The 72089-nt window shown below is 31.5% G+C and overlaps 1 protein-coding gene across 5 annotated transcripts; it reads left to right on the top strand.

Annotated features, from left to right (window-relative positions):
- The first annotated feature begins 19054 nt into the window (after window positions 1–19054).
- On the top strand, window positions 19055–70787 carry LOC139087513 (uncharacterized). 5 transcript variants are annotated; one of them, XM_070636348.1, is made up of 9 exons: window positions 19055–19653; window positions 21179–21753; window positions 51658–51783; window positions 52707–52786; window positions 52879–53014; window positions 56058–56191; window positions 64321–64443; window positions 66301–66490; window positions 68629–70787. In XM_070636348.1, exons 2-9 carry the CDS (start codon window positions 21708–21710, stop codon window positions 68790–68792), a joined length of 999 nt encoding a protein of 332 aa, XP_070492449.1. In that variant the 5' UTR covers window positions 19055–19653; window positions 21179–21707; the 3' UTR covers window positions 68793–70787. The 5 variants fall into 5 exon arrangements, with proteins under 5 accessions (XP_070492449.1, XP_070492450.1, XP_070492446.1 ...); XM_070636349.1 differs by having other exon boundaries at window positions 19055–19712; window positions 68653–70787; XM_070636345.1 differs by having other exon boundaries at window positions 19055–19712.
- The last annotated feature ends 1302 nt before the right edge of the window (window positions 70788–72089 follow it).

Here is a 72089-nt window from a genome sequence, read left to right as displayed (position 1 = left end):
AAAAGCCAATTCAATCAGTCAATCAAAGCAATAAACCGTCCATCTCTCTTCAAAAAATCCAGTTAAAAGCCAAAAATAGAATTTTAGAAAAAAAAAATTGAATGAATGTCAATTTTATTATTATAGGCAGCACAGGCTGCTAATCAGTACATCAAAGCAATTTTCTTTCTTCCATTGGCTCAAATGTAGGCAATAAGTCAGTTATGAACAACATTTTATTTTTCGGGGCACACTTCGGTGGTAGACCGAAATCCCAAACGACATACGGTTCATTGGCATTTCTATAACTTTTTGGCGACACATAGGTCGTCGACCACTGGAATAGACAGTCTATTGTTATTTTTATCGAACATTGTCAAGAGGATTTTTTGCTCTTATTGCATGATGTTCACAAAAATGTAAAAGGGCAGTCATCATTTTAGTAAAAAAAACCATTTGTTATTGGTTCATGAAAAATATATGTTTTTTTGTTGTTTACTCCAAATTCATTTCAAACCTCTCAATGTACATTGATAGAACAACAGAATGCAATATAAATTTCATACAACATATTAAGGCCATGCCAAAGATTGATAAAGATGAATTTTCGTTACAAAAAATATAAAATTTTTCTCATTTTTTCACATCAATTGTTTTCCATCAATTTCGTTTAATCAACTTGTTGTCGATCAGAAATTCAGTCGATTGAAAGGAAATAAGTCAAAATGAAGGAAGATTTTGCTCTTTTTTAATATTCATGACCCCAAAAAAAAAAAAGTATAAACTTTATGAAAAGCTTTTAAATGGAAAAATAGCATCATATATAATTTTATTTCAATATTTGATGTATCATTTATTACTGATTCTGTGAGTTCATAAAAAAAAAACTTGAATGAAATCAAACAATTTTATTGAATGCCATGATGTTGGTATAAAATTCACTGCATTTATGAATGAGAATGATGTGAAGGAAAGGCAAAACTTGTTGAATGTTGTGAGCCGCATGAGGTGATTTCGGTGATTTTTATAGCATATTTTTTTGGAGAATGATGAGTAATATGAGATGGTTTGGTTGATGGTTATGGCTGCTATGAAAGAATCTCTTATGTTTGAATAGTTGGCGATTTTATGGCGGATATTGTTGGAAATTGTTTTGTTGAATGACAAAATTTGGGAAAAATTATCAATATTAGATGAGTATGATGCTTTGAGACATTGTTATTGGTTGACAATAAAGGCTAATTTTAAATATTTTGGTTAATGATAGCTGTTTTGTAGTCTATTAAGATAAAAGATAGTGACTTCACTGTGAACTTTCAAACCAATTATTCTATATTTAGTATATTTTAGTTAAATAACAGACAACTCCATTTTGAGACGCAAATTCAATCAGCTAAGTGATTTTCATGCTAAACTCAATATTCCTCAACTACGAATTTTTTATGGAATCTAGTCGACTTGGTAGACTTCCTTCCTTAACTAGTCTTATAGATCAATTGCGATCTATGTCCTTCCTTAGATGTCCCGTAAAGCAGACTTTATTGCTGGTTTCCGTCTGCCAATTACTTACTTACTTCTCTGTCCGGACAGATCAATTGTGATTCACAGTCTCTTTCTGATGTCGCCTGAAACTTGCCTTTTTGCTGGCTTCAATTACCAATCATCCATATCAATTGCGAATAAACTTGTCCATACAAATTCCGATCTCTGGAATATTTCCAACCACAACAAACCTTTTTAAATAATTCACCTGAAAATTCCTAAAGGAAAATTACATCATCATTTTTCAATTTAAATGCAATATTTACCATTTAAAACCTTTTTTTATTTTAAAGCTTCCATCGATATATCAAATATTTGTGCATACAAATATTCAATAATAATTTGAATGAATTGAATTGATTAATTGCATTGAGTATGTGAATATTTTTTTATTTTTTGCATTTCTCCCACTGCATTCAACCATTCAATAAAAATTCTGCTTCAAAAATAAAAGTGAGTTGTGTATTATTTTTTTTATCATCAAAAAAACTTTTTAAAAACATGAGAAAAAATCCAATAAAGCTTTTTGTACATGAAAATAAACCATGACTCGAATGTATCAACACGGTAGTGAAAAAAAAGGGAATAATTTTTTAATTTAAATGGAAAATTTTTTTCTTCTCTCGTTTTCTTGTTTTCCACGTAATTCAAAGTACAGAGCTAACAAGCCAATGCATTTTATATGAATTCCATTAAATTAAATCATTTTGTTATAAAAACAATGACCTACATTACAATTGGAGGAGTTTTGCTCTACCATGAACAATTCCAACATCCATAGAGATTCAGAATACATTCTTGGTTCTACAATTGCCTGTTCAATATTCACATTTTTCACAATTTAAAATGAGAATGTTATAAAAATTCTTCGATGCTCTAGAAAAAAATATCTATCCGTGTTAAAATTTATTTTCAATTCCACAAGCACCATACGTAAAATGTTACATGATCCTTTTTCCAATGTGAATTTCTATTTTTTTACCTATTTGTACCTTAAACAAAAATATGCGACGATCCCAAGTTATTTTTGACTAGGACTGTAATTTAAAATGCAATGGTATCAAGTGTTCTTTAATTTTTTTGTAACACGAGAGTTTGACAATAACAGATGGATGTCCTCTTATGGTAAAAATTGGGTAACATTTTTTGTTAAAAAAGTGGGGTTTTGATAAGAATTTGTTGGAATTAAGACGCATTTGTTCCGAAAACTAAATTTAAGTACATACCTGAATTGTTCTTAACTGTATGCCACCGAATATTATTGAAAATGCCGTGCAGTGTGCGGTTTCGACCGTGACTTACCACAAAGATGTGCAGTGCCACAAACGAATTTAAGCAACATTAGATTAGTTGATCAAAAATGCATCACCAAGCAGGCGTGACTCAAGCACAGTACCGGACTCAAACTGAATCAAAAAGGCAATCAGAGTCGTGACAGGCTGAGGGTTTTTGAACGATTTGTGCTATTCGGGACCAGCACCAAGTCGGCGGGTATCTGAGTTGATACCAGATTTTAGGTCAATCTGAACTTGGGTTTTGAGTCACGAAGAACTTGGCATTTATGATCAATCCGCCGATTTGTTTTATTCGAGATATTTTCATACTTTTGTAGAGACGTTGGAGAGTTCTTAGAAAATTGACATCCTCAAAACATCCATTCATGTACCAAAAGATAGACATAAACATTGATTTTTCCAAGATTTTTGACCTTCTCGCTAATTCAGCTTTCCATGGAAACCAACAAAAATATTTTCAACAGACCTCGAGCGATAAAGCTTAAACCAAAACAGACCATTCATAAGTAATCTTACAAGCTTCTCAAAAATTCCACAAGATAATTTAAATAACCAAAAAAAAAAAAACTGCCAAACCCAAATCAGCCATCACAAAAATACGTCCAGCATTCAGCCAAAAATAAGATGCTAAATATAAATTTAATTTTAGAAAACTTTGTTTGTAGGTCTATTGAAGATGATAACGCAAAGCACCTGGAGAGAAATTTTTCTTTTTCCGTTCGTATTTCTTTCCTTTTTCCTTTTTTTCCATTCAGTCTGCTTTATTGTGGGCATCGAAAAAAAAAAACGAAATTGTAATTTACATTTTATATGGACAGTCACATAATAAATTTCTTCCTCAAGAAAGAGGCATAAAAAAGAGAAGAAAATTTCACTTGAATGTTTCATATGATAAGGAACCAAGAGTAGAATGGAAATTAAATCCATAAGAATTTCAACAGCAGTGGCAGAATGAAGAAATGTGGTTCCAATGAATACGAGAATGAAAATTAAATGCAAAATTTTTGTGTATGATAAAAAAAAACTGGCTTAAGTATGCCAAAAGCTGATTTATTTCAATCAATGTCTAGACTTCTACATGGAACCGACTTCGGTAGAAAAACATGCATAAAATGAAAATTGTTCAGTCCGTCCAATCTAATAATTGATTTTTCATGAATCAGTTTTTCCATTTTCCCAAAAAAATGACTCCTTCGTCTTCATGTCGAGTGCAGCTGAAATATAAGATAAAATTGAAATAAATTGCCATACAGTTATAAAGTCAGTAAATGCTATTATTTAACTCCATCACTAAAGCACTTTAGTTTTTCAATTTATGTGTGTGTTGAATTTTTATTTCCTAGATTTTTCTATGTTGGACAAACTCCAGCAACCACTTTAGACTAAAGTTAGATTTTTATTTTTATTTCTGTACTTAAATCCTCCCTTATTTAGAAAAGAAGGAGGAAAAGAGATGAAAATTCCTTCTTTTCAACAAACAAAAACCGAGAAATTTTTTTTTATTTTCAAAACTTTAGATTAGGATTTAGTGTAGCTCATGATAAGTATTTAGATTCAGACATTAAATGGCACATCAAAATATACATAATATGCACATACAAGTGGTTTATTTTAATGCAAAATGAAATGGAAAATTTCTCTTTTTGTGGAAAATTTGTTGGGGTGATGTGTCTTTTAGAAGCATTTTTAAAATTTAATGTTCTTTTATATTTTTGAATAAATTTTAAATTCATATTTCAAAAGGCACAAAAAATAATTTTTAATATAGAGCAAAAATCTGAATTTATGGTTATTTCTAGTCAAATATTTGAGATTTATGTGGTCATAATTCCTATTCAAAATACTCTAAGGCAGTGGTGAGTAACCTTTTATTTTTCACGGCACACCTTGGTAGTTTGCCGCGACTGAAACCGCTCACTGCATTCGATTCATTGCATTTCCCAAAAATGTTGAGGGCACACAGATTGCCCACCACTGCTCTAAGGTTTGATTATTTTAGGTGTACTATTAGATTCAAAATCAGGCACAAGGCCGGTGTGACTCTAGGCATGATGCCGAATTTTAACTGGAGTTGGCACTAAGTCGGACTAACATCGCCGAATTGACAAATTTAAACCGAATTTGGCACCGAGTCATTAATGTCGGCCTAGTGCCGAATTTAGCACTAAGTCTGACTCACGTTAAACTGATGCCGGATTTTGGATCGATTAATCAATTCGTGCTATTCGAGCATTAACTATCAAAATCAATAAACTCAAAAGAATTCAAAACTATATTAATAATATTTCATCCATTTCCCTCACTTAAATCACAATTCGAATCGAACAACTGTCAAAATTCTCATTTGAGTATTTAAAAAAAAACTACAAAACCGTCCGAGATAATCCTTGGAAAAATCCAAAATGATGTGAAAATGACGAAGAAGAAAGAAAAAACTTTTAGTCAATAACATGTAGCATGAGTTGGCGTAACATATGGACAATATATATACATGTTCACATATTTGCCAAAACAAGAAAAATCAATTAAACAACTCACATCATCAGTACTAAAAATGGTTTTTTCTGCCGTCTATTTGTGTGATATGAGAACCTTCATAGATTTTTTTATATTATGATTCTCATTTTCTTCCTACATCCCATTTTAGGTATTAAATTATTTTATGTACATGTTTAATACGATTATGAACTTACAACTGAGTCAATATGTTGAAGCGATAATGAGTTAAGCATCGTCTCGTCTCGATTCAATTTTTATTTCGTCTTTTTCTTTTTTCTCAATAACTACTCGATCCATAGCAACACAAATTACACGTTTTCATATAAAATTAATCCTTAACCATCAAACATATGATGTGATATCGCACATATCATTCCTCCCTCGATGCAATGTCGATTAAATGAATTATTAAATTTATACGTTTCTCAATATTTCATAAAATGTGTGTGTATGTGAAGTCAAAATTCTCACAGGTACCATAGACGAAAAAGTTCATTACAAAATATGATTTGAGAATTGCTGATGCTGTTTTATATACACTTATTATGAATGCTGTGTAGTGGATGGAATAAAAAACTTTATAGAACTTAAAGCACTTGAGGATGAAGTAAATGAGATGGTTTTAATCCAATGATAAAGAAGAAGTTAAGATTCAGACAAATGGAAAGTAATGTTTAAGAGATTAAAACGCTATTTGGGTTAGCGTTAGACGTGGTATTGGTAATTGTTAGACTGAAGCTAGCGATACAGCCAGCTTTAGCTGAGAGAGGCCATGAATTCCAATTGATCTTCATGACCGGCGAAATAAGTAAGTTAGTTAGGAGATAAATAAAAATTTTCGAATTTCTGATCAATTGTCATCAAAAATATGTTCAAATCTATTTCCGGAAATTTCCAGATCTCAAAGCGAATCCATCCCACGTGCCGAGGATTATGAACCTTAAAAATATGATACTTTTACCTAATTCCACGAAGTTATACGAGTATTTCTTAATATATAACAATATTCTTAGAACTATCAATGCCTTTAAGGTATGAATCTTCATATTAATTTCAAAAATCCCTAAAAAATCATTCATAATCGAAATACAATCTCTTTAAAATTCCAACAACAAGACAGCCTTATTGAACCCAAACATAATCTCTTATACCTTTAATGTTTACTTACAATCTTTGCTGGTCGTACAGACCATGGCCACTCTCAGTTGTCACTAAAACTGGGTTTATGACTGTCTGTCTTATGCCAATTACCAATACCAAATGCGTCACTGTCTCTATCAACATTCTCTTTCAAAGAGTTCTTTCGCCGCCCACGTACATTTTTACCATCTCCAAAATCAGACTTACAGAATTATATTAATATATTCTTTCAAGATTCCAAGCTAATAAGTTGACAAAAAGTAAAGAATATAATGAAAATATGATGACACAGCCACTGTACAAAAGAATACCACAACAAAAATTTTCTCTTTTTTCATAATTTTTATTTATATCGCATTCTCTATACGTATGACGGTTATTGTCTGCTCATGTACTAATTTCCCATAAGAAACTTCATTTAATTCTAACGATGTGCACATAGCAAGAATAGGATAAAAAAAAACTTATTTCGATTTGGATTAAAGTTCGAGGAAAGAACGATTTTTTTTCTGTACCATTTTCCATCACGTCTTCGACTCATAGCACGAGACTAATTAGCTGAACATGTAAAAACAAACTTTTTGCCTCATAACTTATTTTTTTTCTCTCTTTTCTCAATTTCTGTAAATAATTTTCTTAAGCGTTCTTGTTGAGGATGATTGGGGGATTAATTGTAGTGTGGCTGATTGAGTGAAATTAATTTTGTTATTATGATCATGGTGGATATATGAAGTATTAAAGTAAATGGATATGGTTCCGATGACTTCAGATGAGATTGGCTTTGGATTCGCTTAAAGCTCGAGTGTAATTGAGTTTTATGTCACACAATTATAAGAAGAGCTGCAAAAATCCATTTGAGATTAGGAATTATTGATGACATTGCAATATTCTGCTTGGTTATGTGTTGCACCAAATTGCAATGCCAAAAATCTAATACTCACTCTAAAATGCGCTTAAAAAGTCATAATTTTATTGCTTCTACAATTCACTTCCTTAAACCACAAATGTGAATACTAGTTCATAAATACTGGATGAATCGTCTACATAAATGCTATACATAAAAGAGTGAGAGAAATAGAAACCACGCAATGAAGAATGAATGTTCTACTGCCCTCAAGATATCAACATCAACATAAATTACTTCTCGCTACATGAATGATCTCATTAATAGAGTTTCATGGATAATTCTCTTTATCAATTCATTGCGATGCGCGTAGATTGCTTTTTATGACTGTATATAGGTGTTTGGGTCGAGGATAAAAAAGTTTTTACTTAGAAAAAAGAAGAAAAATGAAACCGAAACTTTTTTTGTCGGTGCCGTTCTTTAAAGCATTCTCCTTTGACAAATGTTATTTGATCAGCTAACAAAAGCGGTACAGACGCATATATAAATAGAAACTCGGAAAACTGTGTCAATATTCTTCTTTGTGTGCTCTTGACAAAAATATCTTTCCATGCCCTCATAACATTTGTGTGCCTCCCTCTTTCTATCTCTTTAATGACCCAATTTATGATGTGGACGAGATTTTTTTTTTCTAGGCAGATTTATTAAAGAAGTTTGAAGGATGAATTGGATTTGTTGTGCTCAGTTTGGAGGTTGTATTGGAATTGTGAGTTATGGATGGGGAGAATGGAGGTTGTGAGGGTATTTTTGAAGCGATGAGATTGCTTTATATGGTTTAGGTAATTTGGAGCTCATTTAGGTACTCAGCATATGTTGTAGCTTCATATGGACTGAAGAAATCAGGCTGAAGGCGTCAAAACATCCAAATTAGTCTATAATTCCTGAAATGTGCATGATTCTGACTTGGTAACTTGCATAACCATGTCAGAGTCATGCCGACCTGATGCCAGAGTTTGAACCGATTACCTACTTGTCCTATTCTCAAATCTTCCTTAAATTCACCAGACATCATCCCAAAACAATCAATAATCCTAACAATCCACTCAAAATGACCTAAATTATGCGTTACATCTTTAACATCCACCAACAGTCAACAGTCATCACTTCTGCTCCTTTTTTTATTCCAAGAGGGACGTATAGACGCAATAAGAATTTACGATTATTTGGCAACATAACATAAATGTGACTCATTCGTCGCATAATATAAGTTTACTTTACAAACACTGATGACTCATTCATCTTCATAACATCATCTCATTGTCTCCCTATGTTATGCTTTCATATACTCTCTTCCTTTTAAATATAATGCTTATTTTTCTTTAGAACTATGAATGCATTGACTTGATAGACAAATAGGGAAATTTAATAGAATAGAGAGAAAAAAGTCGTTGTCATGCAAAAATCTATATTGATGTAGTTCTGCACAAGAAATACGTTACGATGCATTCAAATAAAAGATTAAGTATCGAAAGATTGCGACAGTTCGAAGGGTAGATATTTTTATATATTATAGAAAAAGAAGGAAATCGAATCAAATCGATGAAAAAATGTAAAATGTAAAACATCATCAATCGATATTTGTGCATCCTCCCCCATCGTTTTTATTTGATTTCAATATTCCCTCAGTTTTATGTTTTCATTGTTCGATATCTGATGAATGTTTTGATTGTGTGCAGTTTCAGTGAATAATTGACTTGTTGACCCTTTTTAGAAATTTGTGAGAAGGGTCAGTATGATGGTTGGCAAGTGGTTTGAAAAGAATTTTTTTGTTGCAAATTTTCATTGATTTTTATTTTTGAGGAAATGGGATTAGGATTATGAAGTGATGTTGTTTGGTGCTTTATGATACAGTGTTTAGCCTATAGAATTTTTAATTAGACACACTTCAATTTATTGGACGATTTTATATTGACAAATGCGCTCAAAACACTCAATTCCTTTAAATACCAAGAATTTCCTTATTCCTCACCCCTAATATCGTTAACTTACTTCTCAGTCGTCGATTTATCAATGGAATATTGAAATGTTGATAGAAAATATGCAGAAAATAAGTAGATAATGTTATTTACCAGTAAAAGGGAAAATTCTATTAATTTTACCACGGTTTGTTGATAAACAAGAACACAACTAGAATAAAAACATTATTTATCATCTCATTTAATCGTTGATAACACTTTCTGCAATATTCCCCAGTGAGGATTTTATCGAAATTAATTGATGGCATGTGATGGATTTAACAGGCAAAGAGGATGATTTTATCATCCCTAACATGGAATTTGACCGGTTTTAGATACCAGAGTGGAATAAAAGAATGCTCTTTGCCTGTTAGGGGATGCGAATATCACTACAGTACATAAGAGTGGTCCCTTTGGCTGATTAGGGTGCTCTATAAGAGGAAGTTCAAAGCTTTCATTATTTAAGTTAAAGATTGTTGTCGCATCTTCATCTTAAAAATTGAAAAAATGCATTTATCCGCTACAATGTTGCTTATGACTGTCTCACAAAAAATATATTCACAGAGCAAAGCTCATTGCAGTTCCATAAACGGAAAACTGTGTAAATTGCACTTTCATAAAATATCATCAAAATACTGAATTTTTTTTTGATAACATTTTCATATATTCACAATTTATGTGTGAACAGCATGTAACACATAACTACATGAAGCAACAAACCACAAAAGCAAAATACTCCTTCAGCACACAAAAAAAAATCATGAATTTTCATTGAATTTCTCTCTGGGTTGAGAAGAGAAAAAAAAAATTGTGCCTGTACAGACGATAAAATATAAATAAATTTAATGTAAATGCGAGTGGGGTGAAAGCAAAAAAAAAAGTCTGTTAAATAGGAAATGAAAAAAAGAAATTGGATAAAGAAAAGTTGGAAAAAAATTGTAAACATCTCATTGCGGTAGTGGTGAATATAGTTTATTTCTCATTTCAACTGAATCGAATTTAAGTGCTTTGCAATTAAATTGCAAGTAAGAAAAGAAGAAAATTATACAAAGTAAGTGGAAAGAAAAAAATACATAACAATTATTCATTATGTGCCTTGCTTTTTTAAAAACACTACAATCAATTAAAATAGCTCATCAACTGGGGTAATAACTGTAAAAATGGCTGCAGTGCAATGAACGGGAGGATACTTATTTTGTAGGAAAATTAATGACACCAAATGTCCGTATGTTGAGGAGACGATGAAATAAATTTAAATTACTTTATAACTCACATTCAATTTTCTACCATTTAAGAGCAAAAAAAATGATTATTTGTGTGTGGGAAACACGAAGAATGTTCAAACAACAATATAACGTATCTGTGTGTGCGTCCACAACAGCTTCACAATAAAGAATTCTCCTTCTTTATTTTATGTGTGACATTTCAGAGATTGAGGACGTTACAAACTATCTGGCGCCATTTATTCATAAACTTTCTCTTCACTCTATTATGTGTGTGAAGAAGGAAAGCAAAGAAAAAAATCATTAAATATCCTTGTTGCACGAAGATTGCGATACATGACAATGTCACATGTGACATTAAGAATATAACAATTCATGTTGCGCAACATGCAGTGTGACATTCTCTCTCGTTTGCCGAATGCACTTTCAGTTGTAAACAAAAACATTCACACAATCAAATGTGAGGAATTTCGCACATGCGCATTATGTTGTACAACATAATAAATCACATGCTTAATCGTGAGTTCATCAGATGCAATTTTGATGTGAAACGAGATGGATGTTTATGAGGATTTCTCTTGAAATTTAAATTACGAAAAATATGAAATTATGTTTTTTAAAAAAAATTAGTCATGAAACATTGTAGTCATAACATAATGACAACTTACGACATTTTCCACGTGAGATCACATGATGAAGATAAGAACTTATTTAATTCTTAATCAAATAATTTAAATCTCTTTTCTCTCTTCAGTTTAAAAAAAATACTTTCTGCTGTCGCCACAAGCTGCGAATATAAACAAAATAATTCTGCGGGTTTTGTGGAAGTCCTGCACGCTCAATGTTTGTTTTTGTTTCAGAATCATAATAATGGTTAGTGGTAATTAGGTGAAAATTGTGATTTGTGGCGCATTTAGTTTTGGAATTTGGATATAGAAGATGTTAAGGACCAAAAAAGCCAGAATACAGTTTCAGCAGAGCATCTCTTATTTGTTCCTTAATTACTTTATGAATTTTAATTATTATTACTACTAAAAAATTCATTAAAAAGTCTGCAATTCCGAGAATCAACCATACTCAAAACTCAACCACATGTCATCCCATAAACAGTCAGTCTGTCACTCATAACTGCACAAAATGCAATTTTTTTCCAACCCAACTCTCCAATTAAAATTACGCTAAAAACAACAAAATTAAAATAATAATTACAATACCAAAAGAGCATTCATGCAATGGTGGTGGTGGCATCACTGCTTATTGGAAGGAGCTGGTGGGTGGTAAATGAAAAAAAAAAGTCAGGAAGGAGGAAAAAAATTAAAGAATGAAAATTGTTGCGGTTAAATAAATTAAATGAAACGATGCCGCACATGGCAGGTTTTTTTTGCTAGCTAACTGTTGTGTGTGTGTACTTGTATTCGGTATGAGATTATGGGAAGGAAGGCAGCAAAAAAAGTTGTTGTATCGTACAGAACCATAAAACCGATAATACGACGACAAATTACGTGCTTCTAATCAAGTGAGAGAGCAAAAAAGCTTTATTTTTTCACATTTATTTCGGGAAGAGGAACAGAACCGAACGTTGAAAATAAAAAAACCTTTCCAACATGCATTCTGAATATCATTAAAGTTTTTGACAAAAATCACGTAAGTTTGTAACGATTTCCCATTACAGCTTCCTCATACAATATGTTGCCAATGAAAAATAAAGCCAAATTTTTACCATCGTCGTCGTGAGAATGTTAAGAATAAGAATCATTATATTTTTAATCTTAGAATTATTTTATCAAATTATAAAGTAAAATTTAGAATTAGTCGTGCAGTATATTTAGTTTGAAGCTATTCAGATGGTAAACATGCTAATTAGTTCATTTAATACTTCAGCTTAGTTCATGGCACTTGAAGAATGAATTTATTAATTCTGATTATTAAAGATGAAACATGACATTTAAAGGAGTTAAAGTAAAGTCTATGAGTCAGCTTTAAATTATGCATCAATTATAATTAGCTTTTGTTGCTATTTTTAAAGTGAACTTTTGTTAATCTAAACAGATTTTGCTTCTTAATTAAGACTGAATTTTCTAAAAAATGCCAGAAATTTCTCAAAAATTTATTAATTAAGTCGTCTTTAGACAAAGTAAACATAATCAATGTTTTTGAAAAATTTAAATTTCTAGAAACTTCTAATCCTCATTTATGTTTGGATATTTTGGAAATTATGAAATGCTGAATTCACGTAATGCATTCACGACCCTCTTACTCTAACGTAACGTTTTGTAGCAAAATCATGAACCAACATTTGTTATCCGTAAAATAGTAACTTGCTCCCTTTTGCCTTGGTTGCCCCCTTCCTCTTCTTGTCCTTTCCATTCTTACCATACCTCCTTTTCTTCCCCCAAACTTATCCCCTTCCTCCTTGCTTGTCCCCATTCCCCATTCCTTGTCCCTTTAGCATTACGTAATTGTCGATCATTTCCTTCCTTATTCCACCTATCCATATAAGCAGCTCTTCACCATCAATATTTTCCTTAAGTTTTCCTGCTAAATCCACCACTCAATCCTCACGAAAGCTCATTTAACATTCTTCAAACTCACGACATCAACATTAATCCCTTCACATTCATCTTACATTCAGAAAAAAAGCATTTAATGGTATCGTCGTGATATCCAATTGAGCATTTAAGATAATTAACAGTGATTTTATCATATCAACTCAATGTCACGCAATGTAAATAATCACAGCTTCAATAAGTAAATATTCAGTCTTAGTCGTGATTATCCAAAAATGTTAGCATTAGCTTCATATAGAATGATTGATGAATTTTTTTTTTTTGAGAAATTATTTGAGTATTCATTAAGCGTTGATGATGTGTGGGGGGTTTTGATTTTCATGATTTTAAGTGGGTTGGATGGAAAGTTTAGAAAATTCATTTTGATTTGTTGATAAGAGCATTAAATTATTTTAAGCTTATTACGTGCTAATGCAACTGATTTTGGAATTTATTTAAATATTCATATCTTCAGAATTCTATAATAAAATACTTAATCTCGCTCACAACTTGAGAAAATTCCATTAAAAAGACAATAATTCTCTATAAAGTTATAACCAACAAATATCCACAATAATCATAATAATAATTGTGCACAATTTAGTTCAAACTATAAAATCCATATCGAATAATAATGATAGTTGTCTCATGATTGTACCCATAGCATTGAAACTACAAAACTGTCTAAAAATTATAATTTATTGCTTAAACACTCACAACTTTGTTAGCACAAAACTTTTCATATTTCTTGTTCTTGTCCTTGCACTGTATGTGCACATTTTCTCATTCTACCATTGTGTGTGATAATTGTGTTTAAATACCAATTTTCATTGGAAACGAATGTCTATGTTGCATGAGGAAACTTCTCATATTTTTTTGCATCGCTCGAGTATTTGTTCAAATATGTACAATAAAAAGTTACCTACCCAAACATGGCTTGGAAAAAAGAAAGTTCAAGTATCATATCATCTTTACCTTGCCATTGCAAATATCATTCGGTAATGAGCTTCGATGTTAGGGTTTTTTATAGTTGCATTAATGTCGAGTATTTAGGAGATTTTATCGGCAGTTTGGGATATGAATGTGAAATTATTGAATGAGGATTTGATTTAATAACGTTTGGAGTTAAAGTGAACAGGCTTCGATGTGGGTAACATGTTATTAGAAGACCTGCAGAAGCTCCATTAAATAAGGTCTTTAAATTTGACTTTGTTGATGATTAAAGAGCTCGTGGACGAATAAAGAGTTCTTGGAAGGATTCTGTCGATAGAAACAGCATTGCACTTGGTATTAAGAATTAGCAATGAGAAACAAACGATAAAGCTAGCTTTAGGCGCCATCTGCGGGAGGTCATGGATCACAGTTGATCTGTACAGCCAGTGAAGTAAGTAAGTAAGCAATGTTCTGATGTGTTTGAGGTTGGATTATCGTTTTAAATTATCTGCAACTTCAATATTTACAATTTATCATCTATCCAAACCGTGTATCTTAATATTCACAATAAACATAAATACTACACAATCCAAAGCATTCAACTGACCAATCATCCTTAATAAAATGCGCATTGACCCATTTTCCTCTCAAAACAGAGCATCATCACACTTCCACATACTTCAAAGAGACGGTAAATGGCAATTTCAAAACGAAAACTTTTTTTTAAACAGTCACAGCATGATTCCAACACTTCTTGTTGGCAGTGGCTGCTCAAGAATTCTTGAACGAGTAAAAAAAAGGCACATAGTTAAAAGAAAATAATAAAATGTGAGAGGAAAATTCTCATACTTAAGTGGTTTCTATGGCACTGTTGAAAATTATATTTGCACAATAGCTTGCTGAGTTCCTTTAGCACTTTTTGAAGAAGTATACTCACATACACGGGAGCAGTACAGGGAGTGAGGCAAAAAGTGCCAATGAAGAAAAAAAAAATATTTCGCTGTTAATTAAATTTATTGCACACCCTAAACTATTGTACATATTCAACACCCGAGCGATGTGCTTTAAAATTATTGCAAAACTTTTGCTGTTCATAATTGAAAGTTATTAGTAATTATAATTATTTTATTCAGTCGACGACGTTATTCCTTCGCTTTTTACCATCCTTACGTATCACATTGTTAATAATATACAGTGGCTATATCGTCTACAATAAGTACAATGCGAGACGACTTTTTATGAAAAAAAAAGAAAGAAAGAAAAAAAAATCATTCATTTTTATAGCAAGAAAAATGTAGCGAGTGCAGTGCATAATGAAAGTATAAGTTATGAGTAATGAAAGGTTACAGGTGACGGAGAGTTGAGCAAAAAAAAAAAATACAGCATAATTTAAGTACAAATCGACACGTGCGCCACTAAAGTACATTAATTCTTAAAGTTGAGCTTTTTGTTTTGTATTTTTTTTGAAGTAAACAAACCTAGGTCATGTTATAATGATGATAATAATGGCTCTTAAACTCATTAAAACCGCTTTCAAACAATTTATATGATGGAGGGTGCGAGGAAGAAATGAACGAATCGAGGGAAAGCTTACGTTTCTAAATAGAAGGCAAATTGGTCTTGCTGTTTAATTTTTCTTTGTGGATATTTTTTTGTCTTTATTTTCATTTGCTTTGGGGCAGACTTGATATGATTTTGATGGTGTTTTCAGTTTTTCTGGCTGGATGGTGTTCTGGACTGTTTGTTTTAGTTGGAAAATGAGGATTAAAATTGTTAGGTCTTTAGCTTAACCCTAAATCTTGGTACTTTACTGTTTTGGTCAATTTTAAGACTTATCATACCTAGTCTGACTGTGGGGTTGCTACTTGAGAAAGCATACACTTGACATTTGGTCAGCTTTGGAATCAGACCTCCGTGACAGGCAAAGAGACCGTTCTTAGGCACCGTAGTCTTTCTGCATCATAATAGCATTCTCTTTGCCTGTTAGTGAATTCAGTCTCTCCAGTCACTCAAACTTGGTTTTAATTTGTAGTTTCTGTTAGTATGTGACTTAACTAAGCTTCCAAGAGCTAAAAGTTGACTCAAAATATTGAAGATACACTTCGCTAATATTTGTTCCTTAAAATAATATTATATGCCATTCAAAAGTTACCAACTTCTAGTCGCATATCTCCTGCTATGCAGTACAATACCAAAGAAATTCACCTCTTAAAATTTCGTCTATCTCTAAACTAATTACTACTAACATTTAGCTCTCAAAATACACCTAAGTCGTCATCTTATAGTTAAACTTTTTAAACTAACAATTATTTCTGTCTTCTGACTTCTTTTTTCTCATTCGTTTCTTCTTTTCCACGAGGAGAATAGAAATTAAAAGATTCCCCCCAAAGATATAGAGCATGAAAGAAAGAGGATATAATAGAAAAAAAAAATGAAATTTCCTTTTCTCATCATCTACGTCGTTGCCTGAATATTTTTTCTTCACTTCTTTATTCACCATTTTTACGACTTTTAAATTTTTGCTGATTAAAATTAATCCAATTAACTTAATAAACAAGAACGAAAACAGAAAGATGAAGCAGTTGAACAAAATATTCTTTTTTTTCATGAATTTAAGTTTTTTTTTTTGCTTCTTTTCATTTTCCTGCTGTCCGGATGAAGAAATAATCGGCGAAGCATATTTTTCATCATTGCAAATTGCCATCCTTTTTACAATACCCATCACAAGAATCTTTATTTTCATCGTCATTTCTCTCTCATTTTCTCAGCAATGATACATACAAACATAAAATGCTTGACTTGATATGAAGAAAGGAGGCAAAAAAGAAGGGAGTCGTGGAGAGAAAAAATGTATATATTAAAAAATTCCGAAAGCCAAAAAGGAGCACAGAAAATATTTCACATGATGCTATCATGTCATATTAGTGCTACTTGAAGGCAAACTGATCAAGAACGAATCAAGGAAGTGAGTGTGGATATGCAGTTGATGGGAAGGGTTGATAGGCGCATGTATGGGGGGAATTGTTGCTTTATTGGGGCTGGAATGGAGATGAATAAGTATTATGATGTAGATTAAGGGTAGTGTTGTCCAAACTGTCGTGTCGCGGCCAACTGTTGCAACGTAACATAAGCTTAGTAAAGCAGTGGTGAGCAACCTGTGTGTCGCGACACACTAGACCAAACATTTTTGGAAAAGCCGCGGTTTTAGTCGAAGCTACCCGCCAAAATGTCCCCCAAAAAATCAAAGGTTGTTTAACTGATTTAGAGTTATGTCATTCAAATTGGTGTGTCGCGGCACACTGTTGTGTCGTACCACAAGCTCAAGAGAACAACACTGATTTAGAACATGACTCATACGAAGTAAATCAGACAAATTAGAAAAAAATATCCGAGAATTTTGAAAAAATTCTCTACAAACCTAATCAAACGACAAAATGCCTTAATGACCCTTCCCATCACCCCAAATATTCCAGCACAAAAAGGATGACAATTTCATAATGAAAGGCAACAACAAGGATCAAGAGTTGCAAAAGATTTTTCCTATAGTTAATGGTCTAAATCCCAATCATTTCTTCATCATTTAATTCCTTTCCTATGAAAGCCATTTTTCCTTTTTCATTCTCGTCCCCATGTCAAAGCAATAAACTTTATTTTTGGTCTTAATGAATTTAAATCTCATCTCTAAATTTTCTTTTCTTTTTACTATCTCCAAATTGTATAATTTCTTATTTACCCACTTAGTAACTGAGTAAAAGGATGTGGATTATGATAAGAAAAGAAAAAATAATGCTTTCAATTGGTGAAAATTTATGACATGAAAATATTTTTATGGGTCAAAAAATGTTTGCCATTTTCGATAGGAAAAATTTTTTGCGAGAAAATAGGAAAGAAAATTGAAATTTTATTATGCAGATTATGCGGAATTGAGAATGATTTTTGAAAATTATAATTTATTGAGATAAATGTTATGCTTATTTAAACATTTAATTCGCATAATTTCAACCATAAAATTGTTTGGATACTAGATAAAGATGCTCGTAAATTATGCTATAGTTGGAAAATTCTTGGAAATTTTCTTGAGAAAAGTGATTGGATTTTCTAGCGAATTTTATAATCTTCTTAAATATTTGGGAATCTAAATTGATATTTGTTTGTTGAGATGCGAGATTTTCGCTTTAATTTGATTGTTAATCATCTTAGTTCATGAGAAATATTTGACGTTTGATCAGCCACCAAATCAGATCTGCAGCCTTCCTAACTTCCTAATTATCCTTAATCCTAAACGTTTATTCGATGTATGTCAGGAACATAGCCAGAAAGCAGGGGTATTGACCCTTCCACCCTCCCTCCTGAATACATCCCATTTATTTCCGTGATATCTGCAAAATAACTCTCAATTTCACAAGAACTTAATAAACTAACACTGAAAATAATATAAATATCAAATGTACTTGAATCATAATTACACTCACAACTACTTATCATCATTATCATTATTTAAAACTTAAGAATTTTTCTATAAGACAATTTTTCACAAGAGTGATTTAAAGAAAGCCACTAAAAACAAACGACGATGAGGATGTTGTTGATGATGATGAAGATAAAGATGAATAAGACTTGATATAACATTAATTCATTCATATGGAAACGAGTGTTCACACAGAGTTGAGTCAATAATGCAATGTATGAGCGCAATGATCTAGTTTTGTGTTTGCCTCAAGCGTTTTTTCCACTGTATATTCATTTTTTAAAGCAAAATTATATATCAACATCAAAAAAAGGAAGTATATACAAAAAAGGCGACTTGTTATGCTTGTTGATCATCCTTCAATGTTGAATGTTGATCATAAAACATTCAAGCAATGTTTTACAACACGCGAGAGAGAAAATGTACGACTCTCTCCCATGTTGCACAAAATACACACATTTGACTGTGAAACTTCATTTCACTTCTTTTATCATGCTTGATTCTCGACTGCCTTTTGGCAGAAAAACATACAGAAAAAATATAATTCAGTCAAAATTTTGCTCTAGCGCGAGACAGTCAAGTTAAAGTTTTCGTTCGTTTCACTTCTTAACGTTGGACACAAATCGTGTTTGGTGCTGTCAAAAAAACTAATATTTGATAATAATTAATAATCTCTAAAAAGAAGAATTTTTGAACAATAAATTGAAAATAAATTGCATATTTAATTAAATTAGCTCACAAACTACAAATAATTGTGCAACATTTTCACTAATTAATTAATTATCGTTAATAATTAGCGAGTACAGAGTCACATTATTTTTTTCGTGTAATTATTTCATTTCATCGCGCGCGGCGGATGTAATTTGAATTGTCGGAGGCAGCAATAGCGAAAAAAAAGATCACGGCATTTGTGAAAATAACAAGGACTAACATTAACGCATTACATATTATTAGGTGATTATTCATACATTCCATTACAATACAGTTGAACAATTTTGAATGGAATAGAACGTAAAAAAGGAGTGAAAAAATACGCACAAAAAAAGAAGAAAGAAGAAAAAAACGAAAGTGAAATGTGAACGAAATCGTTAATTTCTCATCAAAATAATAAAAAAAAGAAACAAAAAAAAGCCACAGTGAACGCAAAAAGCAAGTTGATTAAAAGTTCTGTGAGTTTTAATATTCGAAACTTGATAGATGAGTTGAAGGCTCAATAAAGGCAACACATGTGTGTACATTAAACCATATAGCGAATAAATTATTTAACGAAATCGATATAATTTTTTTTTCTCCTCTTCTCTAACAATAAGCTTCAACCCTTAACCATACACAACGGTGTGTATTCTGTAAGAAATAGAGAAAAAAAAAATTTGTATTGAAATGCTTATGAGCTAGTTAAATGTTAGCGCATTTATTCTCGAAATGGAATTTTATGGGTTTTTCGGGGAAGGAATTCTGTGATTTAGTGAGGGGATTTTCAGGAATTGTGATCAGTTTTAATCAATTTTGTTAGTTAATCTTCGGCTTTGACTAAGGGCCAGATTTTGAAGTCGACTTGGAATTTGTATGGAAAATTGACTTAAGTAGGCTTTATTCCATATGAAATTCGAGTCAATCACGAGCTATAAGACACAAAAAAATAAAGATCAGTTTTTAATTATTGGAAAATTATAGGCAACAATATTTTATTAGAATGAGTTAATTCGTGAAATTTATTGAAATTTAGAATTTAATTAAAAATTGGTAAAAGTGGTTAGGTTAGTCAAATTTATCCTCAATTTCCAAAAAGTGAGAAAGTGAGTGAATTTTAATTTCACATTTAATTAACAGTTACTGATCTAGTATATAATTATAAACTTATCTAAATCACGGTAGCTTATTTAAATCAGACAATTTTTATGAAATAATAAGCAGTTCAGAAGTATATTAAAAGTATCAGAATAGCATTACTGTAGTGTCTGACCCAAGTCTGACCCTGGGATTATCCCTTATGAATAAATTAATTCGGTAAAATTTAGACAAGATTCAAATTTTATATTCGATAATTTTAATGATTACATCAAGTTACCAAGATAGATTTTACTGTGATTTCAATATTTTAGATTGATATTTTTTGAGATTAATGCATACCAAAATTTCTCTTTTTCATAAAAATCAGAATTTGAAATCGATTTTGTATGATATTGTCGACTCAAGTCGACTCGACTTTATATGAAATCTGATTCGACTTCGAGCTCTGATAAAAATTCTTATCCAAAAAATTCTCAGAATCCCAAATTGCAATCCATTTAAAATTTTAATAAAATTTCCCATAAATATGAAATCCTAAATTAGAATTAAAATAAAGTCATATTCTCGCTTGTTTGTCAGCGAATACTACCACTTGACATCCCACGAGAATTCACCGTAAATTATAATGATGTTGTTAAAATCGCCATAGTGTGTCTAATTTCCATATCAAAGGGATATTTAATTAAAAATTCCACAAAAAAAAATCAACGTAATAAGAATTCATGTCAACAAGCAAGTGAAACATTTTGCTGGTTAAGGATTTAATGACAAAATATTTAAAAATTAAAATTAAATTTTCCTCGGTCACGAAATTCCCAACCAGACCCCTTACTATAATTCATTACATCCTAATCGAGATAAAATGCGCTAAACAAAAGAAAATTTTTCTAACCATGAAAATAGGTAAACTCACATCGCAGAACTCACAAGAATTGTAAATTTTACCATAGAGAATGAAAGAAGAGACCTTTTTCTTTACAAATTCTCAAAACGTTCTAACGACTTTGCGGTTGAATTAATCATTGATAAAATGCAATACGGAGTGAATGTTAAAAAGTAAAATAACCTAAAGAAATAACAAAAGGAATCGAAATCGAAATATTTGAAATTGGGAAATAAAAGAGAGTAGTCATTGAAGCGTAGAAAACAAAAAATACACATACACACTCGAGAGAGAGAAAAAAAGTTCCTAATAAGTTTCTTTAATATAAAAAGTTTTTTTAAGTTATAAGAAAACCTGTAAAAAAAAAGTCACATAGAAAATAGAAGAATAGAAAAAGAAGGAAAAAAAGAAATTGTTGATGTGGTGAAGAAGAAGTTAAAAGGGATGAAAAGTATCTACGCTATCATGGTTCAGTGACAAAATCAAAGTGTATATAAAGATATCAAAAATAACAAGAAGTAAAAATATATATATTTACAAGCTAATAATATGGATACAACCAATATATTGATTACACTTCTCCTTATTATACCTGGTAAGTTTATTCATTCAATATTAAGGAATGATCCTTGGAATAAATTTGTTCGGAATATTTTTACTTTTTGAGGATATTCTTTGAGGTTTGCTTTGATTTAGGAATATTCGAATTGCTTGAGAGTCTGGAAATTTGACTTTTAACCTGTTGCTTAGCTTCGTACCTGTTAATATAAAGTGACAAAATATATCAAAACTCTCAGATGAATTTAAAACCAGAAGTCGAATTTGACTTAGAATTTGTATAGAGTCGAGTCGACTTTTCCATTTTCAAACTCTGTTAAAATTGAATACTTTAGAATTTCAAGCTAAAATTAGATCCATTACCAAAAATAAACAATGAACGAAGCATAGCCTTACGAGGGCGCATATCAACTTTTCTATCTGTGTCTCAAGATATAAATCTAAATCTCAGTATATTTTACACTGTACTTACTCACTTAGCTGACCGAACAGATCTACTGGTAATCCATGACGTCTCATATGTTGCTTGAAGCAAGCTCTATCGTTGGAGCTTCCTTAAATACTTCGCTGACCGGACCGACTAATTGTTATCCATGAGTTATCAAATATGTCACCTGAAGATAGCTTTACCGCTGACTAACTTACTTAATACCTTCAGTATTCGGACAAGTAAACTGTGATCCATATTCCCTCTTAGTTGACTTCTGGAGTTGGCTCAATCGCTATCTGCCTTCTAACAATTATCAATATCAAATGTATAACTCTGAAGTTTGCTTTATCGCTGGCTTCCTCTTGCCAATTCCTGATTTCAACTTCACTCATATCTCACTTTGATTGAAATGACTGTAAACTGCCTAAATAGCTAGAATCAAATTTAATTACTCAATTAAATTCTCAAATTCCAATTCAATCTAATTCAAATCAGCTCGTCAACTCAGAATATTTCAATATCAATTAAAATCAATGACCATAAAATCATTTAATCAACTAGACAGATCCACAAAAACCTCAAAATAACGCCCATTGAAAAATAATACTAATTCACCAGAAAAGAACTCAATTAATTTTCCACAGACACGCAACATTTGTCTCAAAACAATTTAATTTCTATTAACACTCTGATATGTAATCAGAAAAATTCCTAAAAAAAATCCGCCCTCTAAAGGGAAAGTAAAGAAGGAAAAAAAATCCGACAAATTTTATCCAAGGAACATAACACAAATTACTATATAATATGAGATTATGAAGTGAGTATAGATGTCGAACGTTAAGCTATTTTTACGGGTTAACAGACGACGACGAACGGATGTTAATTAAGTAGCCGTATTTGATTTAATGACCTCAACATGCCCTAACGTAATAATAAGGTTAATTGAGTGCAAACGCAAAAAAAAAATATGAAGAATGGCTCTTTCAACACAGTCAGTCTGCTTCTCGTTCTCAAAACTTTTTTTTTTGCCTTTTTTCTCCAAACAGAAAGGAGTAAAAAAATTTTTTATTTCTCTCTCAACGACTGTTTAACACAAGTTGGGAATTAATTTCCTTTTTTTATCGTAAAATAAATAAAAGGCAAATGCATAAAAATAATATTTTTCATTTCATAACGTCAAACATTGCACAACTTAGAGATGCAAAAAAATATTATTTTTTTTTTCTGTAAATTGTTTTAATAAAACTGAATGTTTTGACAACTGTTCATTAAGCTGACGAGTCGAATTGTTTTTATATTGAATGGAAAAAAAATTCAATTGAGTTTGAAGAATAATTGCTGAGTTGTTCGATTGATAAGGTTGGGATACGGTGCGGTTATATGGACCGTACAATATTGACTTTAAAAACTTTTATAGATTTTTATGAATTTTGATGAGGGATTGAGATATTTTAGAATGGATATGGCAAGGGTTATTGAGAGATATTTGCTATAATTCCCAACTGGATATCAAAGTCGTAGGCAACCTATGTGTCGCGCCACATTAGTGTGTCACTGATTTTTTGAAAAAGACATGAACCATGTCCTACCACCAATGTGTCCCGTGACACAAATAATTTCCCCCACCACTGAGTAATCAACATGTCCGTATCACAATCAAGCTTCCGTATCACAATCACTCGAACAATCAATTGTCATGGAGCTGTATTAATTTTGCAAAAAATAAAATTATTTACATTTTATTTTAAAGTTATCAATTCATTTGACCTGATTCGCTTTATAGTTCATTGTAAATGAGATTAAATGACTACTGTGAGAGCGTAATTAAAAAAAACCGATAAACCTTGACCATTTAAAATTAAATTCCCCAACTCATGAGTAATTAAGAGAAATAAATTCCAGACTTCATGCCCTTAAAAAACTTATCAATTAATTAATTCTGTACAACAGCAAGTCTAGAGTCAGCACATAAGTAAGTTTGATCACATTTCTGCTAATTTTCACTGAAAAGTTTTTTTTTTACTTCTCCAGTCAAACTGAAAATAAAAAAAGTTCTCCTTGGACGTTATAAAAACCAAAATACCCACATCGTTTCAGCTTTTACCCCGTATACTCGGAACATTTTCATGAACTGTAAATGAGTATATCTTCAGCTCCTGCTGCTGTTGTTACTGTATATTTTTTATATATAAATTATTCTGAAACCCAACAATTCTGCTGTGCATTCTCTCATTTGAAACATAAAACGGAATGAGAAAGAGAGCTGTGTAGCAAATATTGCAATCCTTAAGTGGCTTAATGAAATTTTTAAAAAAAATTTTTCGTAAATTTAATCGACGAATGAAAAGTTTTTCACTTCATATTGTGAGAGAGCTGTGAATAGAATTTTTAGCAACGTCAAAAATAGAGAGGCGAAAATAGTACAAAAAAAGTTATTTTGGTGTTAGCTTTTAGCTTCTGAAAGGATAAGCTAGGGAGGATGGAGATAGTTTGTGACTATAAAAGCGCATTTTAATTGCATTAAACGATTTGATCTTCACGAAAACAGACACTTTCTGACTTTTTGCTTTGATCAATATGAAAAAGTCATCTTAGAACTTCGATAGCATATTTGTAAGATATCGTTCGGAGTTTGGTATCGTTGGTACGGTCAGGAGCTTTCTATTGGTACCATTTAAAAACGGACGCGCAATGCATTCTTACACTAAACCCAAAATTCCTTTAACTTCCTCCCCTTGAGCCTTACGTAATTTCTGAACGCTCCCGAATGATTCTTGATCATAACTTACAACTCAATTAGCATTATTCAACCTTATTCGTCTCAGAAGTATTATTCGATATTCTGAACCCAATCAATGGACATTACGACCAATATCCACTAATTCCCTCATCCTATCATTTCTTAATTTTCATCAAAATAAACTTTTTCTACTAGTTTTTGCAAGACACTTTTTTTGGACTAAATCTCAAATGGCAAGCACGTATCCAACAGCAGCAACAGAAGCACTGAAAGTAACACTTTTTTTGCTGTTAAGTATTTGTGTGCATGATGCCAAAAATTTATTTTTTCTCTCGTCCTCCAACCAACTCCACCCACCTCACTATGCAAATATCCAATGTCATTTAATGCGAAAAAAGCATTCTCATGTTGAAATGATTTTAAGCTTTTCGAATTTGTAAAATTCAATTAAAAGCACAAAATGCTTTCTTTTTTTATTTTTCTCATGCTGGCACGCTTTAGGGCGAGTAGAGGGAAAGGTTATAATCCTAATTGAAACGGTAAAAGCTGCTTTTAGCAGTAAACATTTAAAATCATTAAACGTTCTTCTCCTTTCATGTCCAATTTTTTCTCCTTCGTGCAATTTTTTTTATTCTGTCTTTTCTTTCATTCTTTTCTTTTTTTCTCACTCATTGGCCCCAAAGTAGTCATTTCATTCAATTTATTTCGCATCTCAAATGAACGATCAGACAAAAAAAAAGAGACTTATAAAAGAAAGAAAACTTCTTCGCTTTGAGTCACCATCTCATCTAGCAAGCAGTGAGTCGATTAATTGGCTTACAAATTGTATTTCATCACGTCTTGCTCATCGTTTTATTTTTTGACTGTCTCTTTTTTTTTTTACTTTTAATTATTTCTTTATCATAGTAAACGGTTTTATATCAAAACATGCTTCACAGCATATTCCACTGTGTGGTACTCTTCCCCATTGGAAATAAACAACAAAAAATTGAAATGATGACTGTATCAGTCAGAGCGAGTAATTAAAATTTAATTGAATTAAATCGACTGCGTGTGAGCTCACTGCTCGATAAAAAAATTATATACGTAGACTCTGTCTTTGTTACTTTTGTAATAAACGGAGGGAACTTTTGGTGAGATCAAAAAAATTGAGATAAAATTAATTTTTTTTTATTCGGTGTGAAATAAGAAGAATTTTATTTCTGCTGAAATACAGAGTGAGGAAGAGATTTTTTGACATTTTTCAGAAGGTAATGGAGATTCTTTGGAATCGTCATGATTTTTTAGGAAGGATGAAAAATTGTGATACTCGTCATTCTGGGAAAATGTTTTTTAAATTTAGATCAAAACCTGTTTTTGTTGCTTTTTCTGTACAAGTTGATTTTGAAAATGGTCGGATGTAAGCATCACCAATCTGGTTGAGGGGTTGCCACCCTTCACACAAGGGCTATCCTACCTAAATTACCTAAAAATACTCAAAATAAAATAAATACGCATATCAAAAAATAAGAGATTTTTGAACACGCGCTGAGTCCTTTAAAACAACTTAAAAAAGTTTATTTTTGATTTCTCAAAATTATTTCAATTCATAAAAATATTATTAACGCATAAACGCATTATTTAACATTGTTTAACGCCTCCAATTATTCTCCATTGAACTTTTCGAATATTCATAACTTTTGAATCAAACTTTTCAACTTAACATTAGAAAATTGCTTCATGATATTTACAAAATACAGAAACAGATTTTTTTTCTTAGAAAGGTAAATGCCATGATAATTAAGGCTGATACAGAAAGGCTGGAGAGAAGCCTTGAAATTGCGATTCATTGGTATTTAAAATTTGATTAAATTTGCAATGTTGATTTTTTTAATGTTAAAGTCAATTAATCGAAATAAAATCGATGAGTTTAATCAACAAATTTGAAAAATTAGGCTTGAAATGCCACAAGACGTGAAAAACAGAAAATGATGTCCTTAAGTCAGCATTTTTAACCTGAAACCGAATTTTGGCAAATCCGACTTGAAATCATTGTTAGACTGGTCTCAGGACACAATTTTCCGATTTATCATGACTTATGCCCAAAATCGAAGTCGATTTGGATTTTGAATGGAGTAAATTCGACTTAAGTTGACTTTTCCTTTCAAAATTTGAGTCGACAGCAAGCCCTTCGTGATCCTTTCAATTAAGTTTTAAATCTCATCACAAAAGTCATTTTCACAATCTCCAACTCTGCGAATTAACGAATCTGAGTGTACTAAATGTCTGAAAATTAATTTAAATGAATTGTACTACACTTATCTGTGACTGCCACTTAATGACAATATATTCAGACAATTGAGCTTATTGTCTTAATTAGCGAAACAGAGAAAAGTATTTAAATAAGGTCAGGCCTTTTTATTCATAACCGTAATGATAATGTTCGTACAACCTTGATATTCATGAAGGTTATGGATATCGGATTGTATTGTATAAATTGTGACTCATTATTTTAACTTTTCTTTAAGTTAGAAAAATAAAAAAGAAGGAAAACAGGTAAAGGTAAACAATGTCGATGGGAGTTAAAATGTCGAGACATTTCTTTTGCCTTTATTGTGTACATTCTTCTTTATAGCAGCATAATTTATGGTACAATTGTGCATTTATTTCTTTTAAAGAAAACGACTCCTTTTTTTATACGAATCGGAATGTTCTCAATCGATGGACATAAAATTTCTTTAAAGTACACAGAAACTATGGAAGAAATCAAATAGCATGAAATGGAATTTCCGTTCATACTACGAATTCAAATGCGAGTTGAAATCAATTGATTGCCCAAAAAATATGAAATTATGATTTTATTGAATTAAGCAAATCAAGCGGTTAATTTGTGAATATTTTTATAGGAATTATAGTTTTGATGCATATTCGAGAAGTTCTATTTATAGCTTAAAATTTACATTTTATTTGACTTTGTGTTCCCTTACAAAATTCTTAAAAATCACAAAATATTCTACAAAAATACAAATTTCTATGCAACGCAAAATGTTCCTTATTTCTTCAATTTAAAGCCTGTCTGCACATCCACATTCAACTCAAAAATGTTTTTAAAAAATCCATTTGGATTTAATTTGCCTCGCTAATCTTTAAAAATCTGCCCACATGGCATCAAAAAAGGTGGAAAAATGCAAAACAAACTTTTTGGAAAAAAAGAAGAAAACATTTTGCGTACCCAGAAATTTAAAGAATTTTTTTTTATTATTATTAAAGTGAAATGAATGAAATTTAAAAGCTGAAATAATTTTGAAACATTTCTGACCTATCCCAAGACAACAGCTAATTCAAAATTTGGCTGCTTTCCTACGCCTACATTTGTATATTCATTCTGAAGTGTAGATGGCTGAGTTTTGAGGGCACTACCGGACATAAAATTTAATTCAATCTCCGGACAGATGAAAATATGCATGAATGTGCTCATAAAATTGAGTATGGTTAATTAAAATGATTGAGTCAGAGCTAAAAGTCTACTCAAAATTATATGATGTCGAGTTGAATTTTCAATCTCAAATCTGCGTCCACTTCGAGCTCTGTATTGAATATAATCATAAGACTCAACACTCATGAGTAAGTATGCTCATTGTTAAGCATCATTTTGACAGAAAACTTCAAAAATTCCCAAAAAGTAGAAAAATCTTTCAGATAATTCATAAAAATCTTGAAAAAAATCTTCATCTGGATCTTCAATTCAAATGACTTGAACTTTAACAAAATTTTCAAGATTCTATTTTTAAAAATTCTCCCGAATATCATCATAAACATCCTTAAAGTTCAACAACTCGTCATTGAAATCGCATTTATGAGTTCAATGTGACTGCTAATTGAGTTGAATTTCATACTGAATGGATCTCAATTAAAGTTAAAATAAGAAGAAAATACATGAAATGTTTCCTTGACAATGACTGTGAAACTGATTCATAAATAGCATATTATTTAGAATCATTTTATATTTAGTAAAGCTTTGAACAGAAAAATCCCTTTTATTGATATGATAGTAAGGTTGTAAGTAAATAAGTACTACCAAATGTCACTTTTTTGTAAACTGATTGATAAATAATTGAAGGGTAAAGTAAAAAATCTGAGTAAGGAGCAATTATTGATGATTTTATGATAATATTTTGATGTTGGTGGTCTTAAGCTGCATGGGTGCACTTTAATTTATATTGTATGAAAATTATGTATCCTAAGGATGGAATTACAAGCTCAAAATGCATCCCCGAATAGCACAAGTTAGTTAATGAATCAAAAATCAGGCTCATGGCTAGCGTGACTCTGATTCTATGTACTGAATTTAGTTTGAATCCAGTACTATACCAGAATCACGTCGTCCTAATGGCGGATTTTGACTAAATACCCCCCCTGCCGCCATGACTCTGGCTTAGTGCCGGACTCCGTTTTTTTAATTAGCAATTCTGAGAAGTGACTTATATTCTGGATACTGGATCTTGTTTTGTGGGTCGGAAAATGACCTGGTTCTTCTATATCTCATTTTGTAGGTCGGGAACTGAATTATTCATTTTCTAAATTGACTTTTGTAATTTGTTCACTATTTCAATTGCATTATACATTTAATAATCTTTCCAAAAGTAAATTTCATCCTTTCCATTTCCAATTCCCCAATTTCACCGTTGATGTTGAAAAGCAATTTTTCATAATTTTTCATTCCACAAATGAATTAATTCTCGCCCTCGAGGGGTCTCTTAATACCTAATTAATTGCCATGAGAAAAATGTACAAACATTGAGTGAGTAGTAAAGAAGATGAAGTGAACGTCAGTACAATTATTAGGAAGGAAACAAACAAAGTCAAAAACCTTTTCCAAATGTACTTTTCCGTCAAAATACACCAACTGAAAAAAAAAATATTTTTTTTTTCGTAAATTGAAAATAAATGTAAAAGTTTATGGCTATACTTACGAAGTTTTCTACTGTAATTTTTTTCAATGGAAACTCTAGTGAATGATAGGAATATAGAACCTTAACTTACAACGAAACTCATCGACATTTCTCCTCTTCTTTGTAATTTAATTTTATAACTTAAGTATTCCCTTAATGTTATTCAATTTTATTTATTGCATTAAATTTAATACATGCGTTTGCTTGCTTTAAGTCTCAACAATGCCATTTTTTTCTCCCCCTCGGTTGACTTTCCGTTTATCGTTTGGAGGTGCACACACAAACGTAAAATTTAACAATTTTTAATGAGTATGTATGAAAAAAGATTTGAATAATAATCGCGTTTGTTATATTTAGAATCTTATGATGATTCGTATTGATTTTTTAAGGATTTTTTTGGGTGGAGAGGAATTTTGACAGATTTTTTGGAGGATAGAGTGGAATCATGCTTCGAATTGAGTCCTAAGTGCTCCTTATCGTAACCGTCTTGATTGTGAGCCTTGATTGTGAGCAGTTTTGAAATTTTATTAGTGAAGTATCGATTTTGACTAGTTTTTATAGCCTTTAGACCAGAAAATATCAAGATCTGAGCAAAAATTGCTTCTAATGTTGCTTGGTAACTGCATTGATGTCAGTATTGTATGAATCCATGTCATATCGACGACCACACTCTATGTAATGCTTGAGAGATCGATTTCTCGTGGGAATCGAACCCACGTACTCAAAAGAAGGATGACACAGATTTTTGATCTGTTGCATAACCACTCGGCCACAGAGACTCTACTCTCGCACTGGCAGTTTCGCCTATACATGGTTCCTCTCCCTCCCTTACTCTCCTCAGACACCTCAATTACATAAGCAATTATTAAAGACCTTATGACATTTAGAATCGTATCTAAAAGATCACGCTGTAATTTTTTTGATCAATATTCTCAACAATTCCCCACAAAACTATCACAAGGACTTATCATATTGAATCCAATTCACAATTTTTTCTACTTAACAACCAGTCTATTGTAGCACACAGCCCATCCACAAATGATTTTGGGGATTTCTTTTTCATTGCCCTTTTTTTTTCTTTATTAAGATATTCATTTGAATATGAACTGTTTAAGTTTTGTGGCTTGTGAGTGCGACTAAGAAATTTTTTCTCTCTCTCACTCACTTTCTGCCAAATTGAATAAAATTACACAAGTTTTTCATTTCTTTTTTCGGTGCTTTGTTGTAAACGAATCAGGTCTTGTTACTCTTATTGTTGTTATGTGTTCACTCACTCCATTTTAAACGGATATGAAGTTTTCTTTTTGGGAGGAAATTTTTTTTTGTTGACTTTCTTTTTCATTTCTTTTGTTGTTGAATGAATAATGTCATAATAGAGATATAAACGAGTGACGTTAAAGCGAGATTTTTATATCGAAAAAGAAGAAGTAAAAAAAAAGTTTTCTTTTATTTCGCATGGTGTTATTTGGTAAATTTTCACAAAAAAAAAAAAAATAATAAAAGTCCCAAAACGAACTTTCGCATAGACGAGAACAGAAATGGAAAGATAGAGCGACAATGAAAGAGAAATTTTTTATGACATTTTACAAAAAATTGTACTTTTGTTGCTGTCCTAAATTCAACGATATATTTTATTTCATAAGAATTATTCTTTAGAGAAAAAAAAAGTATGCAAAAGTGATAAATCAGGTTCATATAATGGAAGAAGTTGAAGAATTTTCTTCTCCGAGACACTTTTAACTTTTTATTCTTAAGGTGAATCTTATTTGGCACAAGTTTTTTTTTCTTGGGTATGGAAATTGTTTGATGTGGCTGACGGCTCTTTTAATGATGATTAATTATGTGGTTTTTGTGGTTTTAGGTAGATTACGGGGGATTAAAAAATGAAAATTATAGGATTTTGAGGTTATAATCATTAGGATTTATTTCTTTTAAATGTTATGTCTTGTTATGTCTTGAAGAATTTTAATCTTTATTTTCTATTTTTAAGTTGATGGGAGAATGGTTTGTAAAATTCAAAAATTGGATAAATATCTATAGAATTTCCCAACAATTAAAGCTCTAATGGGCAGGACGTGGATAGCTAAAGAACGGAAAGAGACAGGACATTTATATGTTTGGGCAGTCCAGATGAATCTTCCACTTAATTCATTCTAGAAAATTCTCAATGCAACGATTTATCAGGCAATTTAACACCTATTACTAAAACATAAAAAATTGCTCAAAAATTTCAAAACCTCCAAATTCTTCTTCATCTAAATTAAGACTCAAGTAACCTTATCTCCTCCATATACGCATCATAATATCCAAATATGTCCTCTACATACACAAAAAAAAAAACAAAAACATAAAAAAGTTTCCACCAAAAATATTTTTTCTTGCTTCCTTCACAGATAGCATTTAATAATTTAACGATTATTTTCATTACTGCAGTGTGAATATGTATACATGTAGAAACTTTTTGCCTACATACACAGAGCATTAATGATTTATTCTAAAGTTCTTTTTTTTCGTATAAGAAAACTTCCATCATAATAATCATCTCATTGGGTTTTTGGTGGATGAATTATGTGTAATTTCCAACTCGCATCATCATAAAATTTATGTTCATACATGTGTGTGTATTTATACTTTGATTACATTCATATTTGCATATGTGTTACATACAGACTATCATGATATAAAAGTAAGAAGACATTATGAAACTTCCTTGTAGACATACAAGGGGCGCCTCTCGAACAGATAAAAGTACACAAATATGGGCGTAAAAATCTCGTGAAGCAAATAAAAAAGTTTTTTTGTTAGATATTGGTGAGATTTGGGGATTTAGTTTTTGGAGCGCATTTTTTGGAGACATTTATTGATTTATTCCCTTTAATTTGGCTTTTTTGAGTATTTTGGGATAGTTTTGGACAAATTTTGAATCACTGTGCCTCATTTACACTTAAATTCCCAAAATAATCTAAAATAAAGCCTAAAAATCACACTATATCAACCCTAGAAACGACAACCCACTTATCTATAACACTTCATCACTCATCTACAACTTTCATATGTTTACTATGCATAATCTATCAATTACTGTGTAAATAATCAACCTTCAAGTTTATTGATTGTATAATCAGTTAATAAAATACTTGATTAATAAGCAATAGCTGTATACACCATGTAATTAGTCAGTAATTAACAAGATATAAATTATGAGGAAAATTAAAAGTTTCTTAGTATAATAAATAAAGTGTGGGTTTATGTGGAATTGGAATGTTGTGAGAATATGAAAGGGACTTGCTTATTTTGCTCAGTTGTACAGATCATATGTGATCCACGGCCTCTCTCAGTTGGCGTCTAAACCTGGTTCTGTAGTTGGCTACCCTTTGCTAATTACCAATACCAATATGTAGAGTAGAGGTGTCAAACCCAATTCCTGAATTTCGTCTGTAATGACCCAAACACCTTTAATCTCAATTCCTGATCCAAATCACAATTTTGGAACAACCATCACTAAAAATTGTTTAACTAGTGAGTGTTCGTCAGACCTCTGCACTCAATAGACCAACACTTTGGAATCAGAGCCACCCAGCCACAACAGTTGAATCACAGCCACTCAGCCAAACCAAAATCAAATTTAAAATCCCAATCTTTTTCTCCAAAGACACCATCAAAATGACACAAATAAGAAAGCTCCTCCTGAGAAGTGATTCCATACGTAAAATACACTCCATATCAATGGCAAAAAAAAAAATGCCTAATGCCTCAGCAGAGCTTTTATTTCCTTTAAAGTGAAAATAAAAATAAAAGGAATATAATATGTAAATTATCCTCATGGGCTAAATAAAAATAAATGGTTATAAATGTGTATAAAGAACTCAGAGATGTTCCTTTCTCTTCTGTATTCTTTTGAATAGACGTGGAGTAAAAAAAAATTTTTTATTCTTCTTCTTTTTTGCTTTTCAAGATGCAATAAACATTTTTTTCTCTACTTCTTCTTAGTTATAATACAGAAAAGAAAGCTTTTTTGATGACTTTCTTTTTAAGGCTCACTTGTCTACTCATACCTTTTTGCCTCCTGGTGCTTACAGCTTCCAATGTTCCTTTGTTTTTTCATTCTTTAAAATTCATTTCTCTTCATCGTGGAATAAAAAAAAAACATGCTTTCTTTATATTCCTTTCCTGCACAGATTTCTTTCATTTTTATTTTGTTGCCTCATCAGCACACACACACACACACACAATTTCCGCTGCTTGTACTGCCACTGATGTACTCTGACATTAAAGTAAGAAACAAAAAAAAAGTAGAAGAAAGTCATAAAAATAGAAGATTTCTTCATGACCTGATCCAAAAGCCATAGTCCTGCCATAACTTGAGATTGTCATAAATAGTTACAGCTGATGTACTTGTCTTAAGTTTTTTTACGATCGTAAATATTAAAAATATTTATGAAATGAGAATTTACGGGAATTTTCGGTTTGAAATGTTGACTTTTCTTGGGGTTTTTTGGAAGGTGTAATGGGATCAGTTGTGAATTTGTTTTTGATTTAATGACTTTATGGTTGTGGTTTATGGAAGATTTTTGTGCTTTTTGGGCGTTGGATGTGAAATATTTTTGGATTAAGATGATTTTATTGGAAAAATTTTAATGGTATTTTATTGTGGCTTTTAAAGTAGATTTTGTTGGTTAAAGGACGACAAAGTCTTGAATTAAAACCAATGTTGAGCAACATGTGTGTCGTGTCACATTAGTGTGTCACCAAGAATTTTTAAAATTTCCATAAATCGCATGCCGTGTGCGGTTTTGATCGTCTATGACTTTTATATGATTTAGACCAGTGATGAGCAATCAATGTGCTCCCAAAAACTTTTGGAAATGCCATGAATCGTATGGATGTGATGCGTTGTTCAAGGCTTGCCACAAAGATGTGTCTCAACATAATCAAGGTTGCTCACCATTGATTTTAGACGAATTAAAATAGTCAATAAATTAACAAACATTTCTCACCATTTAAATTTCACAAAACGTCATTTAAACATTCAACATTCAAAAAGTTATATCTTAAAATTCATCACCATTTACCCCAATTTCCTCTCATTTTCCTAGTTGAGTTATTGTGTGTCTCATCATCAACATAATTTTGAATATTTCGTGCATTAAATTGACAAAAATAAAAAATAAAAGAGTATGTGCTACATTATCCATTGTGAAGAGCATGAAAAATAAATAAAGCAAGTTCATTCACGCTTCGTGCACTGTCTATTCTGGCTTTCGAGTCGAGAGAAAGGATGAAAAAAATAAAATATATATAAAAAAATCCCCACACAACAAAACTAATTTAATTTCGCAACTACTCATTCCATCGTTATTTGACTCTTTTTTTTTTGTGCATTTTAAATAAAGAGTGGATAGGCTATGTGAGTGTATTATGGCGGATTGGAGAAAGTTGAATTATTTCAAGTGGATTGATTTGATTAATTTGTTATTTTTAAGCTGTATTTAAATAAATTGACTTTTGTGTATTAAAAAATGGTCAGAATTGAAAAAAGATTTTCATCTGATTGTAACGGTGCCTTATCATCTACTTTTGCATCTAACTGGCATTCTCTTAGAACTGTCCTACGCCAAGTTGCTTCTGGAGCCTTCTTTAGGGCGCCTACTGCATTATGGATTCCGTCTAAGGGCGGTAAAACAAACTTGTGATTGTATATCAGCATTGGCACTTTCTACTTTATTACTGTTTAGCCATTGATGTGGTTTCATTATTTAAGCTACTCTTCATTCATGCATTTCAAGCATTACGATACATACTCAAGCTTTTAAGCTCAATACCCTCCCAAAAAGCGCTATTAACTCTTCTAAAATCTTAAACAACATATTTTTTTATTATATTATTTTATTCGTCTGAAATAATAAAAAGCATATATACAAAAAAAACATAATATATATATGAACAAAGCTACACTATACAGTTGAGAATGAAAAAGCATATTTTCACTCAATGAAAAGTTTTTTAATGTGCACTTTACGTTTGCCGTTACAATATGAAGCATTCACTCTCATTCATTCCTTTTTTTACCCCAACTACGTCTCATAACAATAAAAAACTTTATGATTTTTTTTTTTTTTGCGTTATTGCATTTCACAATGAGCTTCATGTATCCCGTTGTGCTGATGATGTGTGTTTGTTTAGTGCATTTTTCTCTTTAACAATTTTTACAGTTACGCTTTTGTGTTCAACGGGGCTCATTTTTTTGTGTGTGGATGGGTGGAGATGTAAAGAAACATAAATAATTTACAGAAAATTTTGATAAATTGCTTTCATGTAAAATGGATGAACAGGATTTATTTTGTATAATGGGATGTATAATTATTTTTATCATGTGAATTAATTATTTTTTCTCTGTTTGTGGATGGAATATTTTGCAAATAATTGAAATAATTTGAGCTTTACATGAGCTTTTTTTAAGTCTGAATTGAAATAGTTATTTTACTATGTTTTGTTTATAATTGAGGATGAAATTTACTTAATTATTCTCTTTTGTTTCCGATTTTTTGTTATATTTTACTAATTTGGCAGAATAATTAAATGAATATTTTCAGAAAATTTCAAGTTTTAATTTGAGTTTTTGATAAAAATTTTCATAATTTGCCTTTAGTTTACTCTTTATAAAGTCAAAAAGCAACAAAATTAAAATTTGCAATTATTCCAGAAACTTAAACTTTTTGATAATTGGAGACATTACTAAACAGTACATAAAGCTCTACCGACATCTGCGCTGCTTTTAAAGTGAATGAACAATTTTCTAAACTATTTTTTGCTCTGTCATATTTAGACGTTTGTAAAATGATCCATCTCGAGATGTGTATGTGAAAGTGGATGTCAAAGTTATTTAATCAACAATAAATGGCAGACATTACTGAATTTCTGTATTCCACAGAAAATGAAATATTAGAAGATAGCTAATGGGTTAAAAAAAAAGAAATTTTTTAAACCAGCAATTTCATTCATTTGATTTCAAAAAATACTCAAAATGTGCTTTTTTATTAGGTATAAAATTTGAATGATATTGACATAATTTTTAACATTTTTAAAATAAAAAAAAAATTAATTTTTAACAATAAAAAACTCAAAAAACTTGAATTTTTAACAATTTTGAAATCAAAAAATTGAATTTTAAAATAATTTCTAAAAGTCTTTAATGTTTTTTTGGCATTTTTTTTTTTTGAAAAAAAAAAGTTTTTAACCAACTTTTAACGTCTTTCCTTAGTTCACCTTCCTTTTCCTATAAACACTATCAAAAAAAAAAAATCTTAATAGAGAAAACTTTTTATTGCTTCAATCTTTTCATTCCTTTCTTTTTTCTTTCAAAAAAGCTATTGAATATCCAATTTTTTCTTAACTTCAAAAGTTTTCCACTTTTTTTTATTATTATTTCAATGAAAATTTTTATTCCTAAAACATGAACAGTGAAATAAAATTCCTTTTGTCACTGAATAATACTGTAAGTAGATTGAGACATAATCCTATTAGGATCTAATTATGCACAATCGATACGGAAGTTTTGTTTGAAGAGAAACGAGAAAATTATTCTTGCTTTTTTGATTCCTTCCGCTTCATAAAGCTCGACAAAAATATGTATAGACACATTTGTAAATAAAAAAGAAAGAAATCACATGAATTACAGATCAGTAGATTGATGTGTCTCGTTATCGATTCCGATTCCTTTCAAAAAAATAACAACAACAAGGAAATATGATAAAATGGAATTGAATTGAGTACTCTAGAGGAAATTATGTTAAATAAACGATGTGTTGTCAACGGATGGATGGACATTTTTGGGTTCGTATTTGAAATTTGATCTTTTTGGGTGTTTACACTTAAAGGATTTGGATGAAAATATGAATATCAAAACAATAGGAGAAAAATTTAGAATTAAAGAAAATAATTGTTTTGTTTTTTAGAATATTCAACTTACTTACTTCACTGACCGTGCAGATCAATTGTGATCCATGACCTAACTCAAATGGAGTCTAAATTTGGCTTAATCGCTGAATTCAGTTTCATAATATTTGAGAAAAGCACGAAATTTCGTGAATCTTTAAGCAGAAGACTACTCAGATTTTGAATGGTGACGAGTTGACTTGACTCGGAATTTTCATTCAAATTCTGAGCAGAGCTCAAAGTCAACTCTGATTTTGTAATTAACCGAGTCAATTTTTGTCGATTTTTCCATGCAAAATCTGATTTGACTTCGAATTCTGTCTTTAAGATTTGAATTTTTTGAAATATTTTCTGAATCCAATTCAATTTTGCAATTCAAAAAAATTTCAAAAAATCCTTAAATTTCCAACAAAATTCATAACAATCATGTCACCAACCCTTTCACCACCCAACCAATTTCTCTCTTTTGCAACTGTAACATTATTCCTTTGACAAGAGAAAGCCACAAAATAAAGAAATATCAGCATGTACTCCCAGCATAGCAAGGAAATATGCAAAAATAATAAGTACGACAAAAAAAAAATTAACCTCAGGCAATGTTTACAAATTTATAAGAAATGAGCTCCTTATTTGATATCAAGGATGTAAATCTCTTTTTTGCTTATTTTTTTTTATTGTGAACGAACTGAGAAGATGAAAAATTCAGCTTTGAGTAAAATGAAAAGTTGTAATATTTTCAAAATCTGCTTTCGAATTCAAATAAGCTTTGTTTACTCAATGATAAGTTGTTAGATTGTCTTCAATTTCCTGCTTTTAAAGAGGAAATCATGAAAAGTTGTTTAATAATTGGCTTGTTTAAATCATTTGGAGATTTTTGTTCGTCCTTATTTCATCAATTTTATGTAACATAATTCAGCTTTAAATCCTTTTTTAAAAAAAATTACATAAAGAAATGATTTCGAGTAGTTCAGCTATTATGTAATGATTTTAGAAGGGTTGTGATTTTGTGGCAAAATTGAATGTTAAATAATGAATACTTAAAACATTTTCAATGAGATTATTTTTCAAAAAAAGTCAATTTTTTCGCGTAACATAATCAGTAATCAGGCATAATAGGTAAGGTTTCTCGAGACTGATACTAAGAATTTGCGTAACTTTAATTGGGTGCCGAATTCTGTGAAAATCTTACTTGTTACCGAATTCGTTTAAAATTCAGTCAGTTTAGCGTGACTTTTACTTGGTGCTGGATTCGGGTAAAATTCGATCAAGTCGGTGTGACTCAGACTTTGTGCTGGTTTCGGTTAAAATCCAGTCAAGTTGGCGTAGCTCTGACTTGGTGCCGTATTCGGTCAAAATCTGGCCAGATCGGTGAGATTTCTGACTTTATGCTAGATTCAGATAAAATTCGGTGAGACTGACGTGACTCTGTTTTATTGTCGACTACGGTTGAAATCCTACCAGGCCGGGTGACTCTGAGTTAGCGTCGGATTAGGTTATGATTTCATTTAGAATCCGACCAATCCGAATGACCAATTATGCCGGATCTGTCTATCGGAAAGATTTTACCGATCAATTAACCAACTTCTACTATTTGAAAAAGTGAACAGCCCCCTTTCATCTAAATTCAAATTAAAATTCATTTCTGCAATTCATTCTAAAGCACTGCTGATGCACTTACGTTTGTACATTTTTATTCCACTGATTCTCTTCAACAATCCCTTTCATCTCTTGTATTTTAAATATTGTCATCGACACACAGATGAAAGCGTCACTATGAATTAAACAAAAAAAAAAGAATAAAGAAAAACAATTTAAAATTTGTAAAGAATAGGATTATGAGAATATCATATGCTTCATTCAGCTACACATTTCATTATATGTATATAAGTATTCTCAAAGAAGCAAAAAAAAAGAGATTATTTTCATTTTGATGGAAAATCCTCTTTTTGCGTTTAAAATGTAGCTTTGAGCTTTCATGAGTAACTTATGACATAATTTCAAATTTTAATGAAGATACAGTTATGCTAGTTTCTGCAATGAGAGTACGGAGATGATTTGGTTTGTGTTATTTGATAGCGCAATATTCTGTGATGTTGTTAGGGTGTTGGGTTGTTGATTGAGTTGGTAAATTTTAGGATATAATGGGAAATTGGAATTTGATTGGTTTTTGAGCGCATTTAGATGCGTTTCTTGGGTAATGATAGTTTAATGAGTGAAGATACGCCAGAGTTCCCGCTCAAACCTAGATATACAGCTGCCAACTAGGATCCCGAACCGCTCCTTTAGCAATATTTCTACCTGCAGTCTTCAAGGCTCTGAACCGCGTTCTCATTGCATATGATTCGAAAAAGGACATGTCAAAACCTTCCCATGCCAAGTCTCTAACCCATGATCCCTGAGTCGGCATTGCATCAAAAAATCATAAAAATTTCAATCCAATTATCAAACTGTTGACTTCAACACCCCACCAAAGACACAAAAATATTTATCAAAAAAACATGCTAAAAATACAATTTTCATATTTATTTGCATACACTCGTCAGACTCACAATTTCCAAGTATGTCTCTCTGTATTCAGAATGATAACTCTGATGATGCCACGGAGAGTAGTTTAAATAATGAGTGCAAGCACAAAAACTCATAATTGTTTCACATATTCAAACAGCGAAAATTCGTGAAATATACACATTAAAGAAATTAAATATGAGTCAAGAGTAGCACACAGAATTTTTTTTATTTTTCTGATGACTAAAAAAATATCAACACACAGAGCATGATTAAACAAAGCATGAGAGCAACAAAAATTTCTGTCTCTCACAGCAATGAAATAATAAAAAAAAACCAGAAATTTTTGTTCAAATAACGAGACATTTGACATTCGACATTTGCATAGGAAGTTAACAAGCATACATGCATATGCGGTATGAATCGAATGTGAGGCAATGAACTGAGTTGTGATGATACATGTATCTATAATAAAAATGAATAAAAAATTTATCAACACAAAAAATAAGAATTTTTGCTTTAAGCGATGATATAGATTTACATTGTGAGATGATTGTGGCTTGATCATTCACATGGGATAGTGACCTGAGCGGATTTTTTTCTAATGAAAAATGGTAGACGCTTTCATTTGCAGTCTCTTGGAGTTGTGTGAATGTGTTGCATATGTTGTCTTGTGCTGCACTTAGCGCAACACCATTAGATACTAACCCTTTGGGTTCTCGTAAGGATAGAGCGCTATCCAAGCCACATAGTAGGGTGGAGACAAACTGGACAATAATTTTATAGGTTGCACTGACCTAACAAGCCACCAGCCTTAATCCCAAACCCCCGAAACTCAAAGTAAACCAAATCATAATCCATCTGCATCTCATAATCTTTAATATTGACATTTCTAATACAAAAGTCATGTTTCTATCTGCATAAACATGCAATTCATCACATTTACATCTAATTTCACTAACAACTGACTTATTAAGTCATTTTCTGTATAAACTTCAACCTCAAAAAGCTCTTCTAGACAAAATCTAACCATAACAACGTTCTTCAATCCCATTTTCCATTTAAAGCTTACAATTTTCCATGTAAAAATTCCTTAAAGTAAACTACTTACATCACGACATGTTGAATTTTTCAAACATAAAGAGTTCACTGGATGACTTCTTACTGTGATAAATCTGAATCTATCTGTTGACTGCTACCTACGTACATACTCCAACGTATGTCATCGTAAATTCAATTGAAAAGAGAAGAAAAAAAAAGGAATCATGTAGATGATATTTATTATTAACATCACACCGGAGATAAGCGAATTGTTGAAGTTGTAGTAGAGAGTGAGGGTAAAAAAAAAATTGAAAGTCAGTCAACAAAAGCATGTGAAAGAGAAAAATGAGACAAACGATAAAGAAGTGGAAAATTTGTTTTGTCGATTGAATGAGATATATTGTAATGGGAGCTTTCTATAGCATCTGTTGAATTAATCTGATTGATCTTTAACTTGAGTGCATTTTTTCAAGATCATATGAACAAATAATTGATAACTTAATCTAGTATTAGAGGATCAGGAGATAGGCTAATCCCAAATAGCACAGTCGAATAATCGATCCGAAATTCGGTGTTAGATCGACATGACCCTGCCATGATGTCGGATTTAAATCGAATCCGACGGCAAGTCAGGTTTACGTCAGCTTAAGGTCGGATTTTTCATCAATCAACCGATTTGATCTATTTGGGCATATAAAAAATCTATGGCAAATATTTGAATAAGATACTAAGTCACAGGCATCAAGCTATTAGTTCAGTAAGATTTTATAAAACTGTGTTGATTATATTTAGATAATTTACTAAATCTAAGAAGTTATTCAATTTACGTCCATTGAAAAAGTGAGTCACAGTGGCTCGGTGATCCAGTGCTTTGGTTCTTCTAGCTGATTTATTACTCAACGAGTGATCGTTGGTTCGAGACTAGGACTATCACAAAAAATGTGACTCACAGCCGCCCTTTGTTAAGTACATACAATAATGTCATTACAGGAATAGTTCGAACTACACTTCTGTAGCTCTAAGTTTGATCAGAAGGTCTGGTTATTTCTTTACTAGTTAAGCTTTCATTAACTTTGTGATGCATACGCAATTATGGATCTTAAGGTCTAAACAGGTACTCTTCTTCTCTATAAATTCAACCCGATTTTATAAATACAGTTCAAACTAAAACTCATTAAAAACAATATCAACTCATAGAACTTCTCTAACTTTACTTCAAAATCAATTCAATTTTCACTTCTTTCTCATCCAACTTCTTTCTCAATACTCAATACACTGAACGAGAAGAGATGAAAATCATCTTACAAATCCAATAAATCAGATGATGATCCTTCGTCTTAGCTTTGTTTTTACGAGTATAGATCATAAAAAAATATCAACAGCAACAGTCTATGATTCTATTCGTAAATAAAAAAATTCTTCAATCGCTATAAGAAATTTTTTTTCTCATCATCAAAAGAATGATTCTGTAAATGGATGTGGATGAAAATTCTCTTCCTTGCTATTTTTTTTTTTGTCGAGGCTTTTTGTGCCATAATGGAGCTGTAAAGAAGAAAATGGGGGCATATTTTATTTAATGTTTACGAAGCCACACATTAGACATTAAATTGATTTATCTTTCACTTTTTTTATGTATCTCATGTATTTGATTCTATTTTATGCTTCCTCTTCTCCTCTATACATCTGGCTCCACATCATCTTCATTAAGGGTGAGAGAGAGAGCAATGTCGTTGATTTTGTGACTTTATTTAATACACTCGCTCTATGCTATTGGATGTACGGTGCTTTTCTTCCTTCTTACTATATAAATAATTTTTTTTTTATAACATTCAGTCACTCTGTTTAGTCGCATTCCATTAACGTTGATTGAATATCGGAGAAATATCATAAAAATTAACGATTTTATTCATTGGATTGATTGGAATACGAGGGATGATGAATTAGTTTGGATGATTTTTGAAGGATGTTTGGATAAAAAGCGCAATTTAAAGGTTTTGGTCAAAGGTTAAAGGTACAGAATGGAAATAGAACTGACATATAAGCTATGTGGTATGTGTTTAGTGGTTGTGATGAGCTGGAGATGCAGTTAGGCGCCCTCAGGATGCCAGAATGCTGTTTACCTCTTGTAGACTCCTTTGTACAGTTAGTTTCTGGGATATTAAAGTGTAAGCCCTCTATTCCTATCCTGTTTTTGAGACTATCCTTAAGTGGACACATTCCGGCATTGTTCGATCGTTAGTGATAACAGCGAGCCTTTAGTCCATCAATGAGTCAGATCAATAGGTTCTTTTGCAGTAGCAGATTTGATAAACGGGTTGGATATGGACGGATTGATTTGATAGAAGCTATCGAAAGATAGAGTCAGCTTTAGACATTCTCAAGAGAGGCAATGAGCCCATGCGCTTCAAATGAAAGAAGTTATTTGAGTTAAGCCATATTTACATTCATCTCAAGCTTCAGCCAGCAATTAATCATCATACCAGACAAACTGCTCCATAGTTAACCCATATTCCATTAAAAATCCCATAAAAGAAAAAGAGCAAAATGAATGCAATAACTGTAAAGTTTACAATACGTAATCTAATTTTCTCTGATTAAGTTGACTCATAGTCAATCTTTATGACTCCTTTCTTCCCTATTTTTTATTCATTTTCACACTTTTTTTCTGCTTGCAGAAATTCAATAAAAAATCTACTTTCTTTATTTCACCCTCAAAGTGTGGTTCTAAAGTCAATTAAGAGTCTGGCATTTTCTCGGAGTTGATTAACGTGAATGTAGCAAATGCAAAAATTATTCACAATTTTATGGCTCATAATAAAATTTGCCAACTACACAACATCTGACTTTTATTAATCAAAATGTCTGAGAAGTTTTTAAAGCAGTAATTTAAAATTTATTCCTCATGACAAATTTTAAGTCTTTTTGAAAGCAATTATGAATTTTTGTTGTGCAAATTCTTATTGTCATTATGTAAAAATAATTGTTTTTTGTTGTTATGTGAGAAAGATTTAGAAGACAAAAGGGATTGTAAATTAAGATAAATGTAGATTTTGTAGAAATTATTAGGAAAATGCATAGGGAGTCGTTCATTTATTACAGAACGCTATTAGAGGAGAGTTGTAGGGTGGTTGACCCTAGCAAGGCAAAGAACATACTCTTAAGAGCAGAGTGAGCTTAAGAGCACGATCGTAAGAATGTTTAGCTACTATATTTAAATAGGACGAGCTCGTGGAAGCATGTTCTTTGGCTTTTAGGTGGATTACTTTATGAAACCATGCTCCGACTTTTGGAGTCTTACCTAGACTTCAAAGTCTTATCTAGTCTTTGCCTAACCTAGGCCTTGGAGCCTTACCTAAGCCTTGGAGTCTAATCTAAGCCTTGGAGCTTACCAAGGCCTTGGAGCCTAATCTAGGCCCCAAGTCGAAGCATGGTTCCAGTAACATCACAAAATGCTTTCCATCTGTCTCTATTGCTGGCTAAACTTTAAAACTTGTACAAAATCTCTGTTCTTTGCCATGGAAGGAAGAGGATTGGTCTATGCAAACAATGCATAGAGATCTTGCTACAGAGGGTGGGTAGGGGTTGCCATAAAGTCGATTGTTAAGTGAACTTTCTCTTTTGTACCTCAAATTAAATTAATTAGTATGTTTCATCTTACAAAATAATTCTTTGACTTAACCATAGTTCAGGAAAAAAAAATTAGCAGACTTATACATGCAAAATTTTAAACTTTAAATTTATTGAATTCACAGAATTTTCTACCTTAATATTTTCAATTCAAGAATTTCTTTTTCTATCATAACTTCAAAATGGCATGGTAACAAATTGTAGAATAATTAAATGTTGTTGTTCTATCATAATGATTGAGTATGAATAAGATTACTGCAAATTTTTCAGGTCATATAACTCATCAGTCTTAAAATACAGAAATATTTTATTACAATTTATAAAATTCATTAAAACAAAATATGGAAATAACAAGAAAAGTTTTCTATTATTTACTCAGAATTTTAAAGTGGTTCTGCACAATGTTTCATAAAATTTCATTACAATGTGCTAGACTCAATTCCTAGATACCCCAGATGCTTATTTAAGCAAACATTATATTTTCAAGATTTAATTTAGCAGTTTAAAGTTCATTTATTTAACATCAAACCTCAACAATTCATTTATTTAGGGATGAATCTTTTGCTACTTTCCAATTTTTTTGTTCAGAAAAAAGAATCACGTTTATCGAATATGTGAACGTTTCCTCAATTTTTATCATTATGTACGAGAAAATGTCTGTAATCAGGAAAAATCAACAAGATATTACGCGTCATTGGGCTTTATTACTCATTAATTTAACATTCCGAGAAAATCTAATCCGGAATATGTTTTGTGTATTGAATATTGATGTATGGTGAAGGAAATTAATTTGCAAGGGATGGGAACTGTTTGGTGGGATTTGGTGCTGTGTGAAGGGATCATTTACATGGGGTTCGTTGGCATCGTGGAGTTCATAGGGCATCGTAAGGATCATTTGTAATCAAAGGGTTCATGGAGCATCTTAGGACTCATGGACTGTCTTGTTTAGAATTGTCAAGGCTCTAATTTAGAAAAGCCTCTAATTTAGTACAGACTTCAGCGTCGATTTTGATTTTGGTGAGTTTTTGGAGTCAGACTTCCCATAATCCTACCAAATCTGATCTATTTCACTAAAAAATCATTAAAAATTGAACAAGTTCCTCTTAATCAATCCCAAAAATTCCATCCCTTTCCGCAACTTCCCCACTACTTATATCTTCCAAAAACAACCATTCAATAGCACTCAAAATATCTTGAACAAATTAATTCATTTATTTAAGCAATTCAAAAATCACTCAATTGATATATATTCGTGTACACATAAACATGCCCTTAAACCGACGCAGCTTGAATTTCAAATTGATTTATTTTCTATCAAATTAGCGGTTCATTATGGCTTCATTATTTACTCATCATGCCATGCGAGTTTGCTTGTGCGAGCTCAAAACGAGAAATTTATTATTTGAGAGTCATGTTGTATGGTTGGGATGGGACTTGTGTGTAGTTAGTTGGATATTGTAGTGATGAGGTTGAGTTGCTTACTTCGCTGGTCGAACAGATCAAGTGTGATCCATGATCTTTCATACATGTCGCCTAAAACTAGCTCTATCGCAGGCAAAAATCATTCCATCCAAAAATTCCTCAACCTAACTTCATACAAGTCCAAAAAAATATTAATTTCTTCATACTAAGTAGATTTGTATTTAATGTGCGATTGATTAAACTCATACAGGATAATTAAGACACATTAATCTTGTTTTACTTCCAACCGCTATAGCAGCAAAACTATTACAACAAGAATCATTAAATGTTCATATGATTAATGCTCATTTCGATAAGATTTATATGACAATTATGAGTTTCCATTGTGCTTCTCATTGAGCTTATAATAACCACCATACAATGGAAAAAATGCAGCAAAAAAATAAAAACCGGCAATGGCAGTAAGAAAATAAAGAAAATGAAGTGAAAATTGGAGGAAATAAATGGAGACAGAAAAGTTAACAAAAAATAATAATAAAAGTTTTATTTTATTTCTAGTTGTTACGAAAAGGAAATGAAGATAGTTTGCTGAAAATTGTCACTTTAGGAGTGGGTTGGCTAGATTGGTGGTTGAATGTGTGATTCATAAAATTGAGTGTAATTAGGTAGTCTGGTTAGGTAGGGCTTAGCAGGGACCTAAGTGTGAAGGACATATCTCGAATGGACAGCAAAATTACGTTAGGACTTGTCATAAACTGGACTTTAATTTGCCAGCAACTTGGTGTAACGTATTTTTTGTCCACTCGGGTATCAATTGTGATCCATGGACCTGACTCAGATGGACCAAGACCTAAATCTTGATCTATCGTTGACTACTCCCAATACCAAGTGCAATATTGTCACTATCAACAGCCTTTTATCAACAGTTCTTTGGTCATCCACGTAAACACGACCAAACATGTAGTGAATTTTCGAAATTTTTAAAATATGTACAAGCAACGGCAGGCCTGAAGGGAATGAGTTTGAAATACAAAAGCAAGAATCCCATGGTTTAAGGACTTAGGTTCAATTACCATCAAATCTTGTCCAAATCAAATTTGCTTGAATTTAGCAACGACAACTGCCTCGTACTTGGCACCAAAAAAGTTTGTCAAAAGCCAGTGTCGTGCCAGTTTTCCTCCTTTTTAATCGCCAAGTTCTACTTCACAGTAAACTCATGCCAATTTAATAACAGATTGTTAAACTTGTGCTTTTCAGGACATCCGACAGTTGATTTGATAACCGAAAAAAAAACTGTTTTAAAGTAATTAAAATTCTGCGCTACTTTCCACTTTACTGTTGTAATCTCCAGTAATTTTCCAACTGACTTCCTTCTTTACTTTGCCACTATATATATTTTTTTGTAAATTCACTCGTTACCACAATACACAGTTGAAATAAAAGCATTTATGTTTTGATAATTTTTGTGCAATGGAGAGACAATAACAGAAAGATATTCCCGTTTTTTTGTGCTTTGCTGTGTGTTGCTTCAAGTGTTGTAATTGATGGTAAAAGTTTTTTTCCAGTTTTTTTCTTCTTCTCTTTTTTTAAGCGATGAACAAAATAATGTAAGAAACTGAAAATAATAAAGAGGAGAAAAACACTCGAAAAACTTTTTTTGTGCTACTGATGCTAGTGCTGTTGCTAGTTGCTCTAACAATAATTCACATTAACATTTAATTTAAACGGAGGAAATTAATAGAGACAATACTGAGTAGTGAGGGTATAAAAAGTGAAAGAGCAAAAGTGCAGAGGACTTCAGTGATAATTCTTTTAATTTTCTTGCCAGTCATGGACACATCTATCTATTTCTCATTTTTTTCTTTTTTTGCTTTTTTGCTCTGCTCATTCTCCGTCTTTTAGTTATAAGTTCTTCATGCTCCATAAAATATTTCCCTTCTATTTTTTAGTTCCATTAATTCTCATTCATTGCTTTATAGACTATTTCTAGTGAAATGGAATTGCAATAGGGGTTTTTTTCGGTGATGTGATGCGATGGAGGGTTTTGACTGTGTTTTGACAATTTGTTTGGGCGACTTAGTGCTTCTGTGATTATTTTTTTGGAATTTTAAAGAATCTCATCTGATTGAGATTTTAATCCATTCTCAATCCATCAGATGCTATTGTATCATAAAAACTCAATCAGATAACTTTACTATTAGGATTACAGTAGACATCCAGGCACACTCTGTACCTTACAGTAAAACATGTCCAATATAAATATCTCGGAAGAGAAAAAAAATGAGACATGCTGAATCGCATATAATTAATATAAATGTAGTCGACAATGTTGGATTCAGAGTTGTTATCGAAGGGTGACAAATTGTCTTGCAAATGTTTTAATGTTTAGTTCGTAAATCCCCCTCATCATAATTTCCTTTTTTTGCTGTAAGCAGATACATTAACAAAAGAAGAAGAAAAGAGGCGAATTGCAATTTTTAGAGCATAAAAATCCCCTAAATGACCCTCACTTTTAACTTCTTTTTCTATTCTGTTTACATCTCTCCTACGCTCTATTCTCGTAACCTACCCTTACTTTATTGTTGTATTTTTAAGCACCAAAAAAAAATTTTTTTTTTGCCATTTTTCAGTACTTTTTATTCTTTTTTTTCTCCTCTTCTTTTGAACCCATTAAATTAAGAAAAAAGCGAAATAGCAGGGCGAATTGTTTGTATACAAAAACATACATCTATAAAATTTATTTGTAAGTTAACGCAAATGGAGGGAGGTTGGAAAGGAAATAGGAAGAAAATAGGAAATTGTGAAGAATTTATAAAGTTTTGGGAGTGCAATGTTGGAAGAGGGGATTTAAATTGTTCAGTATGTGCAGTTTGTCTGTAATTGTTTGTAGTTTTTGTCAAGTAATTATCATGAATGATGAGGCAGCTACTCTAATAGACAAAGAGAACGCTTTTAGGTACCGTAGTGGTCTCTCTGAATCTGATCATAAAAGGATGCTCTTTGTCTATTAGATTTAAGTGCGTTTCTAGTCGAATAGATAAGGTGGCTCAAATTTGGTATGGTGACGCAAAAGTCATGTGTTCGAATCCAGCCATATCCTAATTTATCTTTTTTCGAAAGTTTAAATCTTTTGAATGCTTAATGAACGAGGTCAAGCCACGATTGGCCCTCTGGGCAACGTTAGAGTAAGGAACGGATCAAGAACGCCCTCAGGTTCAGTTTATTCGAAACCTAAATAATAGTTCCGGACAGTATGTCGTCTATTCAGAGTTCATGTATGCCTTAAAACACAGAAATTACTCTACAGTACCTAAAAGCTGTCTCTTTGTCTATTAGGGTTGTCGTATGTGAAGAGTATATCGTCTGAAGAAACATCACTTCCGAACCGTCCCCAAATATTTACTGTCGATTGCTTTTGCATCTCTAACAACATTATGCCACACTATTTGCTATTTTATAGCAAAAAAAATGCACTCCAACCCTTGAAAAATGCAGAAAAAATCTTACTGCTTCCATCATTGTTCACTCTTACTTCTCCATAGACACAGTCAGCCAACGAAGTGAAATTTATTTGAAAACTTTATTTCTACGAAACGATAATGGAAAAAATTGTTTTGGTTATTATGCAGACAATTTTATAAGCTCAGCAAATGTTTCACAATGTTAATTTTATTCTTTTACAGTGGTTTGAGGTGGAACCCCTCCTTTGTAGAAATGAATTGAAAATTTCGAAGGGATCATGCAGTTTCTTAGTAGAATTAAGATTTATGACATAAAACCATGGTTGAGTAATATCTCTATCATCAAGGATCAACATTTGTGTCATCTTCATTCAGAATTTTTGATGCGAGAAATTTTAAAAAATTTCTCCTTTGAGAATTTCTTTCCTTTTTCTTTTTCTTGTCTTTATTTTTAGTTCCATTTTGAAAGTACTCTATCATGCATTAATAAATCTTTTGCTTACATTTGCAATTAAACTAATGTATGAAAAAAATGATAAAAAACAGCATGTCCTTTGTCAAAAACAAATAGAAAAGACCTCTATAACACTTCATTGTGCTGTCAAAGAACAATAAAAGTTCAGATATGAATAGGAATAATGACTTTCTTGTTGACTTCTTTCATACGCATTAGAGTGAATTATATGTTTGTTGGAAATGGCAAAGAAAGAAGGAAGATAGGATGTTGATTTTTTTTTAAAACAGGGATGGTTTTAGAGGTTATTCATAATTATTCTGATTGTGTGTGCTCTTAAGGAAGGAAGGAAATATGATTGTAATGGCTCTGAATGCATTAATGCGTTTACTTTGAATGGATCATGTGACTTACTCTGTATATTCTAGTGCTGCTTAGTTTTAAGTTCCTCGAAAGCAGAAGGTGTCGAAATGACCGACAATTCGACTTCTAACGAATTGACTTTGCCCTGAGGCTTGATTTCAAAGAATATGACCTGAAGCCAGAGTCATGCTGGTCCGAAACTAGATTTTCCATTATTATGCCATGTGTCTTCTCTCGATTCGTGTCTCAGTGATCAACATTAATGGTTTCAAATTAAGGCATAACTTGGGTTCGGCCATGTGCATAGACCTGAAAAATTCGGCTGTACCTTATAGTTCGTGGAGGACTGCAGGTCAGCATTTTTGTCAGCAAGCCTCCAGTTTTAAATGAACCCTAGTCTAAATCCAACCCGATTAAAATACGAAGAATCTCAGATTTCCGTTGAGCTTATCTACTTATTTGACATAAAGATACTTCCGTCAAACTGACTGCTGCTGCACAAGCCATGAAAAACGACTGAATCCCATCCTGTTTTTTTATACATCAGAATAAAAAAAATATCCATTTTCCTTTTACATTGTAACAGTCATTTTGTATGCAAGCAACCGAACAAATTCTTTTGTAACTCATTTTTATGCTTCGACACAAACAAACGGCCAAACCACATGAGATGCATTTAAAAATAGCAACAGAGAGCTCAATTCAGTAAAAAGCCGTCCTTTATGTGCACAAAACTGTGTAAAAAGGAAGAAAAAAGCTTTTTTCTTTGTGGTCTCTTTTTCAGCTTCCTGCAAATGACTGTTTACATAAAGTATCACTTTTTTCCATCTTGTTCATAATATGCATGAATACCAACAATAATTTCAATGGAACAAAAAAATAAAAAAGAAGATGAGCCTTTTTGACGATTTTACTTACAACGCTTGTCGACATCCAAGCTCAAACAATTGTTCTCATTTTATATACATTTACATTTTAATTATTTTGAAATCTTTTTTACATTTTCCTCTACTTTTTTCTCTTCATTTACAGTAATCCACTCTTTAAGAGATGTTCGTGTTAAGATACCTTCAGCTGTCCGCAAATCTGATACCGTTGTTCTTAACTGTTATTATGATATGGAAGGAGATAGTTTGTATTCTGTAAAGTGGTATAAAGGTAAGTTTTTTTTTTGATGTTTTTTAGATTATGTTTTTACTCTTGATGTGAATGTTTGGATGGAATTAACAAGGAATTAAGAGGATTTGAAAAATATAATTTGTTAAGTATTAAGTTTTTAATGCATTTTTGTTTTGAATCACATCAAGGAATGCAGGCTTTAAAAGAATTGAAGTTATGGCTTTTAGGAAGGATTTTCAATGATTTTATCAAGATTTTAAAGTAATTTTGTCATATTCTTTGCAATTTAAATAATAATTTATTCCCCACATACTTGAAAGCCCCTTTTCATTTGAGAATTGAATCTGTTTTTGAATTACGAAGAATAAACATCCTGAATAGCAAAAATTGAATAATCATACAAATATGAGGACGTAACCGAAGTGTCTCTGATTTGGTGTCGGATTATATTTGAATCTGGAACCATGCTAGAGTCACGCAGGTCTGTTGCCGGAGATTATATCGATTAAACCAACGTATGTTAGTTGGGCATCCATATGAAGTTCTTACCCGATCGGGACATATTGAATTGCTGCCACCACTTGGTTCTAAGTTTACTGCCGCATCGTCGCTGTGGTGGCAGCATTTCAATATGTGCCGATCGGGTAATTAACTTTGCAATCCATAAAGAGTTATTAATAAGTGAACGCCTTTCATCATTGTTAGACAATTCAGTTTTGAACCTTAAACATTGTTAAAACCACTCAAATAACCTAAAATAGTTACATCCAACTACTTTGGAAAAATAACTCTCAAATGTGTTAAACTCATGAAATTCCCAGACATACTTAATTTTCCCAGACAAAATTCCATCCAGCAACTTTATCCCATCTTGAATCAAAACTAAATTGCAGATTTTTCATTTAAAAAAATCTTTTTCCCTTTTTGCTCATTAAATTTATATGCTTGTTTACCATTAACAGGAAGAAGAGAGTTTTACCGTTATTCGCCAAAAGAAAATCCAGCAATGAAAACATTCCCAATTGCAGGTGTTCATGTTTTGGTAAGTATCACAACAACAAAAAACTTAATTGCAAGGGATTTTTTTGTACAAAAACTTAATCTCGAAAAATCTTTTTACATTTTAATTTACAGCAATCAGCATCAAATGAAAGTCAATTAACACTTTCAAGCGTTACACCGGCAACGACAGGAAAATTTTCATGTGAAGTGTCCGCAGACTTTCCATCATTTCACACGATGATCGTTTCTGGTGACATGGAAGTTGTTGGTATGTCATGATTATATCTCATTTTATGTTGAAAAGTTTATTTCATAATTATTATGAACTCAGAATGGTAATTAAACATGAAAAGAATGTTTTTACAAGCACGATGGACTCCTTTTTTGTTTGTTTGTCACTGAATTGAATGAAAAATGCGATTTTTTTATCTCTCATTCCCCGCAAACTTGTTTTTAACTTTGCTTTATAGCCGGGACTATAAAAAAAAATGGAAATAATTCTCATGTGAAACTTTGTATACTTTTGTATTTCTTTTAATGAAATACGGGCTTTGAAATAATAAAAAACTATATCTATAAAGATATAAAGAAATTAAATTAAATGAAATACAACAAAAAAAAATGTGAACCAGACAACTATAGAAATTCCCATGCATGTGATTTAGTGGGGGTTGAAATTTTATAGATCCAAAGTTTTGAATGAGGAAATGAAACTAAAGTTTGTGGATTTGTGGGTTTGATGTTTTATGGCTGGGAATTTTAATTGCACTTTCTTGGACTTTTGGTTTGAGGAATTGTGATTATCAGGGTGTCTACTTATATATGAAGACATCTTGAAGATCTGAGAATATGATCCTTAAACTGTAACTTGCAGTGCACTCCAGTGCGTTGCACATTTGTTTGGCTCATAGACTATTGTAACAATAGAATAGCATTGAATAAAGCTCTGGAATTGCCGAAGTCGATAAATTATTGCGATCTGTTCTCTAATCTTTTAATTCCATTTATTGAATTCAAATTAAGGATTCCATATACTAAGACCGAGACAACTTCTTAGTCTCGATCTCAAGATTTGTTGATAACTGCGAAGAATTTTCTTGTAGTCTGAATCCCGGTTTCAATCTCGTTCTCAAAAGTTTGTCTAAACCGAGAATTTTAAAAAACAGAGCTCGAAATCAACTCGGATTTGTATGGAAAAGTTGATTCGAGTTGGCTCGATTCAGTACAAAATGAAAGTCGACTTCGAGCTCTGCTGTAAAATGTACATTAAGATATCAATGCTTACACATCGACTCGCAAGCTCAGACATCAACCAGTGACAGACTTTTCGCAATTAGTAAATTTCCACTAACCATTCTTGACAATATCTCATTTTATTACATAATAAAAGTCAACTAATCTAATAAATGGATCTACAAAAATTTCAATCAAGCTAATTCCACATTCATACACATTATAAAGTTCACAATAAAAAAAATTCTCCATTTTTTCTTGTTTGTTTTTCACTCTTTTTTTTATTATTTCACATTATTTCATTCTGTATTAAGCACTGTTTCACAACTCTCTTGGTGCCAGTGTCGTGGAAAATGTTTTTATACAAAATAATAATATGAAACTGGGAGAGAGTAGGAGTAAAAAAAAATAGTGAATGAAAACTTTCCATCGTTCTTTATGCTTCGTTAAAAACAATAACATTGGATGAATAAATAAAAATGCAATGCAATTTTTTTACTGTATGTATGAAAAAAATTTGCAAAAGAACTTGTTATTAGCGCATTCGTTATAAGTGACTTTAGCGCATTTTTGTCCTAGGGATCAGTAATTGATTAATAGATCAGTTTCCGACACATAAAATGAGATCCAGTAGAATTTAGTTCACTTTCCGACCAACAAAACAAGATCCAGTAAATTCCAAGTCACCATACTAGAAATTGAACAATTTCATCATTTAACGGATTTTCTTAACTCAAACCTCATAACGGTTAAGACAAATTCAAATTTTCTTCTGTGAAACACTGTAAAAACATCGAAAAACACTGTAAAACTCTGTAAAACAATGAAAACTCGCACTGTTTTTCTAAATGAAAAATTGTTAGTTATAGTATTTATTCGTGGTTTGAAACTTTAAAATAACCAGCAACGCAATAACTTTCTGGAACTAAGTTAATGCAAAAAAAATGAAATTTCACATCTAGCCAAACGAACGATCGGGCTACTGAACATTGTGTCTTAAAAATGCGCTAAAAAATGGAAACTTTTTTTTTCTTCCAACCCCAACCTTTATGCTGTGAATTAATCTGCTGTTGCACAATGATATCCACTTTAGAGGTTTTCGTGCGAAAGGTTGTCGTGATGCAATTATGAGGGATTTATGATATCATGATATCATGCCTTTTGATTTGTTGGCAAATTGCATTCCCTACTTGCCAGGATTAAAAAGAAAAAAAGTCAGTCAATGATGTTATCAGCTTTGAATAAACGAAAAACTTTTTTTTTTATTTTTTTGCTTCAGTCTCTGTGATGAAAAAAGGTTTTCATTGATTTGTCGGATTAAGTTGTTAGAAATTGAGAAGTACAAAAATAAAATAGTTTTGTATGTTTTTAATACGGATAATCTATGAGATATTGACAGATGACATTTTTAATGCGGATAATGTCAATTTATTAATTTATTATTTGAATGTTTGCTAAAAATGGGAATTTTTTTGGTTTGATTTGAGGTTATGATAGAGTTTGTAGTTAATTTAAGTCAAATTCTATTGCTTTTGACTTTAAGTCATCTTGAAACAATCCCAAATAACACAAATAGGTTAATAAATTGACAATCCTGCCCAAAGTCAGCGTAACTGTGACTTGTGGTCGGATTCGGCTCAAATCCGGCCATATGTCAGAGTCTGATTAGCCTAGTACCGGATTTTGAATCGATTATCCGACTTGTGGTATTCAGGCATGTTGATTCGCATCTTTTGCAACTGACTAACTTCTATCTTTGGGTTATTGTCTTTGGCAATGTCGTGAACATTGTGTAAGTAGTTGTCATAACGACAACACTCTCTATATAATGATTGAGAGATCTGTATCGGCTAGGAATCGAACCAATGTACTCTCAAAACAGTGATACAGAAATTTGGTCTATTGCCTAACCACTTGACCAAAGCGGCCTTAGTCTTACATTGCCAAATTCTCCAATACATATATGACTCGATACCCCAAATTTCACCCCGCTCATACACCACAATTACCATTTTGAGTTCACAAAATAAAATCCAAAATTAAATTTAAATCACTAAAATGTTCCTTTCAATTCACAGAAGTGCCACACCAATCACCACAAATACTAGGAATCAGATCACGTTACAAACCAGGCGACATAATTCGAGGGAATTGTACAGCAAAATATTCTCGACCAGCAGCTAATTTAACATGGACGATTAATGATGTACCCGTAAGTAATATTATAAGAATTGTGCAGTCACGAAGAACAACTTTTTTTTTTATATTTTGTTGGCATCACATCAAAAACGGGCTTTTTTTCTTGACATCGCTTTGTGTATGTTAAACTAGTCGGAAAATTTATGTAGTATTATTCATAGTTCATACATCAATTACTTCGTCGACGAATGGATAAAAATAGAGAGAGAAAAATTTTCTGCTAAATCATTTTACGCCAATGGCATTAAAGTTTAGCATTTTGTTGGCAAATGTTTTTTGTGTTGACTTTATGGTTTTGAGGGAGATGATGAGTTAAAGTGGCTTATTGTCTGAAGCTGTTTAAGAAAGTAAATGAATGAACTTTAAGATAAAGAAAAACTCCCGCATTTTAAGGTTCAAGTCTAAAAATTCATTAAAACATTCAATGAACCTTCACAATGCTACATTAAATTCTAATAATATGAACAATGAGTTTTCCTTGCCGTCCAAAAATAAAACCTCATAATTTTCCACTCAGAACTCAAATGCTAAACAACCTTCCGCATTATTTTCCACTGATTTGAATTTCAAAAGCTTCTTTCAAATAAAAAAAAGTGCGCCATAGTCATTGACAAATTTTCCATGTTTCTTTCTCTTTTCAATATTATTTGCGTGTTTTTTTGGAATGTAGCAATGAATGTTGGCACTTTGGGTATTGGGCTACTTGAATAGCACAAGTCGATTTATCGTTCCAAAAATGCAGCAGTAATCACGATTATAGATATATTTGCTGATTTGTGTAATTCGGACTAGTTTGTTTGTCTGCTAAATGCATTAAGTTGAGGATTTGACAGTGTCCCCAGGAAGACGAGACTTTGGTTTCGAGTCGGATTCGACAAAATCCGTCCCAATGCTAGAGTTAGCCTACGAATATCATCCGATTTGGAGCAATTTAAAGTCAAATTTTAATTAATTTTGGTTCATCTGATTGGAATTGGTCGCAATTTTCTGAGTCTTGAAGTAGAATTTTGGCCAAATTCTATGCTAAAATTTGACAATTTTGAACTCAATCATTCCTAGGAGCTCCTTTATATTTGATAAAATTTGGATGCAAGTTCATCAATTTAAATTTGCATTCTTCAATTTTTCCCCGGAATTTTCCAACAAAATGCGCTTTAAACACCCTTAAATTCAACCATACTTACTCCCATCTCACTCTCCATCTCTCTCCATCATCAATTTTTTTAACCACTTACTTTTTAGTCATTATGAAGTTACAACATTGTGAAAAATTAACGATCTGATAAGAGGTTCCATTCTCTCTCTCTTTTTCTCCCCTCATAACTTATAACAAACAATACATGAAATATATTTTTTTTATGAAATTCATTGTGTTTAATGAGAAAAATGGGCACACACCAAAAAAAAAAGGAATCATGCTATTTGCCATGTATTATTGAAATTTCAGTCACTTATTGTTTAAATAGTCAGCGGCATTAACATAAACACTTTTCCGCATTTAAGGTTCTTTTTATGCAATGAAATTGAAATTTAAATTCTTGTTCATTTCACCGACGATAGACGACTCATTAGTGCCTTTTTTTCTCCTATTTTCCTGGGGTTATGCATGTGAAAGCGCAAAAATCAATCAAATTGATGTTTCAATGTTAAAAAACGTTTTTACAACTGATTTTCAATTGAATGAGTAGATAAAGTTTTCTGAACAATTTTTCATCTCATCTCACGTTCTTTCTTTCTGTTTGAATTGTTACACTGCATCAGCAACTTTGAATTGTGGTAAGCTTTTAAAAGCGGTTTTGTATGGAAAAATGTTCAGTTGTATGTTCATTTTTTGATGGGTTGACTGAGTTTTTTTTAATTTAAAATTTTCACTTTGTGAGTAATTTACTGAGTAGATTGAGGATGAAATAAATGTTTTTAAAGTGCTGACTTTTTGGGGGGAGTTGATGGATGGGGTAAGATAAATATTTATGATTACTTGAAATTGGTTTTTCGATAAAATTCATTAGATTGAGGTTTGGTAATTATTGAAGGGTTTAGAATCATAAATTAAGGATTAATTTGACTTTTTCTTCTTAATAATTGAAGCCAGAACTTCAAATTTACTTGAAAATTGCATAAAATTAGGTCGACTCAAATCGACTTTTCCATACAAAATCAAAATCAACTTCGAGTTCTGAACAAACCTAATTTAAAGTAAATTCATTCACAAATGTCTTTAAAATTTTAAAATTAACTTCCAAATTCCTCGCAACGCAAAATTTTAAATAAATTCTTTACAATTATAAAAGTAAAAAACATTCTTAAGGAATAAAAAGTTAGCTTCAAAAAAGTTTTGTATCCGATTATATAAAAAGTCAAGGAATTCAGGCTTCTTACTCTATTTAGTAGAATAAATTCTTAAGATATTTATAAATGCATAATTCAAATAACGAGAAATACTTTTTAATGAAGATAGAGGAGAAGTTTAATAGAATGCAACAAAAGTTAAAGTTTAATGTAGTTCAATGGAAAAATATTTTGATGTAGAATTTTTCAATGCATTTGAGACTCGACTTAAGCCCGGGCTGTGCATGCGAGGAAATTGAATTTAGATGCACAACAAGCTGCTTGAATATTTTTTATTTATTTTAAGACATGAATTGCAACATTGAATCACTTACTTCCTGCTTCGTTGATCATACAGATTAATTTCGGTCAATGACCTCCTGTGGATCTTTCCTAAAGCTGACTCGGCTGCTAGCTGCAGTCTGTCAATTAACAATTCCAATTCCATCTCCATGGAAAGCATTTCTTGTTTAATTTTTGGGCATTCTTCATGAGTATTGAATTTGAGGAATTTTCTCCTTAAACCAGTGTTTGGCAAGAATCTCAGGTCTGCATTTTTTGGATTTTAGATGCGTAGGCCTGCAGGTTACCGAGTGTTCTGCTGAGTTTGAACCACATGACGTGTGATGTTTAATCCAAAGTGTGTCGTGACACAAAAATGTTTGAACAAAACTGATTTAAACTCTAAGATGGCTTTTGAAAGCTTACTTAGAGGGAAGGGGCAAGAATTTGCAATTTTGTTAGAGACACTTCTTACTTCTTTACTGGAGCCATGTTCCGATATGGAGCGTAGGTTTCTACAAAAGTCTTTCCATCTGACTCTATTGCTGGCCTTATCATAAAGTTTATACTAATTATCCATTTTTGCATCTAACTGACATTCTCTTATAATCATCCTACACCATATTGCTGCCACTTCACATCCAGTCTACTTCATTTCTCGGGATCACTTAATCATGATGAGTTCCTCTCAATATTCATTAAAAAATAAACTGATAGGAAAAAAACTTTCTTGATAGATTCAGTAGCTGAATAGAATTGAACACAAAAATTCTCATGAATGCATCTCATTAGCATTATTGCAAAAAATCTATATTATCAAATACCTTTAAAAATCAATGTCTGTTTAACTCAAATAAAATTTGAATTCCACATTTTAACATCCACAAATGTTTCAACATTTACCAAAAATCAAAATTAATGACCTATTTATTATCAAATGGTACCATTGAGAATTTTCAATTTTTGGGCATAAAATTAAAATAATGAAAATCGATATTTAATAGTTAGAGAATATTTAAGCGTATATACACAAATTATGAATGAAATAAATTCAAAATGACCACACATAAATAGCATATTAAAAGCATTTTATGCTCATTCAAAAGGAAAATAATTTTTCAATAAATGGATTTTTAAGCAGCTCATTTTATGATATTAATAAATAATTTTCCATCTTTCTGAATGTGCACTAAATGCAGACATTACAAAACATAATTTACAAAACATTTACATTAGCAAAATTTTTTTTTTCCATTTGAATGGCGAGCAATAAAAATTCCATATTTAGCTGAACAATTAATCATAAAAATAAAAAGTTTTTTTATTTCTTTATTCTCTTCTTTTATGTTATTTATAATCGACAACAATAACTAAATGCCATTTTTATGGAAATCTATTAAAATTAAATGTGCCTTTTCTTCTTTTTGAGCCAAGTTTTTTTTGTTGTTACTTGAGGATATTTTTATGGTCATCAATTTGGCTTTATTCAGACAAGTCATGTTTTGGGTAATCAGGCAAAGTTTTTTTTGTGCATTTTTTAGTTAAATTGTTGGAATAAATTTGAGCTTCATTTGAGCATATTATTGGAATGTTGTTGCTAAGACTGTTCAGAAGTCTTGGTAATAGCTACTAATTATTGGTAAGAATTATGCACTAGAGAACAGATCAATTTACGGATTAGGATCATGCTTTCTTACACATTATGACTTCTATCTTGGGCTCATCCAAAACTGTAAACCTGCAGACAAAAAACGCAGTCCTGCAGCCTTGGACGTACTATATGGGACAGTCGAAAACTGCAGGCTTGCGCATCTAAATACAGGAAATGCAGAGCCTGCAGGTTATTTGCCAAACCCTATTCTATCAATAATAAGGGTTTTTGAGATGGAGACAAGACTTCAATCTCAAAATTTGTTGAGATCGAGACTTAAAAATATAACTTTGCAGTTTTTATCTCGGTTCAAGCTTCGGTCTCGTTCTCCAAAATTGGTGAAATCCGATACTTCGGGAAGTCCTAACTTCCAATGCAACAATAATCTCGATCTGAGATTTGATAATTATTCAAATTTCAAGCACCGATCTTGCAATTTGTTGATTTGAGTGTTTGCTCAATTTTTCTGGGTTTAATGATCAATTGTGATCCATTGCTGCGGCCTAGGAACGTCATGACGATTTGATATCAAGTCCTCGGCAAATCCGGCTTAACATCGGTCTGTTTCTGCATATTATCCAAGTATGCTTTATAAACCTGCATCATCATTACAGTCAACCAATAAATGCGCCATAAAATACCCCGAAAAAAAATGCCATAACAATTCCATTTACAACTACCGTATTCATCCTGCCTCATTTTACATTTATACAAGAAATGGAATTTTTATTTTTATTCATTTCATCTTTGTAGTAGCAGCAGCATTAATGCGATATTCTTTTCTCATTTTTTAGTTATGAATGTTATGGAATTCAACTCATGGAATGAAGAAAAAAGTGAGAGAGTGAGAGAGATAGCTCATAACATTTTTCATTCAACATAATTGCTTTCAATTTAAAAAATATTATCATTTTCTTGTTGCAAAAATAAGGGAAAATGAGATGGAAATATTTCAAAAAAATATAATAAATTTATTTTTTTTTCCTTCTGTGCTCCCTCATTACGAATCCATGAATGTATAAAAGGCTGAAGATTTTTTTTTTTTTTGCCATCATCATTTTACTGATGAGCTAAAGAAGATGGGAAGAAAGAGTCGAATGGGGATGATCAAAAAGCTATCATGTACTTTAGTAATAACTTATTGTGTCTATATGAATAGAAAAAAGGATTGAGAAAGGAATTTAGAGTTTATTGGGAAGATGGAGACTTTTTAATGGGAATTGAGATTTTTTAGAAGGAATTCTGGAGATGGGATAGTGGTAAATGGAGAAAGGATGGCATGATTAAGTAATATAGTTCGATTTAGGACTTTTAAATGGTCATTTATGAAGTTCTGCTGAATTATGAGAATTATTTCATTTTTATGTTTTAAACCCGAACGGTACAATTCGTTGAACCGCATTTTTCATCGTAAAATAGGTCAAAATTCATTGTCCCGGTACTTTCGGGACAACATCACGTCCCGAAAGCACCGGGACAATAGATTTTGACCTAGGACACCTCTTATCGTTAATACGATGATGTAGAGGCGCCCTAGCGAATACTATATGCAGTTCAGATTAAGGAAACGTCAGCAAATTACGTAATTTAGCATTTATTAACCCTCTTAAGCTTTACCCAATTTCCAAACATTCCCAAGTTCCTTTGTTTTATATGACAACTGAATAACTCAATAATACCAAAGTTCACATACCCCACAGCCATATGATGTATCATTCATTTCATAAATGTTATCATCCTCGTTGATAATTCAGACAAATCGAAGCTCCCAAGACGAATTATTTTATCTACCTTTAATCGGTACATTGACAAAAAAATAAGAAAGAGGGGAAGTCTTAATCTTTTTATTCTAAAGTACACAGACATACACATACACTTAGTCATCTATACTTATCTACATGTGAGCAAATATTTATCTTTTCCCACAAAAAGAAAATGGTACGATTGAAATGTCTCTGTTACTCATGTTTATAAATTTATTTTATATATTCCAGTGTCAGGGGTGTAGCTGGAATGTTTCTTTGGATGTTTTATGCAATTTTGAAGGATTTTGGAATTTTTTAGAAGGAAAAGTGAAAAGCAGAGAGTTTGAAATCGACTCGAATTTAAGATGAAGTCGATTTGAGTTGAATCAACTAAAATCTGAGTTGATTTCCAGCTCTGGACAAGCTATACCTCAATAAAATCACTTGCCACTAGGGTTTCTGGAAGTCTCGGCTTAGACGAGTATTCTTGACTGAGACAAGGAAGTCTTGATCTCTACCTTGAGTCTGAGAAGTCTTGATCTCGGTCTCGAGACTGGGAAGCCTTAGTCTCGGTCTCTAAACTAAGAATTCTATGTCTCAGCCTCAAAAACACTTTCTTCCCCCTCAAAAATCTCCAAAATCCCCTTCTGCTCCATATTATACGTTTATACGATTATTCACATATGTCTGTATATACTCGACATATATAATATGTGTGTTAAAGAAGAAAAAAAGGAGAAAATTTACTAATGGAATGGGTGGGACAAGTTACATGTTATGATAGCATATTGGTGAAAAACTTTCCAGAGTGTCTACGGAAAGCTTCTTTCACCGGAAGAGACTTTGCGGTTGAGGTTTTTGTGGCTCTTTTTTTTGGGGGGATTGAACAAAATAGCAAAAATAATAATAAGATGAAGAAGTAAACACGAATAATAATCAAAATGTTAATTATTAATTACAACTTAATCCTCTTACCACTTTTTTTTTGGGGCGAGCTCCTTCGTATTGTTTCCATTTAGGAGTGCTGGAAAATTGTAGCAAAATTTTTAATTTTAAGCTTAATAATGAAGATTTAACATTTGAAATAGCAGTGCAACTTTATATCCTGCTTATTTTCTGAACAATCTTTTAATTGAAATTTATTCATGTCTGGTTTGCAAATGGACTTATGAATCTGGTTAGATAGTAACAAATTATTTGGAAATAGCTGGAAAATTTAATTAAAAATTCATAAGCTGAAAGTGATTTTTGGGAATATTCAAGTAGGTTGTTATAGACTAGCCCTAACAGGCAAAAAGGTACCACTTTTAGGTACCGTAGTGGTATTTGTGTAATATGAAAGGATATTCTTTGTCTTTAGGGTTGACCCTAAATCCCCAATTAATACGCCCCTAGCAATGCGGCAAACTTTTGTCCTGGGAAAAAGTCTCATCAATTTTCTCAGATTTAATTGTGAAAATTTAATTAAATCGGTTAAGTTTTAATTGCTTACTTACTACAATCATGTTCCAATGTGTACTTTAGGCTACAACAAAAGACTTTCAATCTGTTGCTGGGTGTGTTGGCTCTGTTGTTCGGTCTGTTGGCTCTGTTGGCTCTGTTGCTGGGTGTGTTGGCTCTGTTGCTAGCTCTGTCACCTAGTTTGTATAAATTATCTGTCCACACATCACTGTTCTTCGCCAAGTAGCTTAAATTTCAATATTTTGAGGCTTCTCTGTGAAAAGTAGCTTAAAATGAATTTTTGAGATTTTTGGAATTTACAATTTATCACTCTAATTTAATTAAAATTTCATCATCGTACTAACTGCCTTAATTAATTCCAACATCATCATTGGTATAAATTTCATCAATAAATTGATTAATTAGCATGATTTAATCAACTGTTAATTGGATTATTGGTTCCTTCTGTTTTAACCTTTTCATTAATACTTACTCATAACTGCCAATCCGACTAATTAAACACAACAGCTCAAAGTTTTGCAGACAAAGTTGTTCTCGCCTAGAAAAAAAAAGAAAACTTTTCCGGCTTTATCGTGTTAAGCCATTAAATCATCATAAATTTATGATAAATGAAAAGTTTTTTTTTTTTGCTATATTTTTTTTATAACTATAAAACACACATATTTATCTTTTCAGGTATATCCACCAATAACCAAGCCACATAAACCACAAAAAAATCATAAAAATGAATTGGAAACATCGACTTTGGGTCTACACTTTGTTGTGAACAGTCAGCATTTTATAAATGGAAGACTTAAGGTAAAAATAAATTTTGTAATATAATTATCAGTATTTGTCTGTCATTCTGGTCTAAGCTCCGTCCTCCTTTTGTTTGAATAATTTTAGTAAAATTGAAGTTTTTTAAGTTCCGTCTCAGAAACCCAATTTGTAGGGTTTATAGATTTAAGTCCGTCATGCTTGACGGGATTGTACCCTAGTATTTCAATATTTCTGGAAGTTTCTTAAGTTCCATCTCAGAAACCCATTTTGTAGCGTTTATAGATTTATGCCCGTCATGCTTGACGGGTTTGTACCCTAGTATTGCAACATTATTGTTGTAAGTGTAAGTCGTGCCTCACTACATTCCTTATAGTTTCTCCTTTATACCTTTTTTAGCCTTTTCATCCATTATATCCAACTTCTTTTCTCTTTTTTTTTCATTCTCTTATATGTTTAACATTTTTTTGTGTAAAATTAATTGAATGGGAAAGTTTTTTTTTTGTGTAGCTTTTGTTGCTCTTTCCGTTTTCCATTCTTTATATTTTATTTCGGTTTCTTTTTGCCCCTTTTGTTGTTCTTTTATGTAGCAAATTTTTTTTATTTAATTAGGTTAAAATGGAGAGAATTTAACCACAATTTGACTTATTTGATTTTTTTTTTGTGTAGATTAATATTTAACTTTTGTGTTGGTTAAATAAAAAAAAGGGAAACGAATTGAAATATTAAGGTTCAAATTTGCTTGACTTACTTCAGGCAACATTGTGATAAAATTTTTTTGTGTGTAAAATTCAAAAGAAATTTATTTAAAAATATTTGATTTAAAGAAATTTAAATTAAGAATTTTGCTTCAGTCAGTTTCACATGTGAGAATTTTGTAGCTTTTCAGCTTTTCAGCAACGTTTAATTTGAATATTTCAATAATTTGACAATTTTAAGAAACCTAGTTCGAGGCTATTCCAATTTAAATTTAGATTTTATTCATGAATTATTCCCAAATAATTCAATTCTATTATTCTAATTGTTTTTGATTTCTGAAAATCCCCAACGGCACTTGCATGATACAGATTTCAATGCAATGTACTTTACATGTGTGTTACGGTATTTGTAAAACTAAGAATCATTGTCACATTGGCAGCACTCCATAAAATGATCGGTCTCTGGTGAAATCGAACCCACGTACTCACAGAAAAGTGATACAGACTTCCACTCAAATAATCACTCAGAGATGCCTTTCTCCCGCATTGTCAGATTAGCTATATGTTTATATGGCTCGATACCCTAGATTCCACTCTGCTCAGACACCACACGAACCACAGAAACCTAGATGAAGTGGCTTAAACAATGAAAAGTATTTAAATTATTGTATTCTGTACGATTGACCCCGAATCGTTAGGATTGAATATTCTTAAACCACCACGCCACTTCTGTTTCTTGATAAATCTTCAGAAATTACAAATTTTTTCAATCTAATTCTAATCTACAATCAACGTAATTTCTCTCCAAAACAAGCGCATTATTAATTAATTTGTAATTATTTCTTCAATACTTTCCATCCATCTTCAAAAACTTTTTTTCTTTATTCCATTTTTGTTCACCGTATTTATTTACCCTATCCACCTATAATAAGATCCTTTTCATTCAATTTTGTATCTCTTGTCGCTCGGTATAAAGGATCTATATGAATGTTCACTTCCATTTCTCTCACCATAATCATATCATGCTTCGTATCGCTTCTAGCATTGCAGCTTATACTATTACTTAAATTAATTAAATTTCTCTTGAAAAAAAAAAGAGAAAGAAACTAGAAAATAAAATTGTAAAATTAAATTAATTGTCCAATAGGGGAAAAAAGAGAAGAAAAAGTTTTAATTTCTGTTTCTGTTGCTGTTCTTATAGGTGAAGTGCATATCGAGAGTGCATGATGTTTACCAACAATCAAATGAACGATTTATTGAGGAGGAACGACCTCGTGTGACGAGTTTAGCATCATCGAATCACAATCATAATATAGGCTTATCATATAATTCATATAATCCAGATGACAATGAGATAGATGACAAGGATACGTACCTTGATAATATTAAAGGTAAGCGATGCTAAATTGATGATTTTTAATTGAATTTCAGGTTAGAATTGAAGCTGTCGAAGTTAACATCATTAATTAAGCCTTCATTAACTTCAAAATTTTAATTAAATTCAAGGAATATCAAGGCAAGACAAGAGACTCGATATTCTCTATTGTTTCCACAACAACATCAAAATTTTACCTCCTTTTGTTTACTTTTCAAATTGATGTTGAATAAATAACAACTGTAAGATGTATCATGCTCAATTAATTTTGAAGAATTTGTAAATGAAACTACTTGAAGTGATTCCTAATTTAATTAGTATAATCATCTCAATGTAAATATTTGACAGTGAAAGTTCCAAGACAAGATTAATTGGTTTTTAGGGTTTCGATTTCCTTTTTGATATTTTTTTTTGTATTTTTAAGAAATTATCTTAAATAATTTTTAGAAATTAACTTGGATGAATATTTTTGAGAATGTTGTCTAGAAGAACTTGTAGTTGACTTGAATTTTAAATGGAGACTAGTTGACTTTTTCATACAAAGTAGGAATCTGCTTCGAGTTGTGATCCAGAGGTGTATCCAATGGGGGTTGCACATCATGCAGCATGCAGATTCAAACTCAAACCCATTTTTAGAAAATATTCTTTAATTTGCAAGGGTTTTTCGAACCAAAACCCAAAAACTCTTCAATGTTTAGTGTTCTGCATCAATCCCGAGATTGGATTTTATGTAATCCCGGTATTCAGTACATTTTAATTCCGAGATCGGAAAACATAGCAACAAAGCTTCAGAACCCACACTTACCCCCTTCCCTATCACCTCATTCATGTTACGCCCTCAGCTTTAGTATTCGGTTTTCAAAACATATTACTTTGACATTTTTGATTGAATTGTGATTTGATTTCTTAAAGAATTACCTTGAGTTGAATTTTATTTTTAGATTTCGAGGTATAAATAAGACATTATTCATATTAAATCTTTATTTAGAGTTTTTTCTTCGTATGCATTCTATAAATAAACCAGGATTACCATTTGCCTTCACTTTTATCTAATTAAAGAACAATGTAATGAAATCAAGGATATCCTTAATTTAATAGCAAGAAATTAGTTCTTGACATAATCCTTTAAAGTCAAAGTGTATGCTCAGCTGTTCATGATTGAGCTAAGCAAACTCTAAACAGTAAAACTAAGTATGCTTTTTAATAATTATGGCAGTGTTGTCCATATTATGTGGCACCATTGTGCTACCAATATTATTTGGAAATGTCTTGAACCGAATGAGGTGTGTGGTTTCAGTCGAGCTTACCACCAAGGTGTTCCGTGACGCAAAGAAAGCTTGGACAACATTGAAATAGATGGAGATTGCATTAGTTGACAGAACCTAATATTACGTTACAATTAAAGATCAATTGGACATTAACTTGCCATGATTTAGTTAAAACGTATTTATGTCCACTCGGGTAATGTTACCAGAATTATAAAAATTCATTATCTCAACCTCCCAAATCCCAACTCTGCTCATTTCAACATTAACACTGACACTTTCAACCTCAAAAATTCAATCAACTTACTCTCAATTAACATAATTATATTCAAGAATAATTACGGTTCATTAAGTTGAATCAAATCTGTCAGCAGTCTCTATTAAATTCGACAAATTAATGAAGCAATCATTTCAAAAAGCATGAATAAAATTAAGAATTCACAAAAAAAAAGACAATTTCATGAGAATTTTTCATTAAATTATCACAAAAAAAAAGAATTTAATTCGTAATTTCTTTATTGCTTGTTTCACCGTTTTGAAGGTCATATCTTAAGGACATAAAATTGTCCTTCCATTTAATAAAATTCCATTAAGTGAACAGCCTGAGCATAAAGAAATGACTGGTCTACCTGGGAATATTACCGTACCATTTCTCATTTAATTTAAGTGGAATTGATTTCAAGATAATTTAATTTTCTGTTATTATTACATTAATGGAGGACTTAAGCATGTCACGCTCATTCATTGTCCATCCTGTCCTGAATGTGAGACTTTACGTCCTTCAAAGTATCACACGCACATGTCGTATTAAAGAAGGACTTAATTTATAAATATATATAAAATTAATACATATGAAGGTCTTGTACATTTTTTCTAATTAATTTGAAAGATTTTCTCTTTTCATTTGGAACAGGCGACGCCTCGTCTCTCAATGCTGGCTCATTACAAACATGCCATTCATCGTTAGTCATTTTAACAATTTCCACATCACTTCTTCTCTTCAATTATCTCTTCAAATTCAATTATGCTCTTGTAAGACTCAACTCATCGTGATCGCATTAAAGATATATATATACATCTACTATATAGCTACCCCCAATGTGTCTGTGTGTGTAAATGATGAAAAAAAGGACGACAACGATAGCAAGCAACAAAACTCACCCCGCAGGAAGAGAATGAGGATGGATATATACTGTATTTAGGTGCGAGACCGTAGCGAATCATCATGTAGCGCCGCTTTCTTTTTTTCTATGTGTCGTGTATCGATGACTTGCTCCTTCTCAACAATTTAACATGATACTTAACAATCATCGATGAGGAACTTTTTTTTTCACTTCCTCTCAATCTATTCTATTTCTTCTAACATAAAAACACATTGCTGTTTCTCTATCCCCATTTCCACCCTACTCGAAATCACTCTTTCTCTATCATTATTCAATCTCTAGTTAACCTATACTCTGTAAATATTGAACCCAAAGTGAAAAAGGAAGTTTTTTCTTTCTTTCTTTCTTTCATTGTCGGCTCTTCTCTCGATGACAATTCACGCGATGCTTTTGATAGGCATAGGCATGAAAATTTCATAGACATGACTCTTGTTTCTGGTTTGTTTCATGTGATTGGAGTGTTTGGAGATTTTTTGTCACATGGAATTTTAGATGGAAATGTCTGAAATGGAAGTTTTGAATTTGACAAATTAGAGATTTTGTGACACTTTTTAATATTTTGAGAGGAATTTAAAGTTTTGACAATGTTTTGTCAAGCCAAACTTATTTTAGTGTTTCTCAAAAAATTTATTGTAACACATTTGACGATTTCGACGTCATATCAATGTGTATCAACATACTGTCATGACGGTTTTGTGACACGCCTGACGGTTTCGACGTTTTATCAGTCTGTTGCAACTCTTATATGATTTCTAACGTCAAGTTTGTCACTACTGATGTCATATGAGTATTGAGACACGTCTGGCGGTTTCAAAGCAATGTCAGTGTTGCGACACATCGATATGATGTCGAAACAGTCAGATGTGTCACATCTGATGTCATTTGAACGTTTTGACACACCTGACAGTTTAAACGTCATATCAGTGTTACAATGCATTGAAATGATGTCGAAACCGTAAGATGTGTCACGGAACGCATAGCAACATATTAAATTTACACTAAATATGTGGATGACACAAGAAAAAGGTTGAGAAACACTGCTTTAATGTGTCGCCCTAATTAACACTTGATAAGTAGTCTATTGAAGAGGACAGTGGTCTATCGAATCCTCACCTTTAAACAGAGAGCAGCATTCAATGCCTGCGACTCCTAATTTGACTTGATCTAAAAATGAGCTTTTTAATTGACATTTCTAGACCAAAAAAATTATTTTCAAGTTTTTTCCTGAATTCCTAGATTAATTTAATCCCTGTGAGAAGAGCTGCACGCACACAAACACTTAAAAAAATACTACAAAAAAAATTCTGTCAAATCTTTATCTAGAAAATTTTTGACTTAAAAACTTGTTTTCTCATGCATACCAAAATTGTGCATAGAGTATAAAAAAATATTGAGAAGATGTATATTCATTGATAAAAAAAAAAAAAAAAGCCTATATATAAAGAAAAAATCACATTACATTAAAAAAGATATAAAAAAAAGACATTTAAGCCTTTAAGTCAGTCATGATAATTGCCACAAAAAAAAAGATTCTCTTTTTATATAATTTTGTATATAAGTTTTAATATATTAAGAAAAAAATGAAAAGATGTTTAGTGAAAAAAAAGTTGAAAAATTTCTGCATGAAAAAGGAAATTAAATAAGTTTATATTTTTTTTCTGTTTTTAATTAGCATAAGGAGAGAATTTTTTATATATAACAGGGACTAAAACTGAGTTTAACTTGCAGGTGGTGAGTGGATTTTTGGAAATGAAATTTTTGTGTATTTGGGTGATTTTGAGTTTTCTAGAGCAAAATTGTAAAATGAGCAAAATTTTGAGAATTTAATTTTGAAAAAGTAACAGTTAAAAAATATTTGAAGTTAGTATTATTCAAAAAAATTTTTAAAAAATGGTCAAATTTATTTTAAAATTAACGCTCACTAGAATTTTAAATAATTTGCAATAATGGAAAATTTTAAAAAATTAACGGTCAAATTTTGAAAAAAATAACAGAAATTATAATTTTGAAAGATTAATTTTGGAGGATTAAATGTTAAATTTTAATAAAATTCCAGATAAACAACTCAATTTTAATTTCAATTCAAACATTTAATTCCCAAAAAATGAGTCTAAATTCAAACAAAAACTTCGAGGTTCACCTCAACAACCTCTAAACTCAAATCTAAAACCATTTGTCTCGTTATTTAATTCTCAAAACTCAACACCTTTACAAAAACTTTTCATTCCTAAAAACCGCTCAACAAATGAATGCCTTGCAGCTTAAAGTTTCTCATGAAAAAAAATATACATAATTGCCAACTTTTTATCTCGACGACAGTGATAATGAATGAACATGAAAACTTTAAAACTGGATTTTTTTAAAAAGAATCCAATTAAAATTGTGAATAAATTTATGCAAAAACTGAGTCATTTAAAGCTGCAATGATGTTCAACTGGAACCGAATTCAACAAACCCTTAAATGATTAAAATTAAATAAATTAAATAGTAAAAGAATGAAGCAGAGTTGCAAATCAGGCACCTGTGACAGGCAAAAACCTTACAAATTCTTGATAATTTGTAAGAAAAACCCTACAAATGCCTGTTTTGCAACTCTGGAATGAAGACAAAAAAAGTCACAAGAAATGAACAAAAATGCAGAAATTTATTATGAATGATTGTGTAGGGTAAAAAATGTAATTTTTGGTCACTTTTTTTTTGGTCATTTTTGAAAAAGGTATTTCCAAGCATTTTCAGACCATAGTTTGTATAGAAGAGTCGTGAAAAATCAGAAAATAAGAACTTCTGCATTAAAACTTTTGACTATTGGTCTTCCTGTAGCTTAAAATTTCCAAAAGAAAAACTTGGAAAAATGACCAAAATTTGGCCTTTTTTTGTTACAGCCGCTTGCGCTAAAGGATTTGATTTTCATAAAGTAATAAGTACCCAAAAAGTTGCCTTTCACATGTATCTATCATTCCTCATAATAATCTTTTCAAATGAATGAAGCACTTGTAAAATAAAAATTAATGATGACAAAAAAAGGACCCATTTTCAAATAAAATTTTTGGAAATCAAAGAAAAATGTAATTTTTGGTCACTTTTTTCGCAGGATGCATTGAAAAATTTGGCAAGGAAAAAAATAATTCTTATGGTCACTTTTTACAAAAGTAAGCGATGAAAGTTTTTTGACTTTTATGGCAACTCA

This window comes from Chironomus tepperi, unplaced genomic scaffold, assembly GCF_022539635.2.
Source record: "Chironomus tepperi strain 1889 unplaced genomic scaffold, CSIRO-AGI_Ctep_v1 contig_123, whole genome shotgun sequence".
Lineage (NCBI taxonomy): Eukaryota > Metazoa > Arthropoda > Insecta > Diptera > Chironomidae > Chironomus > Chironomus tepperi.
This window is presented reverse-complemented; position numbering and strand designations above follow the sequence as displayed.

Bases quoted from the DNA above. Each gene is read 5' to 3' on its own strand.
- LOC139087513 (XM_070636348.1), top strand. From the start codon at position 21,708: ATGGATACAACCAATATATTGATTACACTTCTCCTTATTATACCTG. The intron at 53,015-56,057 runs GTATGTCATGAT...TTCAATTCACAG, and splicing joins TGGTGACATGGAAGTTGTTG to AAGTGCCACACCAATCACCA. The intron at 56,192-64,320 runs GTAAGTAATATT...TTATCTTTTCAG, and splicing joins GGACGATTAATGATGTACCC to GTATATCCACCAATAACCAA.